This window comes from Corticium candelabrum, chromosome 1 (genome assembly GCF_963422355.1).
Source record: "Corticium candelabrum chromosome 1, ooCorCand1.1, whole genome shotgun sequence".
Classification (NCBI taxonomy): domain Eukaryota; kingdom Metazoa; phylum Porifera; class Homoscleromorpha; order Homosclerophorida; family Plakinidae; genus Corticium; species Corticium candelabrum.
Genome location: NC_085085.1, coordinates 1,694,360 through 1,763,795, shown reverse-complemented (window position 1 = coordinate 1,763,795; position 69,436 = coordinate 1,694,360). Strand labels below are relative to the sequence as shown.

General features: G+C 41.4%; 5 protein-coding genes and 4 long non-coding RNA genes across 20 annotated transcripts in view; 1 reads left to right on the top strand and 8 right to left on the bottom strand.

Annotated features, from left to right (window-relative positions):
* LOC134183055 (death-associated protein kinase 1-like) overlaps nucleotides 1-7,305 on the bottom strand; it is an 11,845-nt gene extending 4,540 nt beyond the window's left edge. The window contains exons 1-10 of one of the 3 annotated variants that reach the window (XM_062650511.1): nucleotides 7,082-7,305; nucleotides 6,593-6,713; nucleotides 6,437-6,532; nucleotides 6,220-6,315; nucleotides 4,215-4,316; nucleotides 4,058-4,150; nucleotides 3,903-4,001; nucleotides 1,358-1,459; nucleotides 1,153-1,248; nucleotides 993-1,091 (exon numbers count right to left, since the gene is read on the bottom strand). In XM_062650511.1, coding sequence (XP_062506495.1) covers nucleotides 993-1,091; nucleotides 1,153-1,248; nucleotides 1,358-1,459; nucleotides 3,903-4,001; nucleotides 4,058-4,150; nucleotides 4,215-4,316; nucleotides 6,220-6,315; nucleotides 6,437-6,532; nucleotides 6,593-6,713; nucleotides 7,082-7,089 — 912 coding nt within the window. In that variant the 5' untranslated portion in view covers nucleotides 7,090-7,305. Of the gene's footprint in view, nucleotides 1-992; nucleotides 1,092-1,152; nucleotides 1,249-1,357; nucleotides 1,460-3,902; nucleotides 4,002-4,057; nucleotides 4,151-4,214; nucleotides 4,317-6,219; nucleotides 6,316-6,436; nucleotides 6,533-6,592; nucleotides 6,830-7,081 lie in introns of those variants that run through there. The other 2 variants (XM_062650503.1, XM_062650518.1) reach the window with 2 other exon arrangements.
* Nucleotides 7,306-9,609: 2,304 nt separating this feature from the next.
* Nucleotides 9,610-11,558, top strand: LOC134186732 (uncharacterized). The gene is made up of 3 exons (XR_009970996.1): nucleotides 9,610-9,669; nucleotides 9,766-9,857; nucleotides 11,160-11,558. It is a non-coding gene; the product is annotated as an uncharacterized LOC134186732 (long non-coding RNA).
* Nucleotides 11,254-15,736, bottom strand: LOC134186723 (uncharacterized). Of its 2 annotated transcripts, none has more exons than XR_009970994.1 (11): nucleotides 15,639-15,736; nucleotides 15,461-15,571; nucleotides 15,128-15,240; nucleotides 14,915-14,989; nucleotides 14,715-14,855; nucleotides 14,350-14,434; nucleotides 13,921-14,005; nucleotides 13,797-13,861; nucleotides 11,798-11,889; nucleotides 11,466-11,657; nucleotides 11,254-11,393 (listed from the first exon to the last, which is right to left on the bottom strand). It is a non-coding gene; the product is annotated as an uncharacterized LOC134186723 (long non-coding RNA). The 2 variants fall into 2 exon arrangements; XR_009970992.1 differs by having other exon boundaries at nucleotides 15,516-15,571.
* Nucleotides 15,737-15,817: 81 nt separating this feature from the next.
* Nucleotides 15,818-28,535, bottom strand: LOC134188547 (uncharacterized). 2 transcript variants are annotated; one of them, XM_062656715.1, is made up of 15 exons: nucleotides 28,437-28,535; nucleotides 28,220-28,315; nucleotides 26,122-26,225; nucleotides 25,965-26,057; nucleotides 25,810-25,908; nucleotides 23,251-23,352; nucleotides 23,047-23,142; nucleotides 22,887-22,985; nucleotides 21,728-21,829; nucleotides 21,523-21,618; nucleotides 21,363-21,461; nucleotides 19,215-19,277; nucleotides 18,509-19,153; nucleotides 18,253-18,441; nucleotides 15,818-17,148 (listed from the first exon to the last, which is right to left on the bottom strand). In XM_062656715.1, exons 3-15 carry the CDS (start codon nucleotides 26,179-26,181, stop codon nucleotides 16,021-16,023), a joined length of 2,871 nt encoding a protein of 956 aa, XP_062512699.1. In that variant the 5' UTR covers nucleotides 26,182-26,225; nucleotides 28,220-28,315; nucleotides 28,437-28,535; the 3' UTR covers nucleotides 15,818-16,020. The 2 variants fall into 2 exon arrangements, with proteins under 2 accessions (XP_062512699.1, XP_062512704.1); XM_062656720.1 differs by lacking the exons at nucleotides 21,363-21,461; nucleotides 21,523-21,618; nucleotides 21,728-21,829.
* A 1,477-nt stretch (nucleotides 28,536-30,012) lies between these two features.
* LOC134192785 (uncharacterized) lies at nucleotides 30,013-38,476 on the bottom strand. 6 transcript variants are annotated; one of them, XR_009971985.1, is made up of 12 exons: nucleotides 38,247-38,476; nucleotides 38,123-38,184; nucleotides 37,983-38,037; nucleotides 37,668-37,926; nucleotides 35,820-35,966; nucleotides 35,466-35,680; nucleotides 34,503-34,583; nucleotides 33,476-33,689; nucleotides 33,195-33,249; nucleotides 30,796-30,880; nucleotides 30,384-30,587; nucleotides 30,013-30,312 (listed from the first exon to the last, which is right to left on the bottom strand). It is a non-coding gene; the product is annotated as an uncharacterized LOC134192785 (long non-coding RNA). The 6 variants fall into 6 exon arrangements; XR_009971984.1 differs by lacking the exon at nucleotides 35,466-35,680 and having other exon boundaries at nucleotides 33,476-33,543; nucleotides 33,605-33,689; nucleotides 38,247-38,471; XR_009971987.1 differs by lacking the exon at nucleotides 35,466-35,680 and having other exon boundaries at nucleotides 33,184-33,249; nucleotides 38,247-38,474.
* An 823-nt stretch (nucleotides 38,477-39,299) lies between these two features.
* Nucleotides 39,300-39,907, bottom strand: LOC134192808 (uncharacterized). The gene is made up of 3 exons (XR_009971988.1): nucleotides 39,803-39,907; nucleotides 39,680-39,735; nucleotides 39,300-39,383 (listed from the first exon to the last, which is right to left on the bottom strand). It is a non-coding gene; the product is annotated as an uncharacterized LOC134192808 (long non-coding RNA).
* An 83-nt stretch (nucleotides 39,908-39,990) lies between these two features.
* On the bottom strand, nucleotides 39,991-56,694 carry LOC134195232 (uncharacterized). Its single transcript, XM_062664237.1, has 22 exons — nucleotides 56,001-56,694; nucleotides 55,842-55,940; nucleotides 55,625-55,720; nucleotides 53,575-53,676; nucleotides 53,418-53,510; nucleotides 53,263-53,361; nucleotides 50,771-50,872; nucleotides 50,566-50,640; nucleotides 50,406-50,504; nucleotides 49,238-49,339; nucleotides 49,033-49,128; nucleotides 48,873-48,971; nucleotides 47,706-47,807; nucleotides 47,501-47,596; nucleotides 47,341-47,439; nucleotides 46,178-46,279; nucleotides 45,973-46,068; nucleotides 45,813-45,911; nucleotides 43,928-43,990; nucleotides 43,222-43,866; nucleotides 42,954-43,154; nucleotides 39,991-41,320 (listed from the first exon to the last, which is right to left on the bottom strand). Exons 1-22 carry the CDS (start codon nucleotides 56,142-56,144, stop codon nucleotides 40,193-40,195), a joined length of 3,837 nt encoding a protein of 1,278 aa, XP_062520221.1. The 5' UTR covers nucleotides 56,145-56,694; the 3' UTR covers nucleotides 39,991-40,192.
* A 281-nt stretch (nucleotides 56,695-56,975) lies between these two features.
* LOC134187263 (uncharacterized) lies at nucleotides 56,976-65,601 on the bottom strand. 3 transcript variants are annotated; one of them, XR_009971067.1, is made up of 9 exons: nucleotides 65,288-65,584; nucleotides 64,012-64,084; nucleotides 61,732-61,781; nucleotides 61,630-61,661; nucleotides 60,992-61,083; nucleotides 60,732-60,929; nucleotides 57,647-57,742; nucleotides 57,328-57,531; nucleotides 56,976-57,249 (listed from the first exon to the last, which is right to left on the bottom strand). XR_009971067.1 is itself a non-coding variant. In XM_062655386.1 (9 exons), the coding sequence occupies exons 1-9, from the start codon at nucleotides 65,498-65,500 to the stop codon at nucleotides 57,469-57,471; spliced, it is 735 nt and encodes a 244-aa protein (XP_062511370.1). In that variant the 5' UTR covers nucleotides 65,501-65,601; the 3' UTR covers nucleotides 56,976-57,468. The 3 variants fall into 3 exon arrangements, 1 of the variants encoding a protein (XP_062511370.1); XR_009971068.1 differs by having other exon boundaries at nucleotides 56,976-57,246; XM_062655386.1 differs by having other exon boundaries at nucleotides 56,976-57,531; nucleotides 65,288-65,411; nucleotides 65,494-65,601.
* Nucleotides 65,602-67,752: 2,151 nt separating this feature from the next.
* LOC134183532 (uncharacterized) overlaps nucleotides 67,753-69,436 on the bottom strand; it is a 26,441-nt gene continuing 24,757 nt past the window's right edge. The window contains exon 22 of the mRNA XM_062651113.1: nucleotides 67,753-67,889. The gene's annotated coding sequence lies outside the window, so the exon portion shown is untranslated. The remainder of the gene's footprint in view (nucleotides 67,890-69,436) is intronic.

Sequence of the window (69,436 nt, the reverse complement as noted above, 5' to 3'; positions counted from 1 at the left end):
AACATATACGAGACGTCATACTATTCATACGATAGGTAGGTCTATCACCAGGCGATTGTTGCAGCAACGAAGTTCAAGATATTTGCAGCTCCTTCTCCATTTGCCATTACTGTGTGTGTGTGTGTGTGTGTGTGTGTGTGTGTGTGTGTGTGTGTGTGTGTGTGTGTGTGTGCATGCGTGCATGTGCACGTGTGTGTTAAACCCAGAAAGTGCTAAACTACTAATTCAACTGGCAGTCAAAAAGTCCAGAAGACAACGAGACACTTCTACCTGTCGTTTCGGCATGCATGAGCCGAATTCAGCAGACGTCTGACGCGGGGTGGTGGAGATACGGGTAGTTGCACATACAGACACACAGGCAGACAAGCAGACAGCTCTCCTTTAGATTACAGAAGCACACAAGTGTTCTTGCATCCTCATTATCCTCGTATACCTTGCTGTACTGCATGCTGGTCCCGTGCTCAGATTGTAACAGTGCTGAGATTGTTCACGCGTGTGCAAATTAGAACTTGCAGTCTCAGTGTGCCATGCAAGTGTGCTGAAATTGCTCTGTCAGATATTCTCGCTTCCATAGCTGCAATTCAAGAACTTTGCTTGAAATCATGCATCGGCATCACAAATAAGAAATTTGAGTGCACACACCTACCACATATGCAAGAAACTAACTACGTTCAATTTAGTGATACCTGAAAGTTTAAACAATCTCAGTACGCCAGATGTTGACTTAGGCACGCAAACAGTCGCTGAGCATGTGCAGACTGTAAAGTACAATCTCAGCATGCTACATTGGTTTAGTTTGCAAACAAGGTCAACCTACTGGTACACCTCAGCTATACTGGAATGCACCAAAAGATGTAAGAATAATGTACTAGAAAGTTGATTTTAAAATTACTGAAAATGGAGGTTCACCACAATTGGTATACAATGTAATATTTCAATAACACACATCTGTTAAGCTAAAGCAAACATTAAATGTTCATAATATTGTTTACCTTATCTGTAGCATCTGCATCTGCCTTCTTCTCCAACAGATAGTTGACTACACCATGATGACCAAGTTCAGCAGCAAAGTGAAGTAAAGTGCGACCAGACTGCATGCACAACACAAAAACATCTTTCACACATAATCAACAGTATTGTCAAAACTCTCACCTCCTCCTCCACTGCGTGAAAAAACTTCTCTGGAATCTTCCTTACAAAATCCATTTCTTCATTCCTACATGTCCACTCCAGCAGCTTACACACATTCTATTATCAACAATCAAAGAAAGAGAATCAATGTAGCAAATCAATTCCATAAAGACAATACAAACCAATACAATTACTCTCTAACTGTAAACAATTAACTGTTACTCACCTTAAATACAAGATCTTCAACTGACTGCATTAATGAAAACAACCGAACAGCAATTGACATGTGACCATTATTGAAGGCAAAATCAAAAGGCTTGACACCATACTATCACATAGAATAACGAGTCAGTAAAAATATCATAACAAGCGTTCCTAAGTCTGTTTAACTCAAATGAAATCACTACGTAGATCTACACAAAACCTGCTGTGTCAAACGTTCATGTCAAGAATTTAGGAACAATATAAAGATGAGGAATGCTACCACAGCTCATAAAAATAGAAAATCACATCTAACACTTACATCTCAAACACACACATCTACATTTGCTCTTCCTCAAACTGTTCAGTGTCTATCCTATTTACAAGTGACTACAACAGCAAACAACATCATGTGACACTGGACACGTATCTATACTGAAGTCTCACATTCAAATGTTTCTCTAGTATATCGTATTTCCGAGCATTTAGCTGCATGCCGGTTTAAGCCGGAGATTACCAGGGGGTACACGGGCATGCCAGAGAAAGAGAGGTGATTTGACCAACCTCCCTGTAAACTGGACCCATAGATCTATGCTGCATCCGTTATTAGATATTGATTGAACTAACATAAATAAACACTAAAACATATACTTTCCATCTAGATGTAGTATATAGTCAACCCTATAATGTTTGCTTTTCTCTGTCTTCATCCTCCTCTTCTTCATCGTCTTCCTCTCTTCCTTATCTGTCCGCCCTCTGTGTTCTTCTGCTTGTTCAAACCTCATCCTGTACGCACAGACGAGACACTCCACATTTCCTGGCCACTTTCGTTCTGTTTACACCGAGTTCGTCATACTTGTGTAGTACCGCTAGCTTTTTCGATTGTGTATGATCTTCTGCTATGCACACTGCGAACATCCATTCTAGATACCTTCTAGCTGTTCGACTTTTCTCTTTTCTAGCTGGGCTTTGGGGGAAGCTGCATTCTCTAGATCAACGAATCGAATGACAGAGTGTCTGCAGTAGAATTACAACACATGTGTACTAGTAGTTGCTCCCTCGCCATTACCAGCACTCCCTCGCGTTATACCAGCATGCCAGTATCGTTACCAAAGTCTGACAAGCAAGTTTCTGGTAATCTCCGCTTATACTGGCATGCAACTAAATGTGCAGAAATACGGTATTAACAACCAGATGTACCTTGCAATAAGTCACTGTTCTAACTACAAAAATTTGCTAGCTGCAATAATGTTGCGTGGTTGATAAAATCCCATATCTGATGATGTCATACTTTATAGTAACGGCATAACATCTCGGTGTCTTTTAAACATGTAGTTAGGAAATGAGGTTAAATTCTTGTAGTTATCAGATTGGTCTTGCAAGCATTGAACAACTCAAACAAGATCAGGATGGGTTTATAAGTATTTTATGTAATAAATAAACAATGACTTGAATTTCTCTAGAACGCGGAGCAGATCTCCACTGAATCTGAAATGCCCATTTCATGACCTCGAACAGTACACACAGAGCTGCGTGTCATTTATTACCAGTGACGTGGATAGATACTGGGGTCTCTTCAAGGGCATGCCCTCATCCAAATGCCACCATCTCCTATGCCAACATCTATTATACGAGATTACGGAACAGGAACACCACCAAGGTTTCAGACTGCCTGCTGCGCAAGTGTAGGCACATCCCTCTTCCAGCATTGAAACAGGTAGAGCTGGAAGTGTCTTCCAGAAAAGGTAGCTAGACAAAAATGAAATGCCTATTCCAGTCTTAACCACTTTCTATCAACGTCACAAAAGCCACATTCCTACATTTACTATAAATGTCCAAACAAAAGTACCTAGCCGAACAAGTGACCCCCTTTCCATTACTCAACAAAACATGCTTCTTGAAAACATCAAATTTTCAAATAGAAAATCTTATGTGAAAGAGCAGCTAGCCTCGAGATCACAAAATGTACATCCTTGTGTCACCCAAAAAGCAACGTGTAGATGTCATACTCACAAATGCTTGTGTCACTGTGTACCCACTCACGTTTATATTGAGACCACACTTGATGCCTGACAATAATAGCACAATACATTCACAGCCAACACAAGCTAGTCAGTTACATTGCATCTGTTCCTGACAACTGTGTGCTTTTACAATGCTCTTACAGTGGCTGCTTTTCTTGTTGAGTGTTGAAAATAGAAAAGATTTAGTGATACGTGCTTCAACTTTGTTGCTTCTAATTCATAGTCTTGACCAATACAATTATACAATAACTGCCTCTGCTGCAACGACAGCCCCACAGCAGTCTTACACAAAATACACTTTACATTTTATTCACATTTCCATACATCTATTTTAAGACTTTACAACAATTTAAATCTCAATTGTTGGTAAATAGCACAATACCCAAGACAGCAAATAATATGCATATTTTGTAATACAAACAAATTGCTTTACCTCATTTCTAAGCAGACAAAACAGTTTAGTAAATACTTGATCAGTTTATCCAACTTAACTTAATTGTTGCTACACCTACCTAACATTTGATATTTGATTGTCACTACACCTACCTTGTCTGAAGCATCAGCATCTGCCTTGTTGGCCAAGAGAAGCTCAACCACATCACGACTGTCATACTGAGCAGCATAGTGAAGTAAAGTTCGTCCCGACTGCATCAACAATACAATAAATGTCATAGAAATGATACAAAAATTCTATTTCTCACGTCATCCTTCACTTCTGTTCCCAGTTTAACAATTGTTTTTATCACATCATCTCTCTTGTTCTTACATGCCCAATGCAACACAAGAAAACGATGCTACACATACCACACACTCACACACATTCATTTCATTCTCTCAACACAACTGACTGTCACACACCTCAACTGTAACATTTTCAACTCTTTGAGTTGCTAACACCAAACGACCAGCTGTTGACATGTGACCTCCTAACATAGCCCAATCAACTGCAGTCCTACCATCCTGACCATATACAATGCATATTAGCAATGTGTTGTCCAACAAGCAATCAGTGCAATACAACTACCAGCAGACTATCCATTACTACTCATAATACAACACCATGTCTGCTAGTAAAACACTCGTCTACATCTCCTGCTCCACCATACACACAATCAACACTTTCCAATATCAAATATCATTCACAACCACATTATTAAGCCACCATAATTGGGGTGAGACCCTTTCTATGTGTACTCTACTGTGTTGAGATAGCCTTGACACTAGACCTCCCTTTGCTTTCGATGGTCCGACCGTGCGAGGATAGCAATGGGACTGTATCACGTGATGTTCCTTTGCTTTTCGAAGATAACATCACGTGATACAGTCCTGTTGCTATCCTCGCGTGGTTGGACCACCGAAAGCAAAGGGAGGCTTAGTGTCGAGGCTAGTGTTGAGATGTGTGTGTTGGCCAAGCAAATGGAAATGACGTTGATTTTGAACCAATCTCAAACATGATGGTTTGTGATGTCTCAATGCAAGTGTAAGTGTAATAGCTGTATGGCCATCCAGGTTAGTCTCACTTAGCCAGCACCTCCCCTTTTCAACATCCAGACAGTGGGAGAGGGTCTGGTACAGTTCCTTTAATGTTGTCGTGTTGTCACTTCACCAATAAACGATGAATACTGAAGTAAGTTAAGAGATTGTTTATAGCAGTCAGGTGACCTTGGCGAATTACTGATGGAAAGGCTTTGATATTCCAGAGCTGGTCAACTCAGCTTAGACAAAAACAAGCACAGTTTTATATATGACAATATGATAAAAAGGCATTATTTGTGCGTGTGTGTGTGTGTGTGTGTGTGTGTGTGTGTGTCTGTGTGGTGCCGCAGCTCAATTTGTTAGAGAGTGCATTTGGAGAATGAAAACAGCCAGGACCTTGCAGGGTTGCAGGTTCAAGTCACAGTGATGGCGATTCTATGGCATAATTTCCTTAATTAAGCAAGAAACTTACACACAATTGCTTCTCTTGACTCAGGAGTATAAATGAGTACCTGGTCATTGACTGGGGTGGACATGACTACTGTACAACACCGAGCAGCAGACGGGTACTTGTGGGACTCGATGTCCAGTCCCACAGCTGCGCCATTGTCAGTGCATCCGGCCAAGCTCCAGGTGGATCGTAGCGCTAACCCTACGTAGCGCATGGAAGCCCTGTCTCTTAAGGTCGACGTCAAATGACATGGAGGAATTGACATTTGTCCATTTGTGTGTGTGTGTGTGTGTGTGTGTGTGTGTGTGTGTGTGTGTGTGTGTGTGTGTGTGTGTGTGTGTGTGTGTGTGAGTGCTAAAACTACTAACTCAATTGGCATAGAGACTCTGCACACAGTCCAAGTTCAACCTTTTAAGAAGAACAGTGTCAGTCCAATCATTTGTTAGCTGCATGGCTTTCATTGCCTCATCTGTTGGCTTATTGCCATTTGAGTGTGTGCAGGCCGCTTCTTTCTATCAAAGCATCAGAATGTTTGCCTTAAGATGACAGTTTGCAGCAAATACAAAAATACAAACGTATGCAGTGCATGATTGTATGAAAGGAAAAGAAAATGCAACCTTTTCAAGGACATTACCTTAATATGGAAACTTAGTAACTTGCTTAAAAACTAGATACTTACTCATCTTTCCTGGATGAAAAACAGGCTGCTCACCTAGAAGAACAGTCTAATCGGCTGTTGGCTGCATGTGTTTCATCGAGCCCCTTTTCCAGGTTATGGTCAAGTAAGCAAACACACTACACCTTTATATACATACATCTGTATTACATGGGCAATGCTGAAGGACTCTGCTAGTTTACATTATTAATACATTCATTTTAAAACATAACTTCTCATACTCACACATCACCACATCAAACTGCATCACATACACTCACCTTCTCCTTCATTCCAGCATCAGCATTTGATGATAAAAGGAAGTCGACCATTTCATCATTACCATACTTTGCTACCCACATTAGAACAGTCCTACCCTGCAATGACAATAATTGTGTTTAATTGTTTGTCTCTACTGTAATATCCATCCTATCACAAATCTCATCACATCATTTAAATCTCATTCTCTTCATTCATTCATTCACTCTCAACACTTACCAAAGTACTTTTGTTCACATCTGCACCTCTCTCCACTAGCAGCTTACATACAGAATAGGAGCGTCTATTACAAGCATCCAACAATACAGGCCATCCCTACATTAGAGTGAGTTGATGTAAACAACAATAAAACGAGTCACTCAATCAATAACATACATCATCACACGCATTTGGTGAAGCTCCTAGAATCAACAATCTGTCAACCTCATCACCTTCGTTATTCCTTACAGCAACCACTAGTTGGCTATTCAATGTTGTGATGTCTCTCTCACTCATTCTAACATCACAGTAACACATCAATAACAATAAATCCTTCCAATTTCACTAACAAACGACAATTCACTCAACACGTGCTCTCAATCCAATCAGTACACAACCACATCAACCCTTTACTCACATCACAATCTAACAATCCATTTGCTCTAATCTATCACCTCGCACCACGCCCCACACCCGTCTACTGTCTATTACAATACACAATACAACCGCAATAGATTGCAAATGCGCGCTAACATCACAAACACGTCGAGACGTGAAAGTCTTGGCGCGTTTCTCCTCCATCACGTCACACAAATCCAGTAGACGGGTTTACAAGCAAATAAGAGAAACCGTGATTGTGTGTCGCGCTCATCTCTTTTCCCTAACCTTCTCATACAAGATCAAACTGTCAGTCTTAGTAATTTCTTGTGTGCTTGTGCGCGGGGGGCAGAGCTCTTTCGCACAAACGAGAAATTCAACGAGATCTTCTGCCGGGATACATCGACGAGTTGGCAGAAAGAAACGTTGCGCGTCTCACTCACCTCTTGACCCGCTCTCCGCTCCAACCAATGAGCTTGTTGCTTTGCGCTCGCCGAATGTCACTGACGAACCTTCTGCCACGGCCAATACGCCTGCGCAACTTAGTTTGCACGTGCTCAGTCACGTGGATTTGCGCGATCGCCAACTATGTCTGAATGACAATAAGCGAACAACGTGCAAGAAAGTAAATGCAGACGTTCATACCATAACTCTATACATTGTAAGTCTCATAGCACGTTTCTAAATGAGTCACACTTCCATGATAACTACAGAGGTCGTTTTCACTGTTATCTCACATCTCCGTGTTTTTGCAGATATAACAATGATCGCAAACAAGACTCATGTGAGACACCACAGCCACCGTCGCTCGGCTTTTGTGTACGCCTCGTAGAAATAACCATACAGATTCGAGTCTTTTGACACGTGACTTGGCTCCTAGCTGACTGAAAATGTAAGCTGAGACTGAACTCGTCTACAAGGTGCTTCCACCTTGTTTCTCGATGCAAAAGGTGCAGTTACTTTTTCCAAAAGCAGGGCAACGGCCAACGGATGAGAAAACCAGAAGAACGGAGATCATGCATGAGACATCGTCGTCGACAGGCGCTCTAGTACGCACGAACCTCTCTAGATCTCTGCTGGAGAACAACAGTATGAAACACGTTATACAGCCGACGATTGCAAACACAGACACATGCTGCCACTCACGTCTGCAAGATATATGAAGGAATCGAACGCGAGGACAGGCCAGCGTACACATGCATGTACACAAGACTAGATGGTCTCCTGGAGAACTTTGCAAGGATCGACTGCAGATTTGTACGAGCGACGACCTAATCAACGTCAGAGACAGGGAACGCGGACGACTAGGCTATGGTGACACAAGAACGGAAGCATGGTCATTTTATACTACTGTAGCTAGAGCACTAAAATATGACAAGATGGCCTAGGTCACGTGCCTAGAGAAATTATGCCTAGCAACTTGGGATGTAAGTAAAATCATATCTATGGTAAAATAGACTTTGCCAGAAAAACTTGCTAATGGTGTACCGACACTGGTTTACCAACACTGGTTCCTTGAATTTGAATGGTACACGTGTAGCAGTTCTTTACCTCATCACTCTCTCATGCCCTTTCCTTACTCCATACACTACATAAGACGTATACAGAAACAGTTAACGAGTATACAAGTGTTGTCAGTCTAGTCTATAGATATGGTGCATCACATCCTTTCCGTACGAGAGCTTCGCAGGTTATGTGCCCCCAGGTTCAATCGAGAGGACGTCAGTACAAATGTCTAGACCACAAAAACAGGATTCTCCAGTTGTACAAGATAGATGTTGGAGCAGATGATGTTTCTGTGCATCCTACCAATTTCTGTGTCCGCTGCCATTTAGTGATGCATTGATTTACAAAGAGGCAAGGAACCTCTATCTTGTACCTCTCTGCAGAGAGTGGATGGTACACTCAGAAAACTGCAACTCCTGCTCCAGTTGTCAGCAACAGAAGAGAGGAGGAAGACCACCCAAAAATTGAAAAAGAATCAGCTTGTTCCCACAGGTCAGTCAGCAATCAAATTGACTGACCTAATCCAACAAATAGAAACAGTAGCACCAGAAGTCATATATGTTCAGAAGACTTTATTCAAGCAATCCAACTATCCAATTTCATCCAATTTGAGTCACTTCTGTACATGTTTGACTCGTTCAAGTGCCCTAGCTGTGTGTGAAAAAGTTGTCAACATCCCAGTTGAACTCCAATGCAACCATTTAATGTGCAAGAAGTGTGCCATTCAACATTTGCATCAGTCTCCCTTGTATGACTGTTCCCAGTGCCAGCAGCTATACAAGAAGCACATCAAGAGCCCACCAATAGCATCACTACAGTAGAGATGGTCATGCCACAGGTCACACAGTATCGGCCAATAGTCAAAAAGCGAAACGCATACACTACAATTGGCATCTTTGATAGCGGTAGAGGTCTGTAAAAACAAACAAACAAACCTGACTCCGCCATCTTTGCAGTGGCGGATTCAGGCTGGGTCTATGGGGTCTATAGACCCCCCTTTGAGCTGAGCATTACTGTTTCAGATTCGATTTTTCATTCTAATACAAAAATACCTGTTCTTTGGTACTGTGTTACTGTATGAACTGAGTTACTCAACAGTATATTTAATTAAAGACAGCTAGCTAAGTTTCAAAACTACCAGGTCCACAGTCCAGTCCTTTTGCTGGGTTGCCAAGATCGTGTTACTGTAGGCTTGTTGTAAGCGCGCAAAAAGGACGGTAGATCGAGGCCATAAGATCTGCTCATGCTCAGAGAACTTCATTCTACAATCCCACGCATCTACTGATTCCGTGAAGTCAACAAATACTTCAAAATGAAGAGACATGCTGCTACACCTATCACTTCATTCTTCTCCAAAAGGAGCAGAGAAGGTAAATGCAGATGACAAATTTGCATCTCTACTATATATAATAGTGTTTGACAAAATTCAATGGATTACCATTTACTGACTATTCCCTTTACTACAGAGTCTGAGGGAGAGTCACACTCAAGTGCAGATATAGGTTCGCCATCACAAAACTGTGTAACAGAAGACCCTTGTGGGGCCCAGATGCTTCTGGTAAGTAGATTATAAATAGTATTAATCTTAAATTCAAATATTAAGTTTGTTTGTGTTTGGTTGTTTGTTTGTTTGTTTGTGTGTGTGTGTGCCTGTGTCGTGTGTGTGTTGTGTGTGCCTGTCGTGTGTGTGTGTGTGTGTGTGTGTGTGTGTGTGTGTGTGTGTCTGTCTGTCTGTCTGTCTGTCTGTCTGTCTGTGTGTGTGTCTGTCTGTCTGTCTGTCTGTCTGTCTGTCTGTGTGTCTGTCTGTCTGTTTGTCTGTGTGTGTGTGTGTGTGTGTGTGTGTGTGTGTGTGTGTGTGTGTGTGTGATGTGTGTGTGTGTGTGTGTGTGTGTGTGTGTGTGTGTGGCGTGGTGGAGCAGATGGTAAAGTGTTGGTGATGACATCGGGGATCTTGTATTCTGTGATGAGGGTTGAAGGTTTGATCTTGGTGGAGGTGACACTGTCCCAGTTTCCTTGAGCAAGAAACTCACCCACACTTGCTTCTCTCGAATCAGGATTATGAATGAGTACCTGGTCATTGACTGGGGTGGACAATAGCCTCGCCCCAGACGCAGTGTGGATTGCAGCCCCGGATGCGCTTCCATCACCACTACCAGTGTGTGTGTGTGTGTGTGTGTGTGTGTGTGTGTGTGTGTGTGTGTGTGTGTGTGTGTGTGTGTGTGTGTGTGTGTGTGTCTGTGATGTGTCTGTGTGTGTGTGTGTTTGTGTGTGTGTGGTGTGTGTGTGTGGTGTGTGTGTGTGTGTGTGTGTGTGTGTGTGTGTGTGTGTGTGTGTGTGTGTGTGTGGCGCACACTATTAATTGTGCTTGCACAGCAACAAACAGTGAGCACCTACAGACCATCTAACTACCCCATCAGATACATAACTTGTGATAGACAAATGTTATTTACACGTCATCCAACAGCCAGTTGGGTTGGGTTGCAATCAGTTGTGCACAAAATGACTGCTGAAATGGAGTGCATGAACTGTAGTAAATATATTATTATATTCATCAATCATCTCTTCACTACACTATTCTTAGAAGGTTGTTTTCAATGTAGCTACATGTCTTGTATGGACTATTGCATATTGATACTTAATTTACTGTCTTGTCTGTCGAAGTAACGACAACTGAAGGATTAATATGATACTACAGACAGAAACGGATGACTTGAAGCATGAGCAGGTAGTAGCTGAAAGATGGGTTTGCAGGGTTTGTTGGTCTGTTGACTAATATTGATTCCATTCGTCTGTATGCCCACTCATCAGTCTGTCTGTCCATTTGTGTGATTCACATCGTTTATCTTTGCTGTCTCTGCAGGTAATCAGTGGTGACCATTAATAGTTGAATTAAGTTAAGTGACCATTGATAATCTAGCGGAAAGAGTTATATGTCGTTGTGCACAAGTGTTTCAGTTTGCGTTTGCAAACTCTGCCACTATTCAAACTGATGGCTGGGCTGCTGACTGGTTGCTTCTCTTGATCCACTGCACGACTCGATGATGGACTAGACTTACAACCTACTGCTCGTGTCCTCTCTTATCATCTTCAGTTGCTAGAGAGAAACAATCACAATAATAATTCAACTGCCGCTTTGTGTAACTAGAAACATTAAGAGACAACCAACCTTTGTATTTAAGACAGACTCATCTACATTAGATTCATTTGAGAACTGACACTTGATGTCTCCCATAATACATTTGCAAGACGTTTTAGCTTACTCTGCAGCATGTTGCATGCAAACCACACCAACATGCATGAACATCAATTCATAGCAATGACCAGTGCCACGTGAACAGTGATGACTGGATGCAGTTCCCTGCAATAAGGTGCACACATCACAATAATGTGGTGTGTGTGTGTGTATGTGTGCGACATCAATAGACTACTAATTGCCACAATCCTGCCTCACAATCGTAACTTCCAATAAATCATAAACTAGTTACACTTGCGATTTACCTGCTGCTTAAACCTTTGTCTTTCCTCGTGTGCTTGCCGCTTCCTTCTTCCTCTCAGTTTCACCATCCAACTGCTCCATGCGAGCTTTAATTCTAAAATGCCAGCAATATATTACACTGCAGTAGACCAATACAAGACAAATTTGCCTTTGCGATTTCTCGTTGTGCATATGACTTTCAATCTACTTGCCTACATGTCACTTTCCTGTCTGTCTGTCTGTCTGCCTGCCTGTTTGTCTGTCTGTTTGTTTGTCTGTCTGTATACTATACTGTCTCTTCAGTTCAAAATTATCTATGACCACTAGGCCCATCCCTCCAGTGCTAACTTATCTACTGTACAATGGACTTCTGTATCAATCACCTAATGAGTCTCTTGAGCATGTCATCCTGTCTAATTTCCTTAATATCACTTTCACTGCGTTTCTGCATGCAATGTCACTGCCAGTTGCCATAGCCAGTAAGTTTTGAAATCCATGTTGTTGATTTTTCCATTGTCGTCTCTTTTGATCATTGGAATATCTGATGCAGAAATTGCTGTCCATCTTTATCCTAAATGTCCAAAGTATTCAAACACAAGGAGGACCACATTAGGGTTAGAGCCAATTGGATGTGTTTCTGAGCTGTACGTTTCCTTCTTCTTTTCCTCTCTTCTCAGAGCCGCTGATCCACTGCTTTGTGCTACATTTAGCATGATGTCAGGACACCAGGGGTGAGCTATGGATACATCCAGCTCAACATTGAATTCAAATACATTTTGAACAATAATATCAGGTCTAGCTTGGGAGCTGCTATACGTACGCCTCGGTTCTATGATATGGTTTAGACAGTCTGACCAAGCTGATGGAATTATGGGTCCAAACTGGTCCACTCTTCCACCATCATCCAGTGGTTTCCCACATTCACATGTATCAACTGAAGGAGGCAGTGGAATTGGGAGACCCAGCCTAACAAAAGCTGCCAAACAGAACAAATCAGAGAAAGGGCAAGCTTCTGTGAACTAGGAATGCAGTCCAGCCAGACTCCTCAACCTTTTCCTTGGAGAGACTTCAAACGAGCAGCATCTTTCATTGACTAGTTCTCAAGCATGTGCAACACTTGCGCTCTGTCCAGTTTTCCTGACAGTCGATGTTGTAAGTTTTCAGTGTCAGGTAGTAGATCCGTCAGTGTCTGGCCTGGATTCAGTGACTTTTGCAACTTGTAACTGATAGTGTCTACCAGTCGCCGTAACCCTGAAAACCAACTTGGTAATACGTGCAAATATTGAACCCAACTGGCAATAAATGCAATTGGTGAGAGGTTTTGAATAGAAGTGAGCCCAAAACCACCATACCTGATAGGAAGTATAGCTTGTGCCCATGACCTAGCAGTGATATCATCTAGGTATAGAAAGTTGCTGAATGTCGAGTGTGTCTGTAGCTCGTGTATATTTGCTGGAGGTTGGAATTTATATGGAGGAATGGTTCTCACTAGATGACCTTGTCAATGTGTGTGGCTATGTCAGATGAGCAGCAATACACTTTGTCTGTCTGTCTGTCTGTCTATCTTTCATCTGTCTGTCTTCCTGTCTCTGTCTGTCTGTTTGTTTGTCCATCATTTTATCTTTGTGTGTCTATTTCTTTGTCTGTCTGTCTCTCTGTCCTTCTGCCTATGCAATTATCTGCCCATCATCCTTTCTAACTGTCTCTATCTCCACATGTTGTTAATGCCACAATCACCAATCACCACACAATACATACAAAACAACTACAACAACAACACAAATCCGTGTTGTCACATAACGTTTCCATCACAGATACATCACAAAACACTTGCACACTCCCGCATATGCAACCCACCTGTCTGTCACATTCCTGCTGTTTACCAAATGTCTGTATTACACTGACACACTGACACACACACACACACACACACACACACACACACACACACACACACACACACACACACACACACACACACACACACACACACACACACACACACACACACACACAACTCACTTCTGTGCATCAATTGCTCATGCACATTCAGCTTCCCTCTTTCCATGAAGTCATCTCTCTCTTGCCTGTCAAACCAAGCAATCACTGACTGCACAAACACCACAATCCCACCCATAACACAGACCTCCCTCTCTTTGATTTCACTGCCTCGTTTCTTTGCTTCCTCACTTTACCTTACGTTCCTCTTGAACGAGCTGCTTCTCAAGTTTCTATTAACAAAGCAAGAAAATTACACACAGACAAATAGACAGACAGACAGACAGACAGACAAACGAATGCACGGACAGACAGATAGACAGACAGACAAACAAACAGACAGACAGACTGAAGAAGAAGAAGAGAACATACACAATAGAGACTATCAAAGTAGTTTGCATTGAACTAAAGCTGAACTCAGTAGATTGCTTGTATTTAGTGTTAGAAATGTAACGTAGAGTTTGTGTTTCAATAAATGAAATTGACAGACAGACAGGCAGACAGACAGGCAGACAGACAGACAGACAGACAGACAGACAGACAGACAGAGACAAACTACACCAAAATGCAACTCAACCTCTTGGTCAGACCAAAACTTGTCTCGTTTGTTTGCATCAATATCAGCTCGTACGTTGGCTTTCTTGTAAGCAACACACAAATCACTAATCGATTGCAAACAAACAGTACAATACACATTGCACATTGACATTTTAACTAAAAGCCAAGCATCTACCAGAGACACACTACCAATCACAAAATTGATTAATTAATATATTTACATTTAACTAATATATTTACATATTATATAAATTATCAAAATTATTAATAAAATAAATTATTATATATTTATTACATTAATTAATATATCTGACTTCTTAAAATGTATTGCAAACTACCACAACCCACAGCCCATCCCATTTAGTACAAATACAGCATACATACCACTGGACCGGATCGTTCCACTGGTCTGGCCTTTTCCTTGTGGAAGCCATAACGAGTTCCAGATGATTTCGACACTTTCTCCAATACGACCTTCTCCTCCACGTCGCCTTCGTGACAAGCATTGATGGTCACGTGATCACCCTGAGAGAACAAAACAATCACACAACAACATGCAATAAATATCCATGTAACACACAAACCCTTAGAAATCCGGCAATATCGTTGACATGACATTGACAGACGCCTTTCCGTGATGTCGGTGCTGCCTCCCCAAACTATATAGAAAAAAACCGATTACGTAAATACACAACCAGTCAACAAACGACTAAAAGGTAGCAACTATTCATTGATATCAATATAATATGAATGCCTCTTGTGGACGTGTTTTTCAGTTTTGATCTTAGAAAACTCACCCAGTTGATAAGAACAAGCTACGGCAGGTTGGTGTTCGGATCGGTCACTTTGCACCATCCGTATTGTATTTTACTGCCGCTAAACTCTTCGCCCAACTCCTCGATGCTCCCATCTGCAATTAAATGGATATAACGTTCATACATATTAATTAAACCACGCCCATACATTGCTACTGGTTTTACTAAACATTCAAGAATAATACCATAAGGGTTACATGCCAATTAATATCAATCATAAATTTTAATACAATAGTTACTTAATTTTAGACTAAATTTTAACGCATACATAATAATTCAATCTGCAATCCAATATTATCCACTGCGCATGCGTACACAGTTGTCCTGTCAACTCGATTCCCTGCGACGTTTACATGCGTAAAAAGCTGACCTCCAGTCTCAATCACTTTTACGTCGTTCGTCTGTTTGTCATAATCGAACAGCGCCCTGAAGACGAACGTGCAAATGACGAAAAAAACACATTCGACCGACGCATGCGTCACAGATCTCTCACCAGCTTGTGTCCGACGAATCGCTGATGACGTCTTCGTACGAGGATTTAGAAATTCACCGACATACTACAAACTCGCAGCACACACGCCCACAAGCAAGATTCAGTAGTGCACGCGCGCTAGACATCCGGCTGAAACGGATGTGGCATCAAGACGTAACACATTTGAACCATGAATTGGGCAATGTTTCTTGAATTTAATGTTTTCAGTTTTAAGGGTGCCAATAATCCTTAAGTACATGTGCATTAGCTAGTCCCATCATTACTAGGTACTACATGCCCAAATATGCTGCTATTTTAAACAGAATGTGACACTTGAAAACAGTAATTTTGCTAATAAATTCTGTCTATAGATATATCAAGCTTAGTTTCTACAGTCACGTGACTAATGATAAATTCCAAGCTTCTCCTTCACTGCACCATCAATTGGATCTGGTAAATGTCTACATGCCTCCAGCAGCAGATCATCCGTCTTCTTCACATCACCAACTTGTTTGGTCTTTACTTGGATGATTGCAGACAATTTATCAGCAGGAGTCACTTTGTCATGACACAAAGCTTCAATCTGATCATGATTAAAGTCTAGTTTTAGTCCAAATGAATACCATTGACATGAACCACACCCAATAACAGCATTGAAGACTGCACTGGATGAAACTGGAGCTGATTGACTGATGGGTTGAACAACCAGCAGGTCGCCAAGACTTTCTACCATCAGCTCATCACCAACTACTTGTTTGACAGCAGCATGTGCTCCTTCTTCCTTTGCTTTTGCTTCATCGATCTCCTTCTGAGAGTAGGTAGGGACTTGTTTCAGTTCTTTGTGTTCCTCTAAATGCTTTCTGCTCAGATATTCAGTCTGATATTCAGTGCCCGGACTATACCTGTCTAACGTATCTCTCCAAAGAGACATGACAGTGTCCAGCAGTGAAACACATTCTGCTTCTGTTTGATTGCCTCCACGACACACAAAGTCGACAGAACGAACAGGATCTATCATGGCCACCAAACACTCAATGAGATTATGAACTGTATTGCCTTGTGATAAGATCAGTCCATCCCTCCACAGCCTTGCCTTTCGATCCAAAGTAATGCAAACTGTAGATTGAAACATGCAGAATGTAGATGGACTGAAGATGGTCGTCTGACTTCTGCACACTTGACGTCGACCGACATACACTTTCTTACTCTCATCTTTCTTCCACATGACAGACAGATCCTTAGGAGGCAAGAGAGCTGGAAACATGTACGTGTCGTTGCTGCCTTCCACTTTGAAGCAGATACCAAGAGATTTGTTGATAGCGAGAACTTTATCTGTGTTGAGTTGAACAGCAATCTTGTGATCTCTCAAGTAATGATCGATTGCCGTTTTTGCTTCTTCTTTTGTTACTGTGCCATCATTTCTCTCTGACTTGACATGCCACTTGAAATCCTTGGAAGCAACAATAGGACCGATGGCATATTGATGTAGACAAGCAGGATTGAGAGCAGCCACATCACCAACAACAGCAATCTAAACACACATCACAACAGTAACACCCATCCACATGCACACAACAAAAATAACAAGCAAACACAAACAAACAGATAGAAATAGACAGACAGACAAACAGACAAACAAACAGACAGACGGACAAACAGACAGACACACACACACACACACACACACACACACACGTACGTATGTACACCCACACTCACGCACCCACCACCTACCCACCCACGCACGTATGGCACACACAGGCATGCACACATACGCATGAGCACACACACACACACACACACACACACACACACACACACACACACACACACACGTGCACACACACACACACACACACACACACACACAACAGAAAAACCAAAACCCATCCCATCTCAAAAGATGATGGCATAAACAGCAGAAAAAGCACAAATCTCCATCTACCAGTTTGAAAACAGGTAATCTAATGTACAGTGTCCTGAAAGTTTCAATTCTCTATACAGCAAGATGTCAAACTGCTGCATCTTGCTAACCCGGCAGCAGCCTCAAAGTTCCAGACTGTTGCCCAATTTCTTTTGAGCAACGGTCTGGAACTTCGAGGCTACCCAGCATACAGATCACTCGCACAAACCATAGACCATCATTCTACTTTCCACCCTGAAGACCAACTTCTTTCGTTCATGCCGCGCAGTTATCACGAGCCTTCTGACTACTTTGGGCATTTTCTAATTTTACTCTTGAAGTGACGATTGAGTAAATTTTTGCTAGCACAGACGTTCTTCCACTTCTGCCTACACACAGACAGACACAGACACAGACACAGACACAGACACAGACACAGACACAGACACAGACACACACACACAGACACAGACACAGACACACAGACAGACACACACACAGAGACAAAGACAGAGACAGACAGACAAACAGACAGACAGACACACAGACAGACACACAGACAGACAGACACACAGACAGACAGACACACAGACAGACACACACACAGAGACAAAGACAGAGACAGACAGACAGACACACACACACACACACACACACACACACACACACACACACACACACACGTGCGTGCATGCACATACGCAATGACTAAACAGCTGCTAGTCGTCTCACCTCTCCTGATTCATCCAGAAAACCAACTACCTTCTCTACAACCTTCTTCTCTTGTCCTGGACATGCTTCCTGCTCGATCTTCTCCATGAGTGTTGCCGTCTCCATGAATGGATCTTCTTGTTTCTTACGAAGAGAAGGAAGCAACTTGGACACGACTGGCTGACAAAGACGAGGATACAGAAGAGCAGACTGTAACATAAATATCTGAATTAGAAAGCAAATTTATGAAGTCTAACAAAATTAGTCTTATGATCACTTGCTGTAGCTGCTGCTTCACACCACGCAACACTCTCCTCAGTTTTCTCATTTCAGGAGATGAACTCCTCCTGCAGTCGATAACCAAACATTCTTGAATGATGTTGATCTTGCCTTTGAACAGCTCACGAATGTAATCGACCACGTACTGCAACACACGCTGACTATCACGATAATAATCTCCTCGACTGGCCATTATCAACACTGTGGGTATAAACTCTCCATCCAAACTGGATCTGAGAAATGAGAGCCAGTACTGAAGCTCATCTCGCAACTCCTCAACACTGCACAGTCGTCTCTCCTTTCCTCTCACTAGACTCACTAGCAAGATGAACAACGAGTTGGATGGAGAGAAGAAGAGGCCGTGGGTTTTGTGGAACTGCTTTTGACCTGCATGGTCCCACAGTGAAACACGACCCACTCCTGAAATATAGGCTGTCATCACGTTGATACCAATCGTGCGTTCCTCTTCACAATCCGGGTCGTCTGCTTGATTCTCACTTGTAAAAACCCACTCTAACCATCCTCGTTTGAGAGCCTCCATCAGTGTCGTCTTTCCTGCTCCTTCTGAACCGATGAAACACAACTTGATGATTTCTGGTCTCACTGTGCCCTCAGCAAACAGAACAGCATACTTCTGTTTATCCTGACAATACAACCCATCCATTCTACACATACCACCATATCTCACTACAGAAACGTCTCACTATTGCTTTCCTCAGTCGTCTTCTCAGTTCACCATCAGCCAGTTGATATGGTCTCTTACCATCCTAAACATGAAACACACATATCAGATGTAACAATTTATACCTAAAGTTTGTATACAATGATGGAGAATGCTGCCACAACTACAGTAAACTCCACATTTAGCACAAACTTTTCGAACAAACAGGTTGGCAAATAGCCATAGTAATCTAACCTAGACAATATGTACTGATGCTCCGTTTACACGAGCACACATAGTGAGCCAATCCAAGCCGAGCCGTTCCAGCCCAGCATTCCACACAACACACTGTAGACACGAGCCAATAATTTTAATGGGCGTGTAGAAGTGAACCAATGCGTGTCATTAACGTGCGTTAGTTACTTGAGATCGTCATAGCTCACGTTTCCAATGGACAGAAGCCAAGCTGCTCGTTTTCTCTCTATGGCTTTACAACAGTCATATTGAGAAATGCATAGAACATATACGAGACGTCATACTATTCATACGATACGTAGGTCTATCACCAGGCGATTGTTGCAGCAACGGAGTTCAAGATATTTGTTTTGCACATCTTGGTCACTCCACAATCAGATAACGCAAATAAGACAAGAGTCTCCATCTGGCTCCATGCCATTTTGTACCACATAAGCATGCACGGATCGTATTCCAGCACGCCATGTGTATACACGTTGTACCTGACCTGAGCCAGACCTGGATATACTAAACATATCTTTCCTTCTTCGACGTCGCCAACAATAAACGGCACTCTCTGCGGGTACCGTCTGAGGTCAGGAACAGGCAGTTTAAATTCGGTGGAGATCTGACACACCGTTCGCGATATTCACACGTGTGTGTGTGTGTGTGTGTGTGTGTGTGTGTGTGTGTGTGTGTGTGTGTGTGTGTGTGTGTGTGTGTGTGTATGTGTGGGCACCTGGCCAGGCTCCAGGAGATTGCTTAGCACGGCCCATAGCTCCTACTTAGTGTACAGTAAGGCATTACAGTTTAACGGCAGCCCCTTCTCCATTTGCCATTGCTGTGTGTGTGTGTGTGTGTGTGTGTGTGTGTGTGTGTGTGTGTGTGTGCGTGCGTGCGCGCGTGTGTGTTAAACCCTGAAAGTGCTAAAACTACTAACTCAACTGGCAGTCAAAAGTCCAACTGGCAGTCAAAAGTCCAGAAGACAACAACAGGCACTTCTACCTGTCGTTTCGACATGCATGAGCCGAATTCAGCATGTCGGAATTCAGAGAGCTCAGCCCTCTGCTGAATTCGGCTCATGCATGTCGAAACGACAGGTAGAAGTGCCTGTTGTTGTCTTCTGGACTTTTGACTGCCAGTTGAGTTAGTAGTTTTAGCACTTTCAGGGTTTAACACACACGCGCGCATGCACGCACACACACACACACACACACACACACACACACACACACACACAGCAATGGCAAATGGAGAAGGGGCTGCCGTTAAACTCTGATGCGGGGCGGTGGAGATACGGGTAGTTGCACATACAGTTCGACAGGCAGACAAGCACACAGCTCTCCTTTAGATTACAGAAGCACACAAGTGTTCTTGCATCCTCATTATCCTCGTATACCTCGCTGTACTGCATGCTGGTCCCGTGCTCAGAATGCAACAGTGCTGAGATTGTTTACGCGTGTGCAAATTAGAACTTGCAGTCTCAGTGTGCCATGCAAGTGTGCTGAAATTGCTCTGTCAGATATTCTCGCTTCCATAGCTGTAATTCAAGAACTTTGCTTGAAATCATGCATCGGCATCACAAATAAGAAATTTGAGTGCACACACCTACCACATATGCAAGATACTAAATACGGTCAATTTAGTGATACCTGAAAGTTTGAACAATCTCAGTACGCCAGATGTTGACTTAGGCACGCAAACAGTCGCTGAGCATGTGCAGACTGTGAAATACAATCTCAGCATGCTACATTGGTTTAGTTTGCAAACAAGGTCAACCTACTGGTACACCTCAGCTATACTGGAATGCACCAAAAGATGTAAGAATAATGTACTAGAAAGTTGATTTAAAATTACTGAAAATGGAGGTTCATCACAATTGGTATACAATGTAATATTTCAATAACACACATCTGTTAAGTTAAAGTAAACATTAAATGTTCATAATATTGTTTACCTTATCTTTAGCATCTGCATCTGCCTTCTTCTCCAACAGATAGTTGACTGCACCACGATGACCAAGTTCAGCAGCAAAGTGAAGTAAAGTGCGACCAGACTGCATGCACAACACAAAAACATCTTTCACACATAATCAACAGTATTGTGAAAACTCTCACCTCCTCGTCTACTGATTGACAAAACTTCTCTGCAATCTTCCTTGCAACATCCACTTCTTCATCCCTACATGCCCAATGCAGCAGCTTCCACACATTCTATTATCAACAATCAAAGAAAGAGAATCAATGTAGCAAATCAATTCCATAAAGACAATACAAACCAATACAATTACTCTCTAACTGTAAACAATTAACTGTTACTCACTTCAAGTACAAGATGTTCAACTGACTGCATTAATGAAACTAACTGAACAGCAATTGACTTGTGACCATTTTTGACGGCAAAATCAAAAGGCTTGACACCATACTATCACACATACAATAACAACGAGTCAGTAGAAATATCACAACATGACTTAACAAGCGTTCCTAAGTCTGTTTAACTCAAATAAAATCACTATGTAGATCTACACAAAACCTGCTGTGTCAAACGTCCATGTCAAGAATTTAGGAAAAATATAAAGATGAGGAATGCTACGACAGCTCATAAAAATAGAAAATCACGTCTACCACTTACATCTCAAACACACACATCTACATTTGCTCTTCCTCAAACTGTTCAGTGTCTATCCTATTTACAAGTGACTACAACAGCAAACAACATCGTGTGACACTGGACACGTATCTGTACTCAAGTCTCACATTCAAATGTTTCTCTAGTATATCGTATTTCTGAGCATTTAACTGCATGCCGATTTAAGCCGAAGATTACCAGGGGGTATACTGACAGGCAGAGAAGCAGACAGCTCTCCTTTAGATTACAGAAGCACACAAGTGTTCTTGCATCCTCATTATCCTCGTATACCTCGCTGTACTGCATGCTGGTCCCGTGCTCAGATTGTAACAGTGCTGAGATTGTTCACGCGTGTGCAAATTAGAACTTGCAGTCTCAGTGTGCCATGCAAGTGTGCTGAAATTGCTCTGTCAGATATTCTCGCTTCCATAGCTGTAATTCAAGAACTTTGCTTGAAATCATGCATCGGCATCACAAATAAGAAATTTGAGTGCACACACCTACCACATATGCAAGAAACTAACTACGGTCAATTTAGTGATACCTGAAAGTTTGAACAATCTCAGTACGCCAGATGTTGACTTAGGCACGCAAACAGTCGCTGAGCATGTGCAGACTGTAAAATACAATCTCAGCATGCTACCTTGGTTTAGTTTGCAAACAAGGTCAACCTACTGATACACCTCAGCTATACTGGAATGCACCAAAAGATGTAAGAATAATGTACTAGAAAGTTGATTTTAAAATTACTGAAAATGGAGGTTCACCACAATTGGTATACAATGTAATATTTCAATAACACACATCTGTTAAGTTAAAGTAAACATTAAATGTTCATAATATTGTTTACCTTATCTGTAGCATCTGCATCTGCCTTCTTCTCCAACAGATAGTTGACTGCATCACGATGACCAAGTTGAGCAGCAAAGTGAAGTAAAGTGCGACCAGACTGCATGCACAACACAAAAACATCTTTCACACATAATCAACAGTATTGTGAAAACTCTCACCTCCTTCTCCACTGATTGACAAAACTTCTCTGCAATCTTCCTTGCAACATCCATTTCTTTATTCCTACATGCCCACTCCAGCAGCTTACACACATCCTATTATCAACAATCAAAAAAAGAGAATCAATGTAGCAAATCAATTCCATAAAGACAATACAAACCAATAAAATTACTCTCTAACTGTAAACAATTAACCTTACTCACCTCAAGAACAAGATGTTCAACTGACTGCATTAATGAAAACAACTGACCAACAATTGACATGTGACCATTATTGAAGGCAAAATCAAAAGGCTTGACACCATCCTATCACACAAAGAATAACAACTAGTCAGTAAAAATATCACAACATGACTTAACAAGCGTTCCTAACTCTGTTTAACTCAAATGAAATCACTACATAGATCTACACAAAACCTGCTGTGTCAAACGTTCATGTCAAGAATTTAGGAACAATATAAAGATGAGGAATGCTACCACAGCTCATAAAAATAGAAAATCACGTCTAACACTTACATCTCAAACACACACATCTACATTGCTCTTCCTCAAACTGTTCAGTGTCTATCCTATTTACAAGTGACTACAACAGCAAACAACATCGTGTGACACTGGACACGTATCTATACTGAAGTCTCACATTCAAATGTTTCTCTAGTATATCGTATTTCCGAGCATTTAGCTGCATGCCGGTTTAAGCCGGAGATTACCAGCGGGTAGACCGGCATGCCAGAGAAAGAGAGGTGATTTGACCAACCTCCCTGTAAACTGGACCCATACATCTATGCTGCATCCGTTATTAGATATTGATTGAACTAACACAAATAAACACTAAGACATATACTTTTCCATCTAGATGTAGTATATAGTCAACCCTATAATGTTTGCTTTTCTCTGTCTTCATCCTCCTCTTCTTCATCGTCTTCCTCTCTTCCTTATCTGTCAGCCCTGTGTGTTCTTCTGCTTGTTCAAACCTCATCCTGTACGCACTGACGAGACACTCCACATTTCCTGGCGAATTTCGTTGTGTTTACACCGAGCTCGTCATACTTGTGTAGTACCGCTAGCTTTTTCGATTGTGTATGATCTTCTGCTATGCACATTCCGAACATCCATTCTAGATACCTTCTAGCTGTTCGACTTTTCTCTTTTCTAGCTGGGCTTTGGGGGAAGCTGCATTCTCTAGACCAACGAATCAAATGACAGAGCATCTGCAGTAGAATTACAACACATGTGTACTAGTAGTTGCTCCCTCACCATTACCAGCACTCCCTCGCATTATACCAGCATGCCAGTATTGTTACCAAAGTCTGACAAGCAAGTTTCTGGTAATCTCTGCTTATACTGGCATGCAACTAAATGTGCAGAAATACGGTATTAACAACCAGATGTACCTTGCAATAAGTCACTGTTCTAACTAGAAAATTTTGTTAGCTGCAATAATGTTACGTGGTTGATAAAATCCCATATCTGATGATGTCATACTTTATAGTAACGGCATAACATCTCGGTGTCTTTTAAACATGTAGTTAGGAAATGAGGTTAAATTCTTGTAGTTATCAGATTGGTCTTGTAAGTATTGAACAACTCAGACAAGGTCAGGATGGGTTTATAAGTATTTTATGTATTAAATAAATAATGACTTGAATTTCTCTAGAATGAGGAGCAGATCTCCACTGAATCTGAAATGCCCATTTCACAACCTCGAACGGTACACACAGAGCTGCGTGTCATTTATTACCAGTGACGTGGATAGATACTGGGGTCTCTTCAGGGGCATGCCCTCATCCAAATGCCACCATCTCCTACGCCAACATCTATTATACGAGATTACAGAACAGGAACACCACCAAGGTTTCAGACTGCCTGCTGCGCAAGTGTAGGCACATCCCTCTTCCAGCATTGAAACAGGTAGAGCTGGAAGTGTCTTCCAGAAAAGCTAGCTAGACAAAAATGAAATGCCTACTCCAGTCTTAACCACTTTCTATCAACGTCACAAAAGCCACATTCCTACATTTACTGTAAATGTCCAAACAAAAGTACCTAGCCGAACAAGTGACCCCTTTCCATTACTCAACAAAACATGCTTCTTGAAAACATCAAATTTTCAAATAGAAAATCTTATGTGAAAGAGCAGCTAGCCTCGAGATCACAAAATCTACGTCCTTGTGTCACCCAAAAAGCAACGTGTAGATGTCATACTCACATATGCTTGTGTCACTGTGTACCCACTCACGTCTATATTGAGACTACACTTGATGCCTGACAATAATAGCACAATACATTCACAGCCAACACAAGCTAGTGAGTTACATTGCATCTGTTCCTGACAACTGTGTGCTTTTACAATGCTCTTAGAGTGGCTGCTTTTGTTGTTGAGTGTTGAAAATAGAAAAGATTTAGTGATACGTGCTTCAACTTTGTTGCTTCTAATTCATAGTCTTGACCAATACAATTATACAATAACTGCCTCTGCTGGAACGACAGCCCAAGAGCAGTCTTATACAAAATGCACTTTACATTTTATTCACATTTCCATACATCTATTTTAAGACTTAACAACAATTTAAATCTCAATTGTTGGTCAATAGCACAATACCCAAGACAGCAAATAATATGCAGATTTTGTAATACAAACAAATTGCTTTACCTCATTTCTGAGCAGACAAAACAGTTTAGTAAATACTTGATCAGTTTATCCAACTTAACTTAATTGTTGCTACACCTACCTAACATTTGATATTTGATTGTCACTACACCTACCTTGTCTGAAGCATCAGCATCTGCCTTGTTGGCCAAGAGAAGCTCAACCACATCACGACTGTCAAACTGAGCAGCATAGTGAAGTAAAGTTCGTCCCCACTGCATCAACAATACAATAAATGTCATAGAAATGATTCACAAATTCTATTTCTCACGTCATCCTTCATTTCTGTTCCCAGCTTAACAATTGTTTTTATCACATCATCTCTCTTGTTCTTACATGCCCAATGCAACACAGGAAGCCGATGCTACACACACCACACACTCAAACACATTCATTTCATTCTCTCAACACAACTGACTGTCACACACCTTAACTGTAACATCTTCAACTCTTTGAGTTGCCAACACCAAACGACCAGCTGTTGACATGTGACCTCTATGTGCATAGCATAATCAACTGCAGTGCTACCATCCTGACCATATACAATGCATATTAGCAATGTGTTGTCCAACAAGCAATCAATGCAATACAACTACCAGCAGACTATCCATCACTACTCATAATACAACACCATGTCTGCTAGTAAAACACTCATCTACATCTCCTGCTCCACCATACACACAATCAACACTTTCCAATATCAAATATCATTCACAACCACATTATTAAGCCACCATAATTGGGGTGAGACCCTTTCTATGTGTACTGTACTGTGTTGAGATAACCTCGACACTAGGCCTCCCTTTGCTTTCGGTGGTCTGACCATGCGAGGATAGCAATGGGACTGTATCACGTGATGTTCCTTTGCTTTTCGGAGAGAACATCACGTGATACAGTTCCGTTGCTATCCTCGCACGGTCGGACCACCAAAAGCAAAGGAAGGCCTAGTGTCGAGGCTAGTGTTGAGATGTGTATGTTGGACAAGTGAATGGAAATGACGTTGATTTTGAGCTAATCACAAACATGATGGTTTGTGATGTCTCAATGCAAGTGTAAGTGTAATAGCTGTATGGCCATCCAGGTTAGTCTCGCTTAGCCAGCCCCTCCCCTTTTCAACATCCAGATGGTGGGAGAGGGTCTGGTACAGTTCCTTTAATGTTGTCGTGTTGTCACTTCACCAATAAACGATGAATACTGAGGTATGTTAAGAGATTGTTTATAACAGTCAGGTGACCTTGGCTAATTACTAATGGAAAGGCTTTGATTTCCAGAGCTGGTCAACTCAGCTTAGACAAAAACAAGCACAGTTTTATATATGACAATATGATAAAAAGGCATTATTTGTGTGTGTGTGTGTGTGTGTGTGTGTGTGTGTGTGTGTGTGTGTGTGTGTGTGTGTGTGTGTGTGTGTGTGTGTGTGTGTGTGTGTGTGTGTGTGTGTGTGTGTGTGTGTGTGTGTGTGGTTCTGTAGCTCAATTTGTTAGAGAGTGCATTTGGAGCATAAAAACAGCCAGGACCTTGCAGGGTTGCAGGTTCAAGTCACAGTGATGGCCATCTATGGCATAATTTCCTTAATTAAGCAAGAAACTAACACACAATTGCTTCTATCGACTCGGGAGTATAAATGAGTACCTGGTCATTGACTGGGGTGGACATGACTACTGTACAACACCGAGCAGCAGACGGGTACTTGTGGGACTCGATGTCCAGTCCCACAGCTGCGCCATTGTCAGTGCACACGGCCAAGCTCCAGGTGGATTGTAGCGCTAGCCCTAAGCCTTGACGTAGCGCATGAAAGCCCTGTCTCTTAAGGTCGACGTCAAAAGACATGGCGGGATTGATATTTGTCCATTTGTGTGTGTGTGTGTGTGTGTGTGTGTGTGTGTGTGTGTGTGTGTGTGTGTGTGTGTGTGTGTGTGTGTGTGTGTGTAAGTGATAAAACTACTAACTTAATTGGCATAGAGACTCTCCACACAGTCCAAGTTCAACCTTTTAACAAGAACAGTGTCAGTCCAATCATTTGTTAGCTGCATGGCTTTCATTGCCTCCTCTGTTGGCTTATTGCCATTTGAGTGTGTGCAGGCCGCTTCTTTCTATCAAAGCATCACAATGATTGCCTTAAAATGACAGTTTGCAGCAAATACAAAAATACAAACGTATGCAGTGCAGGATTGTATGAAAGGAAAAGAAAATGCAACCTTTTCAAGGACATTACCTTAATATGAAAACTTAGTAACTTGCTTACAAACTATAAATTTTAGATACTTACTCATCTTTCCTGGATGAAAAACAGGCTGCTCACCTAGAAGAACAGTCTAATCGGCTGTTGGCTGCATGTGTTTCATCGAGCCCCTTTTCCAGGTTATGGTCAAGTAAGCAAACACACTACACCTTTATATACATACATCTGGATTACATGGGCAATGCTGAAGGACTCTGCTAGTTTACATTATTAATACATTCATTTTAAAACATAACTTCTCATACTCACACATCACCACATCAAACTGCATCACATACACTCACCATATCCTTCATTCCAGCATCAGCATTTGATGATAAAAGGAAGTCGACCATTTCATCATCACCATTCATTGCTACCCTCATTAGAGCAGTCCTACCCTGCAATGACAATAATTGTGTTTAATTGTTTGTCTCTACTGTAATATCCATCCTATCACAAATCTCATCACATCATTTAAATCTCATTCTCTTCATTCATTCATTCACTCTCAACACTTACCATAAGATTAGTTTTGTTCACATGTGCCCCTCTCTTCACTAGCAGCTTACATACAGAATAGGAGCCAAGTGAACAAGCATCCAACAGTACAGGCCGCCCCTACATTACAGTGAGTTGTTGTAAACAACAATAAAACGAGTCACTCAATCAATAACATACATATTCACTACACGCATTCGGTGAAGATCCTAGACTCAACAATCTCTCAACCTCATCACCTTTGATAATCCCAACAGCAAACACTAGTTGCCTATTCAATGTTGTGATGTCTCTCTTACTCATTCTAACATCACAGTAACACATCAATAACAATAAATCCTTCCAATTTCATTAACAAACGACAATTCACTCAACACGTGCTCTCAATCCAATCAGTACACAACCACATCAACCCTTTACTCACATCACAATCTAACAATCCATTTGCTCTAATCTATCACCTCGCACCACGCCCCACACCCGTCTACTGTCTATTACAATACACACTACAACCGCAATATATTGCAAATGCGCGCTAACATCACAAACACGTCGAGACGTCAAAGTCTTGGCGCGTTTCTCCTCCATCACGTCACACAAATCCAGTAGACGGGTTTACAAGCAAATAAGAGAAACCGTGATTGTGTGTCGCGCTCATCTCTTTTCCCTAACCTTCTCATACAACATCAAACTGTCAGTCTTAGTAATTTCTTGTGTGCTTGTGCGCGGGGGGCAGAGCTCTTTCGCACAAACGAGAAATTCGACGAGATCTTCTGCCGGGATACATCGACGAGTTGGCAGAAAGAAACGTTGCGCGTCTCACTCACCTCTACACCCGCTCTCCGCTATAAGCACTTTCGTGGCCGCTACATATGTTTGTGTCCGCCCGTCAATGAGCTTGTTGCTCAATGCATGCGCAGAATTTCATTGACAAACCTCTAGTCTCTTGCACATGTATACATTCATCGTCTCTACGCCAGCGACCACAAGCACGTCCGGTATATCTCCTCCTCCATGACGACCACCTGCATGCAATGGAGGACCACCTGCATGCACCTTCGCAACAACCGGGTTTACAAGCAAATAAGAGAAACCGTGATTGTGTGTCGCGCTCATCTCTTTTCCCTAACCTTCTCATACAAGATCAAACTGTCAGTCTTAGTAATTTCTTGTGTGCTTGTGCGCGGGGGGCAGAGCTCTTTGCACAAACGAGAAATTCAACGAGATCTTCTGCCGGGATACATCGACGAGTTGGCAGAAAGAAACGTTGCACGTCTCACTCACCTCTAGATTTGCTCTCAGCTCCAACCAATGAGCTTGTTGCTTTGCGCGCGCCGAATTTCATTGACAAACCTCCTGCCAGCGTTGCCGTCGCGTGCAAGGTATGTGGTCTGATGTAGGCGTGACTGATTGGCATCTTCTCATTGGCCGTCAGAATTGACCACTTGAGTGTTGACACGTAAATTGATCCCGCCCTAAAGGAATTTGGCACGTCATCGCTTCGCCTCACGCATGCATGTACGATGCCCTGATAGAACGACGTTTGATAGCGACTTGAAGTGAAAAGATAGCAGACATGCTTGCTTATTTGCTCTGCAACTAGATGACACGTGCACTTGTGAGTACAGTAATGTATTCAACAAAACTCAATTCAACACTACAGTGTACCTCCTACAACTGGACACTCTCATACTCTCACCTCATCTAGACGCCTCACTATCACTCCATCTCTCCTCTAACTTACACATCTAGTCTGTCTGCTCGTTTGCAAACTCTGCCACTATTCAAACTGACGGCTGGGCTGCTGACTGCTTGCTTCTCTTGATCCACTGCACGACTCCATGATGGACTAGACTCACAACCTACTGCTCCTGTCCTCTCTCATCATCTTCACTTGCTAGAGAGAAACAATCACAATAATAATTCAACTGCGGCTTCTGTAACTAGAAACATTAAGAGACAACCAACCTTTGTATTTAAGACAGACTCATCTACCTTACATTCATTTGAGAACTGACACTTGATGTCTCCCATAATACATTTGCAATACATTTAACTTACTTTGCAGCATGTTGCATGCAAACCACACCAACATGCATGAACATCAATTCATAGCAATGACCAGTGCCACGTGAATAGTGATGACTGGAGCAAACTATCCAATGCACTTCCCTACAAGAAACACATCACAATGATCTCAATAATGTGGTTTGTGTGTGTGTGTGTGTGTGTGTGTGTGTGTGTGTGTGTGTGTGTGTGTGTGTGTGTGTGTGTGTGTGTGTGTGTGTGTGTACTACACAAATAAACGCCTAATTGCTACAATCCTGCACCACAATCGTATATTTCAATAAATCATAAGCTAGTTACACTTGCGATTTACCTGCTGCTTAAACCTTCGTCTTTCCTCGTGTGCTAGCCACTTCTTGCTCTCAGTTTCAAGCATCCAACTGCTCCATGCGATCTTTCTAAAATGCCAGCAATATATTACACTGCAGTAGACCAATACAAGACGAATTTGCCTTTGCAATTTCTATTTGTGCATCTGACTTTCAATCTACTTGCCTACATGTCACTTTCCTGTCTGTCTCTCTGTCTGCTAGACCTGCACATATTATGCTCATTTTATCTTGCATTATGCTATGCTGCAGTGCTCACTCAATTGTACAAGTTTGCTCACATTATGCTCACACAATTTGACACAACTTGGCTCAAGTGATTTGTTGCAAAGTAAAACAAAGTAAACTTACAACAAAACCAAACTACAAGTTTTGAAATGCCAACAAACTGGCTTGACATTCCAGCAAAAATATGCTTAACTGGTTTTTAATTAATGTTTGTTCTATTGTAACATCAATGCCCCATGCAATCTCCAAGTTCTACCATATTAATATTGCTTTAGCAGACTAGCAATTACATGAGTATACGATGATGTATTGCTCGTAAACCTTGCAATTATGCTCGATGCTTGTCAGTACCAATTATGCTCAATATAATGTCTGCATAATATGTGCAGGCCTACTGTCTGTCTGCCTGTCTGTCCGTCTCTAAACTATACTGTCTCTTCACCTCAAAATTATCTACGACCACTAGGCCCATCTCTCCAGTGCTAACTTATCTACTGTACAATTGACTTTTGTATAAATCATCTAATGAGTATCTTGAGCATGTCATCCTGTCTAATTTCCTTTGATATCACTTTCATTGCATCTCTGCAATGTCATTGCCAGTTGCCATCGCCAGTAAGTTTGAAATCCATGCTGTTGATTTTTCCATTGTCGTCTCTTTTGATCATTGGAATATCTGATGCAGAAACTGCTGTCCATCTTTACCCCATATGTTCAAAGTGGTCAAACACAAGGAAGACCACATTAGGGTTAGAGCCACGTGGATGTTTTTCTGAGCTGGACGTTTCTTTCTTCTTTTCCTCTCTTCTCAGAGCCGCTCATCCGCTGCTTTGTGCTGGCAATTAGACTGATGTCAGGACACCAGGGGTGAGCTATGGATACATCCAGCTCAATATTCAATTCAAATGCATTTTGAACGATGATATCAGGTCTGGCTTGGAAGCTGCTATACTTTGTCTCGGTCTATGATATGGTTGAGATGGAGGTGATTTAGACAGTCTCATCAAACTGATGGAATTATGGGTCCAAACTGGTCCACTCCTCCACTCATTTTGCATGTCATCAGATGGTAACCTTCATCATCCAGTCGTTTCCCACATTCACATGTATCAACTGAAGGAGGCAGTGGCATTGGGAGACCCAGCCTAACAAAGCTGTCAAACAGAACAAATCAGAGAAAGTGCAAGCTTCTGTGAACTAGGAATGCAGTCCAGCCAGACTCCTCAACCTTTTCCTTGATGAGACTTCAAACAAGTGGCATCTTTCATTGACGAGTTCTCAATCATGTGCAACACTTGTGCTCTGTCCAGTTTTCCTGACAGTTGATGTTGTGAGTTTTCAGTGTCAGGTAGTAGATCTGTCAGTGTCTGGCCTGGATTCAGTGACTTTGCAACTTGTAACTGATAGTGTCTATTTGGGCATTCAGTGAGATTGCTTGACTAAGCACTGTGTCTACCAGTCATCTTAACCCTGAAAACCAACTTGGTAATACGTACAAATATTGAATCCAACCGACAACAAATGCAATTGGTGAGAGGTTTTGAATAGAAGTGAGCCAAAAACCACCATGCCTGATACGAAGTATAGCTTGTGCCCATGACCTAGCAGTGATGTCATCTAGGTATAGAAAGTTGCTGAATGTCGAGTGTGTGTCTGTAGATTGTGTATATTTGCTGGAGGTTGGAATTTATATGGAGGAACGGTTCTCACAAGATGACCTTATCAATGTGTGTGACTATGTCAGATGAGCAACACTGCACTTTGTCTGTCTGTCTGTCTGTCTGCCTATCATCTGTCTGTCTTCCTGTCTCTGTCTGTCTGTTTGTTTGTCCATCTTTCTATCTTTGTGTGTCTATTTCTTTGTCCGTCTGTCTCTCTGTCCATCTCCCTGTGCAACTGTCTGTCCACCAGCCTTCTACCTGTCTCTATCTCCACATGTTGTCAATGCCACAATCACCAATCACCACACAATACATACAAAACAACAACAACAACACAAATCCGTGATGTCACATAACGTTTCCACCACACATGAATCACACAACACTTGCCAGTGTTCATGCACACTCCTGCATACGCAACCTGCCTGTCTGTCACATTGCTGCTGTTTACTAAATGTCTGTACTGAAGATGATGAAGCATACAAAGAACTAACGCAATGTGCTCTGTCTTCTTCTTCACGTCTACAATATTCTTCCCTTTCACGAGCTCTAGACATGTCAAATGTCACAGACAAGCAACACATAGAGCACACACACACACACACACACACACACACACACACACACACACACACACACACACACACACACACACACACACACACACACACACACACACACACACACACACACATGCACACACACACACACACACACACACACACACATGCACACACACACACACACACACACACACACACACACACACACACACCACTTCTGTGCATCAATTGCTTGTGCACGTTCAGCTTCCCTCTCTCCACAAAGTTGTCTCTCTCTTGCCTGCCAAACCAAGCAATCACTGACTGCACAAAAACTCCACAATCTCACCCATAACACAGACTTCCCTCTCTTCGACTTCACTGTCTTGCTTCTTTGCTTCCTCCTCTTGCCTTACGTTCGTCTTGAACGCACTGCTTCTCAAGTTTCTATTAACAAAGCAAGAAAACTATACACACAAACAAACAGACAGACAGACAGACAGACAGACAGACAGACAGACAGACAGACAGACAGACAGACAGACAGACAGACAGACACATAGACAGACAAGCAGAAAGAAAGATAGATATACAAACACACACACACACACAAACACACACACACACACACACACAGGCAGACAAGCAGGCAGACAGAGAAACAGACAGACAGACAGACAAACACATACAAACACACAAAGGCAGACAAACAGACAGACAAACAAATAAACAGAAACAATAAAAACAAACAACACCACAAACACAACATCCAACAGCATTCTACAGTTCACTAACTCAGAAAATCAACAAAAATCAACAAAAATCAACATCATTGCTGTACAAAATATTTCCTTTAGTTAAAAAGCCACATAAAACCATTACCCTAGAATAAATGCCCCCCTTACACATGTGAGACATCACATACTTGGTATACCCTACACATGCTCGATACACAACGAAAACGTGTCCAACAAACCAAATTTGTGAACAGAAACAATTTGAAAGAATGTCAAAATCTTTTTTGCTTGACGTGTCGTCAACAGACAAACGAGATGCGAATACCATGCAGATAAATGCTGAGCGCCACACAGACGAGCAATACAAAACACTGAAATCATATGCTAGTGTGGCACTGGATGAAGGATGGCCTTATACACAAGCTGAAGGTCTTTCAAACACATAAGGGTAAACATTGTGGCATTTTGAGGTGATATGATATACAAAGATGTGGCTGGTAAATGTATGTACATCTCGGCTTACTCTCTGTTCAGCTAGTGCTTGCTCGGCTGCTTCCTGTGCCTGTCGAACGGCTTCGTCTGCAGCAGCGGCCTCGGCTTCTGTCTACAACAGCCAACATAACACACCAGATCAACAATGTGTACATGTACACACACACACACACACACACACACACACACACACACACACACACACACACACACACACAGACACAGACACAGACACAGACACAGACACAGACACACAGACACACAGACACACAGACACACACACACACACACACACACACACACACACACACACACACACACGCATGCACACACACACATCACAGACATGCACCATACCTAATGTAACATGCAACGATAACTACAAACAAACTATTAATAACAAATAATTTTTAGTATATAAAAATATTTTAATAAGATAGTGGCTGTTAGACATTGTTATGTCATGGAACACGTAAGGCAAACGTGCCGTAAAGTACCTATTTAATGTGCTCTTTAGTAATTCACCTCCTCAGTAATTCGCCCCTCAGTAAATTTTTGTCCCTCGGTAACTCAACCCTCAGAGATATACAGCAATATGCCCCCCCCCCCCGGCAATCCACCCACAACCTGAGCAATATGCCCCTCAGCAAATCTCGCCCTCTTTGACCCTCTGTGATCTGCTGCACCCTTGGCAATCCGTTGCACCCTCGACCATCCGTCGTCCCTCACTGATTCTCTCACCCCTCACATATTCACCCCTCACTGATTCACCTCCTCTCTAAATCTCCCCTCACTAACTAAATCGCCTTCTCACTAATTCAGCCCCTCACCCCTATAGTGATGCAGCCTTTAGTATTTTGCCACTTAGTAAATCACCCCCTTAGTAAACTGCATAGCGTCATCTGGGCCTCAAACTATTTCGAAGACTTCCAGTAATTTAAAGAACCTTAGACATCACAATACCCAAGCTTTGCACACAGGAGGCTACACTTACTCCAATTCTGTGTTGACGTATGTTACACATTGTCTTCTCAGCGATTTCGATGTGCCATGAGAGTGACACTACACCACTACCTCACAGTAGCACAATTCCTGATTGACGTCTTGGTCCTCAAGTTATTCTAGAGAATACGACTCTTTCGAAGACAACACCACATCTAACTTGCTGACTGCACACCCACTAACGTGTTACGGTCTGGATGTTCAAGGCTACCAGGCAAAAGGCATGCTCAATGAAGTACAAGACGTCTTGTTCACACATCATTCTAACCCTCACTTATTAATGCATGCCCTTCTGTATGTAAGATAATACGATAGATTATGTAGTTTTGTTCACTTATTTTCTTACCTCTGCTTGTGCCTCTGCATCTCGCATGGCCCTTGCCTCTTCCACTGCACATCTTGCTTCTTCTACTGCATGCTGAGAGTCTGCGGCTTCTCGCTCAGCAACACTTTCCTTTGTGTGCCTCACTGCAGCATCGACTGTCTCACATTCCTAAGACAAAAACCATACAAGTTAGTTAGCAGAATTTCATAAATATATTGATGATATCATGACAGACAAACACACAAACAGACAGACAGACAGACAGACACACAAGCTTTGCTTGTACACTGTAGCTTTTAAGTGTAGTCCTCATTTTGTTTTACACGAGTTTCAATTTTAGCTTAGTTTAGTTGATGAACACTACTAGTAGTTGGACAGTATATAGTCCCCTGCATTGTAAAATGTATCATAGATGAAAGTTGAAATATATGTGATTGACAGACAGACAGACACACAAATAGACAGACAAACAGACAGACAGACAGATTAAGATTTGCAAGCAGAGGTAACAAAATAAGTGAACAAAACTACATAATCTATTGTGTTATCTTACAAGCTGCTGCAGTTCTTCATGATCATCTATCTCGCTCTACATTTTCGAATTTGTTACAAATTTCTGCCCTTACTGATGAAAAGTGGAAGCAAGCAACCTTGCCTATCAGATATGGTGGTTTCGACTTGACATCATTACAACAAATATCAAACTTGATTTTTGTGTCCTCGTGAGCTCGTATGGTTTCTGTGTGGGAAGATTGTCTCAGCCAGTTACATGTACCATACTACATTGAGCCTAAAGATCGCTACACCACCTCCAGTGGAAGGCCATATATCTATGTCGCGGAATCATTCTGCATGCCAGCAGCAGAATTAGACATTGCTCTATCACATCCATTCAGCAAAGACATGCTATCTAGAGCTGCTTATGCTGATGATGCTGCCGCATCCAGAAGAGAAAAGATCAAACATACAAAGTATGACTCCCAACTGCTACCAGGAGGGTATGCACCAACAGCAATCCCTTTGGTATTTGAACATTATGGCAGATGGGGTGATGAGGTTCAACAGTTTTTAAAGACTCTTTCTCTCATGTCTTACGATGAGGACAGTCATCAGAATGCATCCAATTTTACAACATATTGGAGACAATGTTTATCAGTTCAGTTACAACAATGTAACGCTAGAGTGATTTCCAGGAAGACATCTCGCTTACTGGAACATACAAGAAAAGTGAAGAGAATGAACAATACACACAATTATTGATGTGCTTTACTATACAGCCCTATATAGGGCTGGTCTCTGTAGAGTTTTAATTTGGTAGAGATTTTGTGCGATTGGGACAGTAGAGTTGCTTAGTTGTGTTGATTGTAGATTTTAATGTTGAAAATATATGTATTGGACAGACAGACAGACAGACAGACAAACAGACAGACACACATGCACGTGCACACACACACACACACACACACACACACACACACACACACACATACACACAAATAGACGACTAATTGGCACAATCATAACTTCCAATAAATCATAAACTAAAGTCCGTTTCACAATTAAAGTCACCTCTGCCTTTGAGAAGAGGCTTAGGATACCTAACACCATATAATGTACCGGATGGCCTATTGTTGTAGTGGTGTCTCATTACCGCTTTTCCAATACCTTGCCAGTAAACTACACAGAACAAAGCCAACGATGCTGTAGAAAGCGATAGAGAGTCGTAGTGGCTGTACCTAGCATGCACATTACATTCTCAAGCTGTTTCTACTTACTAGTCTAGGGTTACGCGTCAACAGCCCACTTTTGACTGTAACTGGTGAGGTGACTTTAATTCTGAAACGGACTTTAGTTACTCTTGCGATTTACCTGCTGATTAAACCTTCGTCTGTCGTGTGCTTGCCGCTTCTCCCTCTCAGTTTCAGCATCTAACTGCTCCACGCAAGCTTTCTAAAATGCCAGCAATATATTACACTGCAGTAGACCAATACAAGATGAGTTTGCCCTTGCAATTTCTATTTGTGCATCTGACTTTCAATCCGTGATGTCACATGACGTTTCCATCACAGATGCATCACACAACACTTGCCAGTATTGATGCACACTTCTGCATACACAACCTGCCTGTCTGTCACATTCCTGCTGGTTACTAAATGTCTGTATTGAAGCATACAAAGAGCTAACGTAATGTGCTCTGTCTTCTTCTTCACGTCTACGATAGCCTTCCCTTTCGTGAGCTCTAGACACGTGAAATGTCACAGATAAGCAACACGTAGTGTGTGCGTGCACATGCGCGCGCGCGTGCACACACACACACAACCTACTTCTGTGCATCAATTGATCGTTTACGTTCAACTTTCTCTCTCCACGAAGTTGTCTCTCTTGCCTACCAAACCAAGCAATCACTGACTGCACAAAATTTACCACAATCCCACCCATCACACAGACCTCCCTTTCTTTGATTTCACTGTCCGCTTCTTTGCTTCCTCCATTTTTACCTTACGTTTCTCTTGAACGCGCTGCTTCTCAAGTTTCTATTAACAAAACAAGAAAACTACACACAGACAAACAGACAGATGGACAGACAGACAGACAGACAGACAGACAGACAGACAGACAGACAGACAGACAGACAGACAGACAGACAGACAGACAGAGACAAACTACACCAAAAGCAACTCAATCTCTTGGTCAGACCAAAACTTGTCTCGTTTGTTTGCATCAATATCAGCTCGTACGTCGGCTTTCTTGTAAACCAAACCCTGCAAGCAACACACAGATCACTAATCGATTGCAAACAAATAGTACAATACACATTGCACATTGACATTTTAACTAAAAGCCAAGCATCTAATAGAGACAAACTACAGAGAACAAAGTTAATTAATTAATATATTTACATTTAACTAATATATTTACATATTATATAAATTATCAAAATTATTAATAAAATAAATTATTATATATTTATAACATTAATTAATATATTTGACTTTAAAATGTATTGCAAACTACCACAACCCACAGCCCATCCCATTTAGTACAGATACAGCATACGTACCACTGGACCGGATGGTTCCACTGGTCTGGCCTTTTCCTTGTGAAAGCCATAACGAGCTCCAGACGATTTCGACACTTTCTCTAATACGACCTTCTCCTCCACGTCGCCTTCGTGACGAGCATTGATGATCAAGTGAGCACCCTGAAAGAACAAAACAATCACACAACAACATGCAATAAATATGCATGTAACACACAAACCCTTAGAAATCCGGCAATATCGTTGACATGACGTTGACAGACGCCTTTCCGTGATGTTGGTGCTGCCTCCCCAAACTATACAGAAAAACCGATTACGTAAATACACAACCAGTCAACAAACGACTAAAAGGCAGCAACTATTCATTGATATCAATATAATACAAATGCCTCTTGTAGACGTATTTTTCAGTTTTGATCTTAGAAAACTCACCCAGTTGATAAGAACAAGCTTCGGCAGGTTGGTGTTTGGATCGGTCACTTTGCACCATCCGTATTGTATTTTACTGTCGCTAAACTCTTTGCCCAATTCCTCGATGCTCCCATCTGCAATGAAATGGATATAACGTTCATACATATTAATTAAACCACGCCCATACTTGCATGTCTACAGCAGAAACATTGCTACTGGTGTTACCAAACATTCATAAATAATACCATAAGGGTTACATGCCAATTAATATCAATCATAAATTTTAATACAATAGTTACTTAATTTTAGACTAAATTTTAACGCATACATAATAATTCAATCTGCAATCCAATATTATTTACTGCGCATGCGTACACAGTTTTCCTGTCAACTCGATTCCCTGCGACGTTTACATGCGTAAAAAGCTGACCTCCAGTCTCAATCACTTTTACGTCGTTCGTCTGTTTGTCATAATCGAACAGCACCCTGAAGACGAACGTGCAAATGACGAAAAAAACACATTCGACCGACGCATGCGCCACAGATCTCTCACCAGTTTGTGTCCGACGAATCGCTGATGACGTCTTCGTACGAGGATTTAGAAATTCACCGACATACTACAAACTCGCAGCACACACGCCCACAAGCAAGATTCAGTAGTGCACGCGCGCTAGACATCCGGCTGAAACGGATGTTATCATGTGGCATCAAGACGTAACACATTTGAACCATCAATTGGGCAATGTTTCTTGAATTTAATGTTTTCAGTTTTAAGGGTGCCAATAATCCTTAAGTACATGTGCATTAGCTAGTCCCATCATTACTAGGTATTACATGCCCAAATATGCTGCTATTTTAAACAGAATGTGACACTTGAAAACAGTAATTTTGCTAATAAATTCTGTCTATAGATATATCAAGCTTAGTTTCTACAGTCACGTGACTAATGATAAATTCCAAGCTTCTCCTTCACTGCACCATCAATCGGATCTGGTAAATGTCTACATGCCTCTAACAGCAGATCATCCGTCTTCTTCACATAACCAACTTGTTTGGTCTTTACTTGGATGATTGCAGACAATTTATCAGCAGGAGTCACTTTGTCATGACACAAAGCTTCAATCTGATCATGATTAAAGTCTAGTTTTAGTCCAAATGAATACCATTGACATGAACCACACCCAATAACAGCATTGAAAACTGCACTGGATGAAACTGGAGCTGATTGACTGATGGGTTTAACAACCAGCAGGTCGCCAAGACTTTCTACGATCAGCTCATCACCAACTACTTGTTTGACAGCAGCATGTGCGCCTTCTTCCTTTGCTTTTGCTTCGTCGATCTCCTTCTGAGAGTAGGTAGCGACTTGTTTCAGTTCTTTGTGTTCCTCTAAATGCTTTCTGCTCAGATATTCAGTCTGATATTCAGTGCACGGACTGTAGCTGTCTAACATATCTCTCCAAAGAGACATGACAGTGTACAGCAGTGAAACACATTCTGCTTCTGTTTGCTTGCCTCCACGACACACAAAGTCGACAGAACGAACAGGATCTATCATGGCCACCAAACACTCAATGAGATTATGAATTGTACTGCCTTGTGATAAGATCAGTCCGTCCCTCCACAGCCTTGCCTTTTGATCCAAAGTAATGCAAACTGTAGATTGAAACATGCAGAATGTAGATGGACTGAAGATGGTCGTTTGACTGCTGCACACTTGACGTCGACCGACGTACACTTTCTTACTCTCATCTTTCTCCCACATGACAGACAGATCCTTACGAGGCAAGAGAGCTGGAAACATGTACGTGTCGTCTCTGCCTTCCACTTTGAAGCAGATACCAAGAGATTTGTTGATAGCGAGAACTTTATCTGTGTTGAGTTGAACAGCAATCTTGTGATCTCTCAAGTAATGATCGATTGCCGTTTTTGCTTCTTCTTTTGTTACTGTGCCATCATTTCTCTCTGACTTGACATGCCACTTGAAATCCTTGGAAGCAACAATAGGACCGATGGCATATTGATGTAGACAAGCAGGATTGAGAGCAGCCACATCACCAACAACAGCAATCTAAAAACAAATCACAACAGTAACACCCATCCACATGCACACAACAAAAATAACAAGCAAACACAAACAAACAGATAGAAATAGACAGACAGACAAACAGACAGACAAACAAACAGACAGACAAACAGACAGACAAACACACACACACACACGTACGTACGTACACCCACACTCACGCACCCACCACCTACCCACCCACGCACGTATGGCACACACAGGCATGCACACACACACACAGGCATGCACACACACACACACACACACACACACACACACACACACACACACACACACACACACACACACACACACACACAACAGAAAAACCAAAAACCATCCCATCTCAAAAGATGATGGCATAAACAGCAGGAAAAATCACAAATCTCTATCTACCAGTTTGAAAACAGGTAATCTAATGTACAGCGTCCTGAATCTTTCAATTCTCTATACAGCAAGAAGTCAAACTGCTGCATCTTGCTAACCCGGCAGCAGCCTCAAAGTTCCAGACCGTTGCCCAATTTCTTTTGAGCAACGGTCTGGAACTTCGAGGCTACCCAGCATACAGATCACTCGCACAAACCATAGACCATCGTTCTACTTTCCACCCTGAAGACCAACTTCTTTCATTCATGCCGCTCAGTCATTACCGCTATTGTACTCCATGCACATGGCCTCCTCTTCCATTGGCAATGAACAGAAATAGACGTAAGATTATGAAAATGAGTACTTCAACCTTACAAGCGATCAGAGAACTTTATAATGTGGGAGTAGCACGACAGTTGTTCTCCAAAAAACAACATGTTGACGTAGGCTCACTCCCAAGTGATGGGTGCGGCACTCCTGTCGACCTGAGATGGTTTATCGTGATGATGGCATTTGAAGGTATCGCAGACGCCAGATGGTAAGCCAAAGAGGGTCAAATACCTCAGCGCCGACACATTTAGAAGGCTGCTATGCTACATCCACACACACACACACACACACACACACACACACACACACACACACACACACACACACACACTCACACACACACACACACTCACACACACACACACACACACACACACACACACACACACACACACACACGCACACACACAAACACCTTCCACCTTCAACTGCCCATCCACATGGATGATGGTGAAACATATAAAGTGTAAGAAAGGAAGTCACTATCTAGTAAATACGTCACAAATCTAAAATACATTGATAACATTTATGTCTTTTCTTGTCACTTTCTCATGTGAATAAACGACCGCATCTGTCGCACTTGATTCCGGCCTTTGCTCCTTCCCGGGGATTTAGGCGATTTTGTCCTCTGTTGCAATTGTGTCTTTCTTCCCTGTTGTGACTTAAACAGTCGCTTGCAGGTAGTGCACAGCAGAGGCTGTTGGTCATGACATCTGCTGGGATCGGCTCTATCACGAGCCTTCTGACTACTTTGGGCATTTTCTAATTTTACTCTTGAAGTGACGATTGAGTAAATTTTGCTAGCACAGACGTTCTTCCACTTCTGCCTACACACACACACACACACACACACACACACACACACACACACACACACACACACACACACACGTGCATGCATGCACATACGCAGGGACTAAACGGCTGCTAGTCGTCTCACCTCTCCTGATTCATCCAGAAAACCAACTACCTTCTCTACAACCTTCTCTACAACCTTCTTCTCTTGTCCTGGACATGCTTCCTGCTCGATCTTCTCCATGAGTGTTGCCGTCTCCATGAATGGATCTTCTTGTTTCTTACGAAGAGAAGGAAGCAACTTGGACATGACTGGCTGACAGAGACGAGGATACAGAGGAGCAGACTGTAACATAAATATCTGAATTAGAAAGCAAATTTATGAAGTCTAATAAAATTAGTCTTATGATCACTTGCTGTAGCTGCTGCTTCACACCACGCAACACTCTCTTCAGTTCTCTCATTTCAGGAGATGAACTACTCCTGCAGTCGATAACCAAACATTCTTGAATGATGTTGATCTTGCCTTTGAACAGCTCACGAATGTAGTCGACCACGTGCTGCAACACACGCTGACTATCACGATAATAATCTCCTCGACTGGCCATTATCAACACTGTGGGTATAAACTCTCCATCCAAACTGGATCTGAGAAATGAGAGCCAGTACTGAAGCTCATCTCGCAACTCCTCATCACTGCACCTGCGTCTCTCCTTTCCTCTCACTAGACTCACTAGCAAGATGAACAACGAGTTGGATGGAGAGAAGAAGAGGCCGTGGGTTTTGTGGAACTGCTTTTGACCTGCGTGGTCCCACAGTGAAACAAGACCCACTCTTGGAATATTGGCTGTCACCACGTTGATACCGATCGTGCGTTCCTCTTCACAATACGGGTCGTCTGCTTGATTCTCGTTTGTGAAAATTCGTTTCAACCATCCTCGTTTGAGAGCCTCCATCAGTGTCGTCTTTCCTGCTCCTTCTGAACCGATGAAACACAACTTGATGATTTCTGGTCTCACTGTGCCCTCAGCAAACAGAACAGCATACTTCTGTTCATCCTGACAATACAACCCATCCATTCTACACATACCACCATATCTCACTACATAAACGTCTCACTATTGCTTTCCTTAGTCGTCTTCTCAGTGCACCATCAGCCAGTTGGTATGGTCTCTTACCATCCTAAACATGAAACACACATATCAGATGTAACAATTTATACCTAAAGTTTGTATACAATGATGGAGAATGCTGCCACAACTACAGTAAACTCCACATTTAGCACAAAGTTTTCGAACAAACAGGTTGGCAAATAGCCATGGTAATCTAACCTAGACAATATGTACTGATGCTCCGTTTACACAAGCACGCATACTGAGCCAATCCGAGCCGAGCCGTTCCAGCTCAGCATTCCACACAACACACTGTAGACACGAGCCAATAATCTTAATGGGTGTGTAGAAGTGAACCAATGCGTGTCATTAACGTGCCTTAGTTACTCGAGATCATCATAGCTCACGTTTGCAATGGACAGAAGCCAAGCTGCTCGTTTTCTCTCTATGCCTTTACAACAGTCATATGGAGAAATGCATAGAACATATACGAGACGTCATACTATTCATAGAATACGTAGGTCTATCACCAGGCGATTGTTGCAGCAATGGAGTTCAAGATATTTGTTTTGCTCATCTTGATCACTCCACAATTGGATAAGGCAAATAAGACAGAGTCTCCATCTTGCTCCACGCCATTTTGTACCACATAAGCATGCACGAATCGTATTCCAGCACACCATGTGTATACACGTTGTACCTGACCTGAGCCAGACCTGGATATACTAAACATATCTTTCCTTCTTCGACGTCGCCAACAATAAACGGCACTCTCTGTGGGTACCGTCTGAGGTCAGGAACGGGCAGTTTAAATTCGGTGGAGATCTGACACACCGTTCGAGATATTCACACGTGTGTGTGTGTGTGTGTGTGTGTGTGTGTGTGTGTGTGTGTGTGTGTGTGTGTGTGTGTGTGCACCTGGCCAGGCTCCAGGAGATTGCTTAGCGCGGCCCATAGCTCCTACTTAGTGTACAGAAAGGCATTACAGTTTAACGGCAGCTCCTTCTCCATTTGCCATTGCTGTGTGTGTGTGTGTGTGTGTGTGTGTGTGTGTGTGTGTGTGTGTGTGTGTGCGTGTGTGCATGCGTGTGTGTTAAACCCTGAAAGTGCTAAAACTACTAACTCAACTGGCAGTCAAAAGTCCAGAAGACAACGACAGGCACTTCTACCTGTCGTTTCGGCATGCATGAGCCGAATTCAGCAGAGGTCTGACGCGGGGCGATGGAGATACGAGTAGTTGCACATACAGTTCGACAGGCAGACACGCAGACAGCTCTCCTTTAGATTACAGAAGCACACAAGTGTTCTTGCATCCTCATTATCCTCGTATACCTCGCTGTACTGCATGCTGGTCCCGTGCTCAGATTGTAACAGTGCTCAGATTGTTTACGCGTGTGCAAATTAGAACTTGCAGTCTCAGTGTGCCATGCAAGTGTGCTGAAATTGCTCTGTCAGATATTCTCGCTTCCATAGCTGTAATTCAAGAACTTTGCTTGAAATCATGCATCGGCATCACAAAATAAGAAATTTGAGTGCACACACCTACCACATATGCAAGATACTAAATACGGTCAATTTAGTGATACCTGAAAGTTTGAACAATCTCAGTACGCCAGATGTTGACTTAGGCACGCAAACAGTCGCTGAGCATGTGCAGACTGTAAAATACAATCTCAGCATGCTACATTGGTTTAGTTTGCAAACAAGGTCAACCTACTGGTACACCTCAGCTATACTGGAATGCACCAAAACATGTAAGAATAATGTACTAGAAAGTTGATTTTAAAATTACTGAAAATGGAGGTTCATCACAATTGGTATACAATGTAATATTTCAATAACACACATCTGTTAAGTTAAAGTAAACATTAAATGTTCATAATATTGTTTACCTTATCTTTAGCATCTGCATCTGCCTTCTTCTCCAACAGATAGTTGACTGCATCACGATGACCAAGTTGAGCAGCAACGTGAAGTAAAGTGCGACCAGACTGCATGCACAACACAAAAACATCTTTCACACATAATCAACAGTATTGTGAAGACTCTCACCTCCTCCTCCACTGCGTGAAAAAACTTCTCTGCAATCTTCCTTACAACATCCATTTTTCTATTCCTACATGCCCACTGCAGCAGCTTACACACATCCTATTATCAACAATCAAAAAAAGAGAATCAATGTAGCAAATCAATTCCATAAAGACAATACAAACCAATACAATTACTCTCTAACTGTAAACAATTAACTGTTACTCACCTCAACTACAAGATGTTCAACTGACTGCATTAATGAAAACAAATGACCAGCAATTGACATGTGACCATTATTGAAGGCAAAATCAAAAGGATTGTCACCATTCTATCACACAAAAAATAACAACTAGTCAGTAGAAATATCACAACATGACTTAATTAACAAGCGTCCCTAAGTCTGTTTAACTCAAATGAAATCACTACGTAGATCTACACAAAACCTGCTGTGTCAAACGTCCATGTCAAGACTTTAGGAACAATATAAAGATGAGGAATGCTACCACAGCTCATAAAAATAGAAAATCACGTCTAACACTTACATCTCAAACACACACATCTACATTTGCTCTTCCTCAAACTGTTCAGTGTCTATCCTATTTACACGTGACTACAACAGCAAACAACATCGTGTGACACTGGACACGTATCTGTACTGAAGTCTCACATTCAAATGTTTCTCTAGTATATCGTATTTCTGAGCATTTAACTGCATGCCGATTTAAGCCGGAGATTACCAGGGGGTATACCGACAGGCAGAGAAGCAGACAGCTCTCCTTTAGATTACAGAAGCACACAAGTGTTCTTGCATCCTCATTATCCTCGTATACCTCGCTGTACTGCATGCTGGTCCCGTGCTCAGATTGTAACAGTGCTCAGATTGTTCACACGTGTGCAAATTAGAACTTGCAGTCTCAGTGTGCCATGCAAGTGTGCTGAAATTGCTCTGTCAGATATTCTCGCTTCCATAGCTGTAATTCAAGAACTTTGCTTGAAATCATGCATCGGCATCACAAATAAGAAATTTGAGTGCACACACCTACCACATATGCAAGATACTAAATACGTTCAATTTAGTGATACCTGAAGGTTTGAACAATCTCAGTACGCCAGATGTTGACTTAGGCATGCAAACAGTCGCTGAGCATGTGCAGACTGTAAAATACAATCTCAGCATGCTACATTGGTTTAGTTTGCAAACAAGGTCAACCTACTGGTACACCTCAGCTATACTGGAATGCACCAAAACATGTAAGAATAATGTACTAGAAAGTTGATTTTAAAATTACTGAAAATGGAGGTTCATCACAATTGGTATACAATGTAATATTTCAATAACACACATCTGTTAAGTTAAAGTAAACATTAAGTGTTCATAACATTGTTTACCTTATCTTTAGCATCTGCATCTGCCTTCTTCTCCAACAGATAGTTGACTGCATCACGATGACCAAGTTGAGCAGCAACGTGAAGTAAAGTGCGACCAGACTGCATGCACAACACAAAAACATCTTTCACACATAATCAACAGTATTGTGAAGACTCTCACCTCCTCCTCCACTGCGTGAAAAAACTTCTCTGCAATCTTCCTTGCAACATCCATTTCTTCATTCCTACATGCCCACTGCAGCAGCTTACACACATCCTATTACCAACAATCAAAGAAAGAGAATCAATGTAGCAAATCAATTCCATAAAGACAATACAAACCAATACAATTACTCTCTAACTGTAAACAATTAACTGTTACTCACCTCAAGTACAAGATGTTCAACTGACTGCATTAATGAAAACAAATGACCAGCAATTGACATGTGACCATTATTGAAGGCAAAATCAAAAGGCTTGACACCATACTATCACACAAAAAATAACAACTACTCAGTAGAAATATCACTCACAACATGACTTAATTAACAAGTGTTCCTAAGTCTGTTTAACTCAAATGAAATCACTACGTAGATCTACACAAAACCTGCTGTGTCAAACGTCCATGTCAAGAATATAGAAACAATATAAAGATGAGGAATGCTACCACAGCTCATAAAAATAGAAAAACACGTCTAACACTTACATCTCAAACACACACATCTACATTTGCTCTTCCTCAAACTGTTCAGTGTCTATCCTATTTACAAGTGACTACAACAGCAAACAACATTGTGTGACACTGGACACGTATCTGTACTAAAGTCTCACATTCAAATGTTTCTCTAGTATATCGTATTTCTGAGCATTTAACTGCATGCCGATTTAAGCCAAAGATTACCAGGGGATATACCGACAGGCAGAGAAGCAGACAGCTCTCCTTTAGATTACAGAAGCACACAAGTGTTCTTGCATCCTCATTATCCTCGTATACCTCGCTGTACTGCATGCTGGTTCCGTGCTCAGATTGTAACAGTGCTCAGATTGTTCACGCGTGTGCAAATTAGAACTTGCAGTCTCAGTGTGCCATGCAAGTGTGCTGAAATTGCTCTGTCAGATATTCTCGCTTCCATAGCTGTAATTCAAGAACTTTGCTTGAAATCATGCATCGGCATCACAAATAAGAAATTTGAGTGCACACACCTACCACATATGCAAGATACTAAATACGGTCAATTTAGTGATACCTGAAAGTTTGAGCAATCTCAGTACGCCAGATGTTGACTTAGGCACGCAAACAGTCGCTGAGCATGTGCAGACTGTAAAATACAATCTCAGCATGCTACATTGGTTTAGTTTGCAAACAAGGTCAACCTACTGATACACCTCAGCTATACTGGAATGCACCAAAACATGTAAGAATAATGTACTAGAAAGTTGATTTTAAAATTACTGAAAATGGAGGTTCATCACAATTGGTATACAATGTAATATTTCAATAACACACATCTGTTAAGTTAAAGTAAACATTAAATGTTCATAATATTGTTTACCTTATCTTTAGCATCTGCATCTGCCTTCTTCTCCAACAGATAGTTGACTGCATCACGATGACCAAGTTGAGCAGCAACGTGAAGTAAAGTGCGACCAGACTGCATGCACAACACAAAAACATCTTTCACACATAATCAACAGTATTGTGAAGACTCTCACCTCCTCCTCCACTGCGTGAAAAAACTTCTCTGCAATCTTCCTTACAACATCCATTTTTCTATTCCTACATGCCCACTGCAGCAGCTTACACACATCCTATTACCAACAATCAAAGAAAGAGAATCAATGTAGCAAATCAATTCCATAAAGACAATACAAACCAATACAATTACTCTCTAACTGTAAACAATTAACTGTTACTCACCTCAAGTACAAGATGTTCAACTGACTGCATTAATGAAAACAAATGACCAGCAATTGACATGTGACCATTATTGAAGGCAAAATCAAAAGGCTTGACACCATACTATCACACAAAAAATAACAACTACTCAGTAGAAATATCACTCACAACATGACTTAATTAACAAGTGTTCCTAAGTCTGTTTAACTCAAATGAAATCACTACGTAGATCTACACAAAACCTGCTGTGTCAAACGTCCATGTCAAGAATATAGAAACAATATAAAGATGAGGAATGCTACCACAGCTCATAAAAATAGAAAAACACGTCTACCACTTACATCTCAAACACACACATCTACATTTGCTCTTCCTCAAACTGTTCAGTGTCTATCCTATTTACAAGTGACTACAACAGCAAACAACATCGTGTGACACTGGACACGTATCTGTACTGAAGTCTCACATTCGAATGTTTCTCTAGTATATCGTATTTCTGAGCATTTAACTGCATGCCGATTTAAGCCGGAGATTACCAGGGGGTATACCGACAGGCAGAGAAGCAGACAGCTCTCCTTTAGATTACAGAAGCACACAAGTGTTCTTGCATCCTCATTATCCTCGTATACCTCGCTGTACTGCATGCTGGTCCCGTGCTCAGATTGTAACAGTGCTCAGATTGTTCACACGTGTGCAAATTAGAACTTGCAGTCTCAGTGTGCCATGCAAGTGTGCTGAAATTGCTCTGTCAGATATTCTCGCTTCCATAGCTGTAATTCAAGAACTTTGCTTGAAATCATGCATCGGCATCACAAAATAAGAAATTTGAGTGCACACACCTACCACATATGCAAGATACTAAATACGGTCAATTTAGTGATACCTGAAAGTTTGAACAATCTCAGTACGCCAGATGTTGACTTAGGCACGCAAACAGTCGCTGAGCATGTGCAGACTGTAAAATACAATCTCAGCATGCTACATTGGTTTAGTTTGCAAACAAGGTCAACCTACTGGTACACCTCAGCTATACTGGAATGCACCAAAACATGTAAGAATAATGTACTAGAAAGTTGATTTTAAAATTACTGAAAATGGAGGTTCATCACAATTGGTATACAATGTAATATTTCAATAACACACATCTGTTAAGTTAAAGTAAACATTAAATGTTCATAATATTGTTTACCTTATCTTTAGCATCTGCATCTGCCTTCTTCTCCAACAGATAGTTGACTGCATCACGATGACCAAGTTGAGCAGCAACGTGAAGTAAAGTGCGACCAGACTGCATGCACAACACAAAAACATCTTTCACACATAATCAACAGTATTGTGAAAACTCTCACCTCCTCCTCCACTGCGTGAAAAAACTTCTCTGCAATCTTCCTTACAACATCCATTTCTTCATTGCTACATGCCCACTGCAGCAGCTTACACACATCCTATTACCAACAATCAAAGAAAGAGAATCAATGTAGCAAATCAATTCCATAAAGACAATACAAACCAATACAATTACTCTCTAACTGTAAACAATTAACTGTTACTCACCTCAAGTACAAGATGTTCAACTGACTGCATTAATGAAAACAACCGAACAGCCATTGACATGTGACCATTACTGACGGCAAAATCAAAAGGCTTGTCACCATACTATCACACAAAGAATAACAACGAGTCAGTAGAAATATCACAACATGACTTAACAAGCGTTCCTAAGTCTGTTTAACTCAAATGAAATCACTACGTAGATCTACACAAAACCTGCTGTGTCAAACGTCCATGTCAAGAATTTAGGAACAATATAAAGATGAGGAATGCTACTACAGCTCATAAAAATAAAAAATCACGTCTAACACTTACATCTCAAACACACACATCTACATTTGCTCTTCTTCAAACTGTTCAGTGTCTATCCTATTTACAAGTGACTACAACAGCAAACAACATCGTGTGACACTGGACACGTATCTATACTGATGTCTCACATTCAAATGTTTCTCTAGTATATCGTATTTCCGAGCATTTAGCTGCATGCCGGTTTAAGCGAGGTGATTTGACCAACCTCCTTGTAAACTGGACCCATAGATCTATGCTGCATCCGTTATTAGATATTGATTGAACTAACATAAATAAACACTAAGACATATACTTTCCCATCTAACTGCAGTATATAATCAACCATATAATGTTTGGTTTTCTCTGTCTTCATCCTCCTCTTCTTCATCGTCTTCCTCTCTTCCTTATATGTTAGCCCTGTGTGTTCTTCTGCTTGTTCAAAACTCATACTGTACGCACTGACGAGACACTCTACATTTCCTGGCAACTTTCGTTGTGTTTACACTGAGTTCGTCATACTTGTGTAGTACCGCTAGCTTTTTCGATTGTGTATGATCTTCTGCTATGCACATTCCGAACATCCATTCTAGATACCTTCTAGCTGTTCGACTTTCTCTTTTCTAGCTGGGCTTTGGGGGAAGCTGCATTCTCTAGACCAACGAATCGAATGACAGAGCGTCTGCAGTACAATTACAACACATGTGTACTAGTAGTTGCTCCCTCGCCATTACCAGCACTCCCTCGCGTTAAACCAGCATGCCAGTATCGTTACCAAAGTCTGACAAGCAACTTTCTGGTAATCTCCGCTTATACTGTCATGCAACTAAATGCGCGGAAATACGGTATTAACAACCAGATGTACCTTGCAATAAGTCACTGTTCTAACTAGAAAACTTTGCTAGCTGCAATAATGTTACGTGGTTATCTGATGATGTCATACTTTATAGTAACGGCATAACATCTTGGTGTCTTTTAAACATGTAGTTAGGAAATGAGGTTAAATTCTTGTAGTTATCAGATTGGTCTTGCAAGCATTGAACAATTCAGACAAGATCAGGATGGGTTTATAAGTATTTTATGTAATAAATAAATAATGACTTCAATTTCTCTAGAACGCAGAGCAGATCTCCACTGAATCTGAAATGCCCATTTCATGACCTCGAACGATACACACAGAGCTGCGTGTCATTTATTACCAGTGACGTGCATAGATACTGGGGTCTCTTCAGGGGAATGCCCTCATCCAAATGCCAACATCTCCTATATGAGATTACAGAACAGGAACACCACCAAGGTTACAGACTGCCTGCTGCGCAAGTGTAGGCACATCCCTCTTCCAGCATTGAAACAGGTAGAGCTGGAAGTGTCTTCCAGAAAAGGTAGATAGAGAAAAATGAAATGCCTATTCCAGTCTTAACCACTTTCTATCAACGTCACAAAAGCCACATTCCTACATTTACTATAAATGTCCAAACAAAAGTACCTAGCCGAACAAGTGACCCCCTTTCCATTACTCAACAAAACATGCTTCTTGAAAACATCAAATTTTCAAATAGAAAATCTTATGTGAAAGAGCAGCTAGCCTCGAGATCACAAAATGTACATCCTTGTGTCACCCAAAAAGCAACGTGTAGATGTCATACTCACATATGCTTGTGTCACTGTGTACCCACTCACGTTTATATTGAGACCACACTTGATGCCTGACAATAATAGCACAATACATTCACAGCCAACACAAGCTAGTCAGTTACATTGCATCTGTTCCTGACAACTGTGTGCTTTTACAATGCTCTTACAGTGGCTGCTTTTCTTGTTGAGTGTTGAAAATAGAAAAGATTTAGTGATACGTGCTTCAACTTTGTTGCTTCTAATTCATAGTCTTGACCAATACAATTATACAATAACTGCCTCTGCTGGAACGACAGCCCCACAGCAGTCTTACACGAAATGCACTTTACATTTTATGGACATTTCCATACATCTATTTTAAGACTTTACAACAATTTAAATCTCAATTGTTGGTAAATAGCACAATACCCAAGACAGCAAATAATATGCATATTTTGTAATACAAACAGATTGCTTTACCTCATTTCTAAGCAGCCAAAACAGTTTAGTAAATACTTGATCAGTTTATCCAACTTAACTTAATTGTTGCTACACCTACCTAACATTTGATATTTGATTGTCACTACACCTACCTTGTCTGAAGCATCAGCATCTGCCTTGTTGGCCAAGAGAAACTCAACCACATCACGACTGTCATAACGAGCGGCATAGTGAAGTAAAGTTTGTCCCGACTGCATCAACAATACAATAAATGTCATAGACATGATACACAAATTCTATTTCTCACGTCATCCTTCATTTCTGTTCCCAGTTTAACAATTGTTTTTATCACATCATCTCTCTTGTTCTTACATGCCCAATGCAACACAGGAAGTCGATGCTACACACACCACACACTCACACACATTCATTTCATTCTCTCAACACAACTGACTGTCACACACCTTAACTGCAACATCTTCAACTCTTTGAGTTGCCAACACCAAATGACAAGCTGTGGACATGTGACCTTCATACATAGCCCAATCAACTGCAGTCCTACCATTCTGACCATATACAATGAATATTAGCAATGTGTTGTCCAACAAGCAATCAATGCAATACAACTACCAGCAGACTATCCATCACTACTCATAATACAACACCATGTCTGCTAGTAAAACACTCATCTACATCTCCTGCTCCACCATACACACAATCAACACTTTCCAATATCAAATATCATTCACAACCACATTATTAAGCCACCATAATTGGGGTGAGATCCTTTCTATGTGTACTGTACTGTGTTGAGATAGCCTCGACACTAGGCCTCACTTTGTTTTCGGTGGTCCGACCGCGCGAGGATAGCAACGGGACTGTATCACATGATGTTCCTTTGCTTTCGGAGAGAACATCACGTGATACAGTCTCGTTGCTATCCTCGCGCGGTCGGACCACCGAAAGCAAAGGGAGGCTTAATGTCAAGGCTAGTGTTGAGATGTGTGTGTTAGCCATGCGAATGGAAATGACGTTGATTTTGAGCCAATCTCAAACATGATGGTTTGTGTTGTCTCAATGCAAGTGTAAGTGTAATAGCTGTATGGCCATCCAGGTTAGTCTCGCTTAGCCAGCCCCTCCCCTTTTTCAACATCCAGACGGTGGGAGAGGGTCTGGTACAGTTCCTTTAATGTTGTCGTGTTGTCACTTCACCAATAAACGATGAATACTGAGGTAAGTTAAGAGATTGTTTATAGCAGTCAGGTGACCTGGCTAATTACTGATGGAAAGGCTTTGATATTCCAGAGCTGGTCAACTCAGCTTAGACAAAAACAAGCACAGTTTTATATATGACAATATGATAAAAAGGCATTATTTGTGTGTGTGTGTGTGTGTGTGTGTGTGTGTGTGTGTGTGTGTGTGTGTGTGTGTGTGTGTGTGTGTGTGTGTGTGTGTGTGTGTGTGTGTGTGTTGCCGCAGCTCAATTTGTTAGAGAGTGCATTTGGAGAATGATAACATCCAGGACCTTGCAGGGTTGCAGGTTCAAGTCAGTGACGCAATCTATGGCATAATTTCCTTAATTAAGCAAGAAACTTACACACAATTGCTTCTCTTGACTCAGGAGTATAAATGAGTACCTGGTCATTGACTGGGGTGGACATGACTACTGTACAACACCGAGCAGCAGACGGGTACTTGTGGGACTCGATGTCCAGTCCAACAGCTGCACCATTGTCAGTGCACTCGGCAAAGCTCCAGGTGGATTGTAGCGCTAGCCCTAAGCCTCGACGTAGCACATGAAAGTCCTGTCTCTTAAGGTCGACATCGAATGACATGGAGGGATTGACATTTGTCCATTTTGTGTGTGTGTGTGTGTGTGTGTGTGTGTGTGTGTGTGTGTGTGTGTGTGTGTGTGTGTGTGTGCGTGTCTGTGCTAAAACTACTAACTCAATTGGCATAGAGACTCTGCACACAGTCCAAGTTCAACCTTTTAAGAAGAACTGTGTCAGTCCAATCATTTGTTAGCTGCATGGCTTTCATTGCCTCCTCTTTTGCCTTATTGCCATTTGAGTGTGTGCAGGCCGCTTCTTTCCATCAAAGCATCACAATGATTGCCTAAGATGACAGTTTGCAGCAAATACAAAAATACAAACGTATGCAGTGCATGATTGTATGAAAGGAAATGAAAATGCAACCTTTTCAAGGACATTACCTTAATATGGAAACTTAGTAACTTGCTTAAAAACTTGATACTTACTAATCTTTCCTGGATGAAAAACAGGCTGCTCAGCTAGAAGAACAGTCTAATCGGCTGTTGGCTGCATGTGTTTCATCGAGCCCCTTTTCCAGGTTATGGTCAAGTAAGCAAACACACTACACCTTTATATACATACATCTGTATTACATGGGCAATGCTGAAGGACTCTGCTAGTTTACGTTATTAATACATTCATTTTAAAACATAACTTCTCATACTCACACATCACCACATCAAACTGCATCACATACACTCACCACATCCTTCTGTCCAGCATCAGCATTTGATGATAAAAGGAAGTCGACCATTTCATCATCACCATTCCATGCTACCATCATTACAGCAGTCATACCCTGCAATGACAATAATTGTGTTTAATTGTTTGTCTCTACTGTAATATCCATCCTATCACAAATCTCATCACATCATTTAAATCTCATTCTCTTCATTCATTCATTCACTCTCAACACTTACCGAAGAATCAGTTTTGTTCAAATCTGCCCCTCTCTTCACTAGCAGCTTACATACAGAATGGTAGCGTCTATCACAAGCATCCACCAGTACAGGCAATCTCTACATTAGAGTGAGTTGTTGTAAACAACAATAAAACGAGTCACTCAATCATTAACATACATATTCATTACAAGCATTCGGTGAAGCTCCTAGACTCAACAATCTGTCAACCTTGTCACCTTCATTATTCAATACAGCAACCACTAGTTGGCTATTCAATCTTGTGATGTCTCTCTCACTCATTCTAACATCACAGTAACACATCAATAACAATAAATCCTTCCAATTTCATTAACAAACGACAATTCACTCAACACGTGCTCTCAATCCAATCAGTACACAACCACATCAACCCTTTACTCACATCACAATCTAACAATCCATTTGCTCTAATCTATCACCTCGCACCACGCCCCACACCCGTCTACTGTCTATTACAATACACCCTACAACCGCAATATATTGCAAATGCGCGATAACATCACAAACACGTCGAGACGTGAAAGTCTTGGCGCGTTTCTCCTCCATCACGTCACACAAATCCAGTAGACGGGTTTACAAGCAAATAAGAGAAACCGTGATTGTGTGTCGCGCTCATCTCTTTTCCCTAACCTTCTCATACAAGATCAAACTGTCAGTCTTAGTAATTTCTTGTGTGCTTGTGCGGTCGGCAAAGCTCTTTCGCACAAACGAGAAATTCAACGAGATCTTCTGCCGGGATACATAGACGAGTTGGCAGAAAGAAACGTTGCGCGTCTCACTCACCTCTAGACCTGCTCCGCTACACGAACTTTCGTCGCTACATTTTGGGTCCACCCGCTCACACAACTGCTGCCTTACGATCACGTGCAGAGTATGTAGGCTTGACTTATTGGCATCTTCTCATTGGCCGTCGCTGGTGACAGAATTGAGTGTTGCCACGTAAATTGATCCCGCCCTAAAGGGCGTTGACACGTCATCACAAAAACACCGCTTCTCTTCGCGCATGCCTAGGTGATGTCCTGATGATAGCGACCTGGCGTGTAGAGATCGCAGACATGCTTGCTTATTTGCTAGAGATTGTAGTGGTCATAGAATGACACGTGCACTTGTGAGTACAGTAATGTATTCAACAAAACTCAATTCAACACTACAGTGTACCTCCTACAACTGGACACTCTCATACTCTCACGTCATCTAGACGCCTCACTATCACTCCATCTCTCCTCTAACTTACACATCTAGTCTGTCTGCTCGTTTGCAAACTCTGCCACTATTCAAACTGACGGCTGGGCTGCTGACTGCTTGCTTCTCTTGATCCACTGCACGACTCCATGATGGACTAGACTCACAACCTACTGCTCGTGTCCTCTCTCATCATCTTCAGCTGCTAGAGAGAAACAATCACAATAATAATTCAACTGCCGCTTTGGCTTTGTGTAACTAGAAACATTAAGAGACAACCAACCTTTGTATTTAAGACAGACTCATCTACCTTACATTCATTTCAGAACTGACACTTGATGTCTCCCATAATACATTTGCAAGACGTTTAGCTTACTTTGCAGCATGTTGCATGCAAACCACACCAACATGCATGAACATCAATTCATAGCAATGACCAGTGCCACGTGAATAGTGATGACTGGAGCAAACTATCCAATGCAGTTCCCTACAAGAAGGTAAACACATCACAATGATATCAATAATGTGGTGACAAACAGACAGACAGACAGACAGACAGACAGACAGCCAGACAGACAGACAGATACACGTACACAACTCACCCACACTAGCAACTCAACCTCTTGGTCAGACCAAAACTTGTCTCGTTTCTTTGCATCAATATCAGCTTGTACATCGGCTTTCTTGTAAACCAAACCCTGCAAGCAACACACAAATCACTAATCGATTGCAAACAAACAGTACAATACACATTGCACATTGACATTTTAACTAAAAGCCAAGCATCTAACAGAGACACACTACACATTACAAATTAATTAATTAATATATTTACATATAATTAATTACCAAATTAATTAATATATTTACATAATAATTCTAGGATACTGCAGGGTGAAGACTCGTCTCTGCTGAAATCCATAATGTCATTCTTCACATGGTAATGTCTAACGACGATGCAAGCTTGCGTTGTCTGATGTCTGTACAGACAGCATCAGATCTCGAATTTGCTATGATGTAGTGCCAGATGACGATGGTAGATTGCATTGAGAGTTTGGTAGACGTCATGTATACTTTCACCTCGAAGGCTGCTACCGTCTGGCGTGGATTGTCTGGTTGCGCCCCATATTCCCGGTTGGCGTCTATGACAGTGAGGGCCAGTACATGTGCAGTACATTGTTCGGTCACCATGCAATACATTTAATGTTTTACTGTATGTTACCAGAAACAAAGAATTTTCGATGCGGCCTAATAATAAAAAATATTATATATGATATAATTGCCGAGCGTAGCGAGGCTTCTAATCTGGGTCGCACAACAGAATGGGGCGTGGTCCTATATGGGTCTCCATCGAGCTTTTGGTGTGTGTGTGTGTGTGTGTGTGTGTGTGTGTGTGTGTGTGTGTGTGTGTGTACACATAAATCTCAAATTTCTCCTCCCCACGACCACGTTTCATGATAGGACCTACCCTAGAAATCGTTTCCGTGTCCAACTACAGATGAGTCTAAGATGATTCGTGTAAGTGAGCGAACTGTGATAAAAACGCTTCATGATGTTCCGTCACCCCATCCTTTTGTATTGTAGCTAGGGACTGTGTGTACCAAGAAACACCTTCAGAAGTTGAATGCCACCTACAGTCAACTATTCACACATCCCCTACAATCAATCCTTTACTACACTGTGCTGCATCTAACACTGTTGATACTCAATGTTTGCTGATATCAATTTCTATGTCAGTAAATACATACCACTGTCGTTACAACGGAACTGAGTGCATACCTAGACTGTACATTTCAATTGTCTTGATCACAATTACAAAACGATGACTACCTATACCAGGCCTATATACGTAATCTAAACTACTAGGAAGTTTGCATGTTTACTTCCATGACTGCTAGGGTTTCGACAAATACGTATTGTCTAGCTAGGACTCGGCGTTTCAGTAGACGGTCTGAAAACTCCATTGGACGTGTTACTCACGAACGCGAGGCGCCTACGTATACCATACAACTAGTAGATTAATTCTTAATGTGTAAGCATAAAGATTATTGCCACGTTGATAAGTTTACTGCAGACCCGTCAACTCACACACCACGAGTGAGATCCACACAGTTCAGCCTTGTTTCACACATGCAGGTCTGGAAATAAGATTTTGCCATCAGACAGACAAAGTGTCTTATACCTCGTTTACACTGACAAGACAAATGAGAACCGGCCAGCCCGTTCGAGTATTCCAGCAGGATGTGAATTGTTGACCGAGCCAGCACACGTTTACACTGCAAGGTTGCGAACGAGCCAGATAGGCGTGTTATATAATCACATGACTGTCACATGTCTTAATACGTATACAACATGGACACTAGGAGTTGCTTTGTCTGTGTGCTTGTTTAAAAAAACCAAAAGATAGAGTGTTGCGGGTCAAATGGTGTAAGATACTGCAGCTATTGTGCAAAAGAGTCGTGTTTTGGTAGAAAATGAGCAGCGCTACTCAGTGCTGGATCCAGGAATTTTGAAAGAGGGGGTTCACCATTAGCAGTTATTTATAGCATTACTATATTTTTTCTCTTTTCTAATGCAATTATATAAAACTATTGAACCACACCTATTGGAAAAGAGGGGGTTGCAACCCCCTGAAATCTCATCTGGATCCGGCCCTGGCTACTGCTTGTGATGATGAGCTGACTCTGGATGGCTTCGTCTCCCCACAACGAAATCAGATATACAGACTTTCGTCGTCAGACCATGCCATATCCAGGAATAATACATCTGCTGTGCATGCTTTATTGATATTTGACCGAACCATCTAACCTACTCGCATTTACACTACACGACGGGACCGGGTTGCAGTGTCCGGCCTGGGATTTCAGAAGTCGGGGTCTAGGTTTTGTTTGAATTGGGCATGGCACTACAGACTGTTATAATCAAAGGAGACGTCTTCCGCAGTATTTTCGCCGTGACTGTCTCCGTCTTCACGATCTACTGGAGCCTACTTGTAGTTTTACACTACTCGAGCATGATGTACTTGAAGAGCGACATACCTACTTGTAAGTTTAGCGAAGGCGACAGCTGTACGCGTACGAATATCTACACGAAAAGAACGTCGATCCCAGATGTGTACACGCACGCCTGGGTATGTACGTGTACCTAACCTTGACTCCTCAGTCATCGTGCTGCTGGATGCTGGATCCTGAACTGTGCATACACAACCACACTGAACACGTACATGGTCCAGCTGCTTGTCTACTAATTGCAGAAGCAACGACAGTGCAAGTACACTGCAAGGAATCAAAATGGTGTACTAAGGGTCGAAGAACGGTGAGTGTGGGTCGTAAGACCTCGAGTGAGGGTTGGACCCGACCCCCACCAACCCACGTGGGCCGATCCCTGGGGTTGCACCGAGCCAACTCACTCAAATCGAACGAGCTGAGTCAGCCCACTCTGGCCGCTCCCAACTTGGCCTGGTTGCGTTTACACTGGCACAGTCCGACCCGTTCGAACGTGCCAGTGTAAATGGGGTATTAAAAGTTTTTGTCTGCCAGACAAAAGTAAGATTTGTCTGAACAAATCTGAGTTTTTGGCATTTACTGCAACTGATTTGTTAACTTGATTTAGCTAGGAGATCAGGGTGTGTGTAGACAAGCAGACTGTACTGGTTTAGCTAAAAGCAGACAAATACATAAATCATACCGATGTGATACGTTCAGAGCAGGGTGTCTGGATTCGCTGAACTGGAGTACTGGACTGGATAGGAGCATACAGAGAGAAGATGAAGCATCTGTCTATGCATGGGTGGAGTGACATCGTTGTGATGGTAAGTAAGAGGCGGAGCTGCTGTTTACTATGTGCCTTAGATGGTAAGTTTGAGTTAGTGTCAGGTCGAGTAACCTTAAAAAAGTAAAAAATTGAGCTTTATATATAGTTACTAACCAGCTCACATTCATTCTCACTTGTACAGTGCATGTTGCGTCTTGATTGACTTCTTTAGCTCTTTTGATCCGCTCAAATGTCAAACGTCTGACTATTCGTTCTCCTGGTGTTTCTATAGACAAGATGATAGAAGAAAAGTGTGACCAAAAAGCAGGCTGTCGATTGGTCAGTCAGTTAGACAGAGACAAACAAACACACAAACAAACAAACAGACACACAAACGTACAGACAGACAGACACACAAACATACAGACAGACAGACTGAGACAGACAAATAGGTGGATGAACAGACAAACATACATACGTACAAACAGACAGATAGAGAGACAGACAAAACAGACGGATGAACAGACAAACAAACAGACAAAACAGACGGATGGACAGACAAACAGACAGACAAATAGACAGATAGACAGACAGACAAACAGACAGACACACGGATGGACAAACAGACAGACAGAAAAAGAGGAACACACAAACAGAGACACAGACAGACAGACAGACAAACAGAGACAAATGGACGGATACACAGACAGACAAACAGACAGACAAACAACCAAACAACTGACAATAATAAACAAACAAACAAACAAATACAAAAAACAAACAAACAAACAAGTCAGAATCAACTTCCATAAACAGCACAACCACCTCCTACCTCCCGTTCCAATTTCTGTACTACGCTTCCTCCTACAACAAACAATCATCTCACAATGGACACCACAACTCACACACACATGGTATGGTAGACAATACATACTTGAGTGCAGCAACCTTCTCTAGCATATCTGAATACTCCAGTGCACAGTTCTAATGATCAATAGAAATTTAAATAATTAAATATTAAATAATTTTATTATTAAATTAAAATTAAATAAAAAGAATTAATTAAGTAAATAAATAAAAATGAATACATAAAATTAAATAAATAAAATTAAATAAATAAAATAAATAAATAAATAAATTTAAATAAATAAAATAAATAAATAAAATAAATAAATAAATAAAATAAATAAATAAAATAAATAAATAAAATAAATAAATAAAATAAATAAATAAAATAAATAAATAAATAAAATAAATAAATAAAATAAATAAATAAATAAAATAAATAAATGAAATAAATAAATAAAATAAATAAATAAAATAAATAAATAAAATTGAATAAATAAAATAAATAAATAAAATAAATAAATAAAATAAATAAATAAAATTAAATAAATAAAATAAATAAATAAAATTAAATAAATAAAATTAAATATATAAAATAAACAAATAAATAAAATATAAATAAATAATAAATAAATAAAATAAAATAAATAAATAAAATAAATAAATAAAATAAATAAATAAATAAAATAAATTAATAAAATAAATACAATTTATAAATAAAATAAATAAATAAATAAAATTAATAAATAAAATAAATTAATTAATTAAATAAATCAATAAGTAAATATAAAATTAAATAAATTCAATTAAATAAATAAATTTAAATAAATAAAATTGAATAAATAATTTAATTAATTTTAAAAAATAGAATTAAATAAATAAAATAAAATAAATAAAATAAAATAAATTAAATAAATTAAATAAAATAAAATAATAAAATAAATAATTAATATATTTAAATGAAATTTTACTACACCCTACTAATCCTATTTTTTATCAAATATAGTTCTTTTACTTGATACACAAGAATTTCCTTTTACGCATGCGCTTCATGCTCTGCTGTTAAGAAAGAGGCAATGGCACATTCATTTCTTCCTCACTATCACTCTGTCTACAAACATTTCAAGTAGCTAGATCCTGGATTCCAGCCCTTTGTCAAAACCTCTAGAAAGGGACAGCACGTGTGTGGCATACAGTATGTACCTACTACATGCATAGCCAGTATGTTGGAGGCATAACGGTCAGCTCTGAATGTGTAGCGGATATTTTGAAGGCAAGGCGGGCATAGTCTCGCGTAGCCAGCCCCTCCCCTTTTCTATTTTCAGTAGGTGGGGAGGGTCTGGTGCAGTTGCTTTGATGTCTTTGTGTTGCCGCTTGTACGATAAATGGTCAACTAAAGACCGGATGTGCCTGGCACTGAGTGGGTACTTATCTCTTATGCAAACTGGCTGGAATTTCCTTCTCTTCGTCTTCTTGCGAATTGTGTTGTCATGTGAGCGACGCAGTCATGTCTCTGCAAATGTGTAACTTCTATGTGTACTTACACAGCACTCAGGGCGTGATGGACGCAGGCAAGTCTTCACGTATGTAACGTTGGAACGTCAATTGCTTTCAATTGCTCTGTATCCGCCACCAACCTTTGTATGTACGCATATGTGCCTGAATACTGACGTAACAGTGACAGCAAGAATCAAACGTCTTCACACTGCACCGTCCACTGTTTCCATGGCCACCGACTACGCAGTGAGCGCGCTCTGCATGTCTGGTCGACCTCTAGCTAGCACGAGGCGACAAAACATGAGCAAAAGAACACACACACAGCTTGGGCAGACAGGGCAAACAGGGCGACTGAACGGAGACAGGGCGACTGATCGACACTCGTAAGTTACGTCTAGGCTGTCGTCAACGCCCTGAGTGCTGTGTAAGTACACATAGAAGTTACACATTCGCAGAGACATGACTGCGTCGCTCACATGACAACACAATTTGCAAGAAGACGAAGAGAAGGAACTTCCAGCCAGTTTGCATAAGAGATAAGTACCCACTCAGTGCCAGGCACATCCGGTCTTTAGTTGACCGTTTATCGTACAAGCGGCAACATGAAGACATCAAAGCAACTGCACCAGACCCTCCCCGCCTACCGAAAATAGAAAAGGGGAGGGGCTGGCTATGCGAGACTAAGGCGGGCAGCTCTGATGGTTACGCCTTAGCATACCTGGTATGGCTAGAACCCTGCACATCCATCTATCAACCCGCCTGCATCCGGCCATCGAGTCGCTGCAGTGTTACTGTAACCCTAGTGCATGCTCGCCTCGAATTAATAACAAGCAGCAATAAGTACAAGTACTAGAGGTATTCCATTGCTTGCCTTCTGTGAGAACTGGTCTGGCTGTTTGACTCCGGCTTCTAGCAGTGGTTTGACAATTCGACTGACAGAAACCCTAAACAACAACGAGTAGTAAGAAAGTGTTGTTATGACTAATTTTTTGGTAACTGTAGAGTATTGTTCTGTAGCTAACTTAATTAATGTGATAGTTATAAGAAATATTTTAGAAAGTTAAAACACTGCGTTGCAATGAGTCATTAAATTGCAAGTTAAACAGACAAACAAACAGACAGACAAACACACAGAGTCTGAGACATACATACATACATACATAAACAGACAGACAAACACACGGACAGACAGACAGACAGACAAACAGACAGACATTATAGATACACACAGAAAAACAGACAGACAGAAAAACAGAAAAGAACACATGCAGACAAACACACAGACAGACAAACAAATAAGCACAGACAAACAAATAAGCACAGACAAACAAAGAAAGAAAAACAGACAGACAAACAGACAAAAGCACATATAAACAAAACAGACAAAAGCACATATAAACAAAACAGCCAAACACACCGACAAACAGAAAGACAGAAAAGCATACAAACAGACAGACACACCGACAAACAAACCAACAGACAGACAAACATACACACAAATCAACAAACAAACAGACACACAAACCAACAGACGGACAGATGGACAGACAGACAAACAGACAGACAGACAGACACATAGACAGACAAACAAACAGACAAACAGACAGACAGACAACAGACAAACCGAGAGACAAACAGACAAGCCGACCGACAAACAGACAAGCCGACAGACAAACAGACAAACAGACAAGCCGACAGACAAACAGACAAACAGACAAACAGACAAACAAACACACAAACAAACACACAAACAAACACACAAACCGACAAACAGACAAACCGACAGACAAACAGACAAACCAACACACAAACAGGCAACAAACAGACAGACAGACAGACAGACAAACAGACAGAAAGACAGACCAACAAACAGACAAACAGACAAACAGACAAACAAACAGACAAACAAACAAACAAACAAACAGACAAACAGACAAACAAACAGACAAACAAACAGACAGACAAACAAACAAACAGACAGACAAACAAACAGACAAACAAACAAACAAACAGACAGACAGACAAACAGACAAACAAACAGACAAACAGACAAACAGACAGACAATCAAACAAAGTCAATCAAAACAACGACATTCCACTGCAACGCAAAACAACACAAACACAATGCAAACTCTCCTCAGGCTCACCAATTCTGATCTCCGCTGTTGAGCACAGAAGACGACAACACAAGCCTTTCCCTCATCGTCCAATCCGACTGACTACTCGCTTGACCGGCCTGCCCAGTCTGACCGTGACCGCCACCACTCGTGCCTGCCATGCAAACAAACACCAAAAAACATCAGAAAAATCACACAAAATCACGTAACCCCATTAAGGCCCCCATTTTTATTACGATGCATGTCAACTTGTTATAGCACGAGAACGTGTATCCGATCACTCCTGGAGCGAAACAATCCAAAATCTAATACAAAGGTGCGACTTGATTTAGCTAATTTCCCGTATATCTTGTTTCAATGTCCCGTATGTATAAAATAATGCAAATTAAGTTAGGTGACATCATTTAGTGAGTGATGTTGCATCAGAGATTCTTGGGGTAGTGAGTAGTATGGAGTGTATGTTGTTGCAGCTACACAGGATTAATTGCTATTATACTAGCACTTTGACACAAACACATGTATACCATGCTGGCAACATACACTTGAGTTTTCTTCAGCTGCAAATCTCTGTATTGTTCCAAACCTGTTTGTTTTATGAACCTCCTTTAATTAAGACAATAGAAAGTATGAACTCAAATTATGATTCATTTGTCAGTCTGTCCTGATGGTAAGTTGATACAACTTGAGCATAACCACGTCTATTATCTACTTGTTACAATTTGCTGAGGAGAGACAAACAATCGTTCAACTGATCAATCTCATACAATTGACAAAATGTGTAATAATACTCTAAAGTGTTCAATAGAATGATTGAATCAATACAATAAATTGTTTCTAGAGATCAGACATAGAAGACGATCGTTGCCTCTCACATAGCCTCCTGTAGGTACTCTGCTAGAATGACGACGTTTTGCTAAATAATGACAACACGTCTTGTCAATGTCAAACCATCTATCAGCATTCACACATGAGTTTACCTCTTAAATTCAACTTTCATTTCTTCACATACTGGTGTAGATATCATAACACATCCTCAACAAGGCCTCTGCCGTCTTGCTTCCTCCATCTTTAGTCCTTCGTGCTTCAATGAGAGCAAGCAATTTGCCAGTAGAATACGGTATATCAAATGTTTGTCTTCTGATCTCATCACTGTTGAGTCCCAATATGGTCAGCCCAATCTCGTACCACTGGCCACTGCAGTGTTTAACAACAGCATCTCTTATACGCTTGAAATCAGGCATGTTTCCTACACACAAAACATGTCGTGTGTTACAGACACAGGAAATTAGCATCATATGTAGACGGTTATTCTCAAGTAGCCAAACCACTCCTCCCCTCTCTCTATATGCAAGGCAAGGAGATGTCTCCCCTTCTTACAGATAGCAAAAAGAGAGTAGTAGACAACACAGTGCCATCAATGGATACTAAAGCAATAGCTTGCATGTAATAGCACAAATGGGTCAGTTAATTGCTTGTACAACATGGTTTATCTGTCTACTTTAGTGCTTCACATACTGATCAATTGTAATTGTAGTCAATTGTCACAATCAGCAACTCCATGCTACTCTACACAATAAAATTGTCATGCAGTTACTAAATATGAGTGAACTGTTGACATTGGAATATCAAGTGTGTTGGTAATAAAATTCATATCAGTGTAGCATTCTATTACAATTTTGAGTGGATGGAAAATCCAGTTACCTTGTTGAAATGCATGACTGATGTGAGAAGCTTCGTCTAGTCCCAATTCTCTTAACACTTTGACTTTCACATTGCACTGTCCAGTCGCTGCTCTGCTGGATACGACCAGCAGGTCACCAAGACTTTCTACTATCTGTTCATCAAGAAACCATTTAGATACTACTGTATCTGCACCTTTGTTCTTCATCTTTGCTTCCTCAATTTTCTCCTTAGAGAAGGTAGCGACTTGTTTCAGTTCTTTGTGTTCCTCCAAATGCTTTCTGCTCAGATATTCAGTCTGATATTTAGTGCTCGGACTGTAGCTGTCTAAAATATCTCTCCAAAGAGACATGACAGTGTACAGCAGTGAAACACATTCTGCTTCTGTTTGCTTGCCTCCACGACACACAAAGTCGACAGAACGAACAGGATCTATCATGGCCACCAAACACTCAATGAGATTATGAATTGTATTGCCTTGTGATAAGATCAGTCCGTCCCTCCACAGCCTTGCCTTTTGATCCAAAGTAATGCAAACTTTAGATTGAAACATGCAGAATGTAGATGGACTGAAGATGGTCGTTTGACTGCTGCACACTTGACGTCGACCGACATACACTTTCTTACTCTCATCTTTCTTCCACATGACAGACAGATCCTTAGGAGGCAAGAGAGCTGGAAACATGTACGTGTCGTCTCTGCCTTCCACTTTGAAGCAGATACCAAGAGATTTGTTGATAGCCAGAACTTTATCTGTGTTGAGTTGAACAGCAATCTTGTGATCTCTCAAGTAATGATCGATTGCCGTTTTTGCTTCTTCTTTTGTTACTGTGCCATCATTTCTCTCTGACTTGACATGCCACTTGAAATCCTTGGAAGCAACAATAGGACCGATGGCATATTGATGTAGACAAGCAGGATTGAGAGCAGCCACATCACCAACAACAGCAATCTAAAAACAAATCACAACAGTAACACCCATCCACATGCACACAACAAAAATAACAAGCAAACACAAACAAACAGATAGAAATAGACAGACAGACAAACAGACAGACAAACAAACAGACAGACAAACAGACAGACAAACACACACACACACACGTACGTACGTACACCCACACTCACGCACCCACCACCTACCCACCCACGCACGTATGGCACACACAGGCATGCACACACACACAGGCATGCACACACACACACACACACACACACACACACACACACACACACACACACACACACACACAACAGAAAAACCAAAAACCATCCCATCTCAAAAGATGATGGCATAAACAGCAGGAAAAAGCACAAATCTCCATCTACCAGTTTGAAAACAGGTAATCTAATGTACAGCGTCCTGAATCTTTCAATTCTCTATACAGCAAGATGTCAAACTGCTGCATCTTGCTAACCCGGCAGCAGCCTCAAAGTTTCAGACCGTTGCCCGATTTCTTTTGAGCAACGGTCTGGAACTTCGAGGCTACCCAGCATACAGATCACTCACACAAACCATAGACCATCGTTCTACTTTCCACCCTGAAGACCAACTTCTTTCATTCATGCCGCTCAGTCATTACCGCTATTGTACTCCATGCACATGGCCTCCTCTTCCATTGGCGATGAACAGAAATAGACGTAAGATTATGAAAATGAGTACTTCAACCTTACAAGCGATCAGAGAACTTTATAATGTGGGAGTAGCACGACAGTTGTTCTCCAAAAAACAACATGTTGACGTAGGCTCACTCCCAAGTGCTGGGTGTGGCACTCCTGTCGATCTGAGATGGTTTATCGTGATGATGGCATTTGAAGATATCACAGAATCCAGATGGTAAGCCGAAGAGGGTCAAATACCTCAGAGCCGACACATTTAGAAGGCTGCTATGCTACATCCACACACACACACACACACACACACACACACACACACACACACACACACACACACACACACACACACACACCTTCAACCTTCAACTGCCCATCCACATGGATGATGGTGAAACATATAAAGCGTAAGAAAAAGGAAGTCACTATCTGGTAAATACGTCACAAATCTAAAATACATTGATGACATTTGTGTCTTTTCTTGTCACTTTCTCATGTGAATAAACGACCGCATCTGTCGCACTTGATTCCGGCCTTTGCTCCTTCCCGGGGATTTAGGCGATTTTGTCCTCTGTTGCAATTGTGTCTTTTTTCCCTGTTTGTGACTTAAACAGTCACTTGCAGGTAGTGCACAGCAGAGGCTGTTGGTCATGACATCTGCTGGGATCGGCTCTATCACGAGCCTTCTCACTACTTTGGGCATTTTCTAATTTTACTCTTGAAGTGACGATTGAGTAAATTTTGCTAGCACAGACGTTCTTCCACTTCTGCCTACACACACACACACACACACACACACACACACACACACACACACACACACACACACACACACACACACGTGCATGCATGCACATACGCAGTGACTAAACAGCTGCTAGTCGT

Excerpts from the sequence above, each read along its gene's own strand:
- LOC134188547 (XM_062656715.1), bottom strand. The coding sequence starts at position 26,181 with ATGTCAACAGCTGGTCGTTTGGTGTTGGCAACTCAAAGAGTTGAAGAT. Across the intron at positions 26,058-26,121 it reads TTGAAGATGTTACAGTTAAG|CATCGGCTTCCTGTGTTGCA; the intron begins GTGTGTGACAGT and ends TGGTGTGTGTAG. Across the intron at positions 23,353-25,809 it reads ATGCTGATGCTTCAGACAAG|GATGGTGTCAAGCCTTTTGA; the intron begins GTAGGTGTAGTG and ends TTTGTGTGATAG.
- LOC134195232 (XM_062664237.1), bottom strand. The coding sequence starts at position 56,144 with ATGTGTTACTGTGATGTTAGAATGAGTGAGAGAGACATCACAAGATTG. Across the intron at positions 45,912-45,972 it reads TTCACGCAGTGGAGGAGGAG|TCTGGTCGCACTTTACTTCA; the intron begins GTGAGAGTCTTC and ends TTGTGCATGCAG. Across the intron at positions 43,991-45,812 it reads ATGCAGATGCTAAAGATAAG|GATGGTAAGAGACCATACCA; the intron begins GTAAACAATATT and ends TTTCATGTTTAG.
- LOC134187263 (XM_062655386.1), bottom strand. Across the intron at positions 61,782-64,011 it reads CAGACCAGTTCTCACAGAAG|AACTGTGCACTGGAGTATTC; the intron begins GCAAGCAATGGA and ends ATTGATCATTAG. Across the intron at positions 60,930-60,991 it reads ACGCAACATGCACTGTACAA|GTTACTCGACCTGACACTAA; the intron begins GTGAGAATGAAT and ends TACTTTTTTAAG.